We start from the raw sequence: 69741 nt of genomic DNA on the forward strand, positions 1-69741 counted from the left end.
TATATATATATATAAAGCACAAACAAACAATTATAACACCCAACCTTACGTTTACTCCTAGGATCTAAACGATACATGTGATAATCAATTAATTAATATATAATATATATATATTAATATATATATATATATATATATATATATATATATATATATATATATATATATATATATATATATAAGAGAGGGGGGAGGGGAATATTCACTATACAGGGATACTCACTAGCAACCCAACCCGTGGTCAAACTCACGATCTGCGAAATAAAACATAGGATCACGTGACCAGCAGACAAGACCACTCCACCTTCTAGGCATATTATAAAACTTCAGTGACGATGGGAAGTTTGCTATGCTGTCATTATTAAAAAAGGAAATAAGAAATAGGTTGACGTAAATCTATAAGAAAATCCAATAGCACTTTCATACCCAAACCATAAAACCATATGTGTGTGTGTGTGTGTGTGTGTGTGTGTGTGTTTCATTTTCAATCTTCAAGAGGAAAACTCTTGACGGAAATAATTTAGAAACCTGCATATTTAAAATTGTTCAAATTGGAGTTTACTTTCATAGGACTGTTGTAAGTACATCTTGTAAATAAATCTGCGTGTGACTAAAAGTATTAAGGAAAGAATATGATGCCTCCAAAGATTTCGTTTTCAGTTATGCGGAAGTTTCATGGGTTGAGATAGATCTTCGTGTAAACCAATAAATATATTGGACCTTTTATTATTTAAACGGGGACGGTGCTGTTTCCGGGTTCTGTTTTGTGAGGCTGGGGGGATATCTCTATAAACTAACTGTAATTTGTAATTAACCTTCTGAAAATTACTGTTTACAAATAATTTAATAACGCAAGTTGAAGTTCAGTGGATTGTTATTAAGAAATGAATAATTTATTTTCCTCAATATTAGTGCATTTGTTTTAAATCAAACAGTCTAAGTGCAGGGAAGTGGGCATCGGTATTGATTGAATCAATGTCACTGGTGCAAGACAAATTAACACTATTAGGAATGTGTACGTACATGCCGCCTGGGATTTTCTCAGTTTCAATCGAATGTTGAGCACAGAAAAATGTTCTGGTCGTTTCCGGTAGCGATTAGCGGGTACATTTGAAGCACGAGGAGCTGGACGACGTTGAATCAGAATTCAAAAAGCATAGTTGGATTAATTGATTGTATGTTGTTTAACGTCCCACTTGGAGGTCATTTTACAAAAAGGACAATGCTGCTCTATGTATAAATGCACATTTCATCCATGATATGAAAAACGCTGATTTAGTTATCATTTTAAGAACGAAATCGTGTTATAAACAATTACGTTGGATCATCGTAATCTATCGTCGATTGTCATAATCTATTTAAAAACTTAAATTCCTTTTTGTTAAAATCTTGTTGTTAATCCAAGGCGACAATGCAGCTCTGTTTCCAAGTAAATCATAGAAGAAAAAGATTTTAGGTGTAAAAATTTGTCATTTATTTAAAATGACGAAAAAATGCGAGTTCTAAAAATACAGAACGAAATTGGCTGGGAGACATACCCGCATGTTGACTAGAAATGCAATATCATGAAAGTAATACACAACAGCGTTACCCCAGCCACAATATTGTTACAAAAAACAAATGCAATAATGCGATAATCTTTATTGGAAACAAAAGTGGTGCATAAAAAAGGCCATGAAAACCTAGGGTTGAAAAGGACAATTTTTCTCCAACAAATGACATGTAACATTTATTTGATAAACAAACGAGGGCAATAGCTATTTCGTATTCTATGCTATATTTATTGTACTATTATATTGTACTAAAGTAAAACTAGCACAGTTGAGAATTTCGTGAATATGTTGGAAAATCGGGAGAATTTTGACATTAATCATTTGTGGTTTTCTAACGTTTTGTAATATTTTTTATGTATTTCTGAAATGTAATTATGCTTGGTACATTAATGATATGAAGTTTATTTTTATTTAGCAATTCGAATCATGCACTGTTTGTTTTCTTGTTAAAGGACAAAAACAAATGATTGTCTACCCTTAAACAGACGATTGTGTACCCAGTCGGGCCAAACACTGTATACAAGATGGCCTAAGAGTTCTACAGAGAACGATAATTACTATAGTTGAATATTGCTTGCTCTGCAGCTGGTGCCTCTTTATTAGCTGACCCGTTTTTGTATTCCTTTGAGGTAGAAATTATTCAAAAGTTTCTACACGAGAAGAAAAAATATCTTAGTGTGGTCTTCAACTTGACATCTAGATATATCGACGACGCTTTATCTACTAATGCTAATTTCCATTCATATATCGATTCGATATATCCCAGTGAACTCACCAGTCTCTCATACCAGCTTTATATATATGTGGGTATTTTATTGACCATAGATGTTACATTAACAACTCAAGTTTATGAGCATGACAAACGGGATGACGTCAATTTCTCCATGTTCGATCACATGCATATGGTGTTTATGTCTCTCAACTGATTCAATACTTGAAAGAATGTTCCGCATTAATTTTTAAATCAAGGTACACTACTGACAAAAAAGTTGAAGTCAGAAGAATTTTAACAGACTCAGCATTTTGCAAATTCTATGGTCGTTAAGTTGTTATATAATGATCGGATTTTCCAATGCAACTCATCGTTAGGTCGAATGTTGTCTGACTTGTATCAGACCAATGGTTAGATCATTCCTTATATGCTGACTACGGATTACTCCGTTTATCTGATCAAGATATAGGGCTCACCGTGGGTGTGACCGGTCAAAAAAGAACGCTTACTCCTCCAAAATACATGCCCCATCTCTGGTTTGTCCTTGTTTACCCTTACTGTGTATGGTTTGTCCTTGTTTACCCTTCTCCTTACTGTGTATGGTTTGTCCTTGTTTACCCTTCTCCTTACTGTGTATTCTTTGTAGGATTTATGAGATTGAAAAATGTTATACTAAGTTTTTATTAAAGTGAAAGCTTTTATACAATGATTTACTTTAATTAAAATTTGATATTTTGACTTACGATAGTAAAACTCTAATACACTGTACTTTAATTCCCTATAATAGAACTTTGATACATTGATTCCTATTATAAAAATCTTGATACGTTGATTTCTACGATAAAAACGTTATCTCATGCATGACTAGAAAAAATGTATACATTGTACTTTAGCAAAACTATGATGTACTTTACCAAAACTATGATATTTGATTTAGTAAGGGAAGACTTTTTTCTAACTCATTTAATTTTTATTGAATTAGATGAGTAAAGAAATATAGAAAACTAAGACGAGGCACTGACCCTCACTGCTACTGGGCGTCTTCATATGATTACAAATTGTATCCTGACTCGCCTTAAAATGCTGTAATGAACCTGGAACTTGAACTTGTTGTACTGCGTTTTGATTTGCGGTTAGAGAGCTAGGTTTAAACAGAGGTATTGACCGTCTCATTGATATTGGCAAATGAAATAGAAAATGAATAAATTGTCCGATTTCAAAAGCTCTAAATTTGAAACCCAGATCCTGTGTAGTTATTATAATTTTGCTAGAGTAATGTCTTTACTTTAAAAGTAGCCAAAGTTTGTGTAAAACATATTTCCTTAAAGTTATTCCAACCTAAAACATATTCCTAACAAATGTGTATTTAATTAACTTTTGAGCTGTTTTCGTATAACGATTGGTTTTTACAACGCTGTGTAAACGGGGACTACCTAGATGCACATACAGAAATTATCTTAATGTCCGAATTATTCATCCCGATGATATGAAACAAAAGCACATTTAGGTACACAAGCTATCGATTTTCACCCAATCGCAGAAGACTTGGCAATTGCATATGTTACCCAATATAACTGCCAGAAGTACAACTTAAGCATGATGTATGATTCTACTAAAAGGTTATTCGTATGGTACTTGAATACAATAATTCACTCAGAAAAACAACCAGAGGCGGAAAAACTCTAACACAGGGAGAACGTAGGTTTTTAATAGGAAATAGTTCGTATAAAGGAGAGGAGAGTTGAAATTTAATGCAGTTGGAAGACGGGATATCGATTTAATGTCTGATATTGGGAGGGTTTCAAAGACGTTAGGAGATGACGAACGTCAAACTTCAATTTACTTAGAGACACGTAATGTAACCAAAATAAACTCGTAATTATGAAGTTGTACAGGTAAGTAAACACCTTCACGAATGAATCTTCTAAATTCAGTCACGTGTAAGGCGGATGTATGACAGTTCCTTACGTACATGTATGTGGGTGTTAACATTAATTAACATGGTATTCTATACCGATAACAACACTATATACACGTACAATAGAACAATGCACGCGTAGGTTGACAATACGCGGAAGGATACAATAACATAATATAATTGGATCTGGTCTAAAGCATAATATATGTATTTTTCTCCCTAATTTCAATGTTACATATTAAGTACTTATATAACACGCTTCTTTTCCTCAATACAGAGTAGATTGTTTAGTGTCTGCACTGTATGCTTCTGATTTAAATTGACAATTTCTCTAATTTGAAAAATTGCTTATTTAAAGGCATGTCTGCTTTAGAGTAAAATAAAACAGTTTTGTCATCTTTAACCAGAGATCCAATTATAACATTTTATGTTCTTTGCACGACACTGTAACCAGCAAGTAATCATGCAAGTTATGAACACATGAACATGCATCAGACGAACGTGGTTTTTTTTTTTTACATTATAGACGTCTGTCTGACGTGTTTCATACCGATTGTTAGGCTGTTCTTGGCACACTGATTTTGACTACGAATAACTTTCTTTACCTGATCAAGATATAGGGCTCACGGTGGTTGTGACAGGTCGACAGGGGATGCTTACTCCTCCTAGGCACCTGATCCCACTTCTGGTGTGTCCAGGGGTCCGTGTTTGCCCAATTATCTATTTTGTTTTGCTTATTGGAGTTATGAGATTGATCACTGTTCGTTATCTTAACCTTTCATTGATCTGTCATTATATTATAAAGAGACCGAATACACGCAAAAAGTATCTGCGATCAATAGCATTGACATTGATACATGTTAAACGGTATAAATCACGATACAGTCTATAGATGAATATGATATATCACTTTTTCTGTTTATTTTACATCATATGTATAATTTTTTAAGGTTTAAGCCTATTTGATATGTTTATATTATTATATCGGCTCTGATATGTATATTTCACCCCCACCCCTGCTCACAATTTATTTTGAATTTGAATTGAGAGAAGGAAAATGTATAACAATTCAGCTGATACTGTGATATAACATACCACAATAGATTTTCTACATACACGACAGCTATTTCTCCAGACTCTACAGCATTGTGTAATGCTTGCGTACAATTTGCATATATTCACATAGTTTTACATATCGGTATAAAATGACAAAAAGTGTTCTTCTGGTTTTCATTTTGAATTTGCATGTACTTGATTCCAAGGCCATGGACAATTTACACTTTGACTAGATATCGCAGGTCTTTAAAGCTATTCGGAATATTAAATACATGTTCAAGACACCTGTGTTGTTTTAAGCAGTGAAAAAGAATATTTAATTGATGAACATTTAAAATGCGTATATAATGTCTTCTAGAATAACTCAAATAAAAGAGTTCATAGTAATTAGTCCCCTACCGACGAAGTCGAAAGGGAATTTAGGTTTGCGCTCCGTCCGTCTGTCAGTCCTGCAAATCAGTTTTCCGGACTTTTTTCATGAGCTTGCAGATATTCATTCGATATTTGGTACATTGATTTGCCATAACAAGATATAGATCAAGTTCGAATTTCGTCTCGGTCCGTTGATTTTTCACCAAGTTATGACCCTTGGACTTAGAAAAATAGCATGAATTGTCAGTTTTCCTAACTTTTTTTGTTGTTGAGCTTACAGATATTCATTCGATATTCAATACATCATAATGATTGCTTTGCCATAACAAGTTACAGATCGATTTTGAAGTTTTCCTGGTCTAATCTTTGTACCTGAATAGTAGTTGATTTCCAACCATTCCTATCCAGGTTTCCCTATCTTCCCTTTTGTCATAACCTTAGTCTCAATGAACTTTGAATATTGTTGTAGTCCAATAATTTTTGCCTCCCGTAGGGGACTATGTATTGCTCTGCAATACTCTTAAAATGCCTGTTATAGTATAATGTGTTGATGAAAATTATGCCAAACAATGAAGATCCTATGTTTCAAATTACTTTGCTGAGAAAAATCTGCCAGATACTTTCAACAGCAAATTACCTGATAGACTACAGCTAAACCCCGTCGAGTCATTTACAGGTCATATAGTAGAAAATGAAAAAGTACGCCTTCCTGCAGTCCCCCCCCCCCATTCCCCGGCGTCACATCCACCAATACATTCCCAATTTTTCAACACCACTGTCTTACTTTACATTTGGCAATCGTTTTCTTTATATATTAAAAATCGGATATTTTAGTATGTCTTATGCAACTCTAGAATAGATATGCATGACAGGGTGAAGATAACGAACAGTGATCAAACTCGTAACTCCTATAAAGAATACAAAATAAGAGTAGGGCAAACACGGACCCCTGGACACACCAGAGGTGGGATCAGGTGCCTAGGAGGAGTAGGTATCCCCTGTTGACCAATCACTTCCACTTCATCTCGATCGGGTGAAACGAGTAATTCGTTGTCAAAATCAGTGTGTAAAGAACGGTCTCAGTTGGTATGAAACATGTCAGACAGCATTTTACCGAATGTCAGATTGTATTGGTAAATTTGGTTGTTATACCGACCATAAAATTTGTGACATGCTGACTTTAAACGAGACTGTACCATCAACTTAGTTGTAAGTCGATTCAAAAACTGAACAAATGCAGACCAAACTTTACCATGACATTACATGAAAATGTGGAATATGTAAAACTTATACGGTACCAATTTTGATGCACCAGATGCGCATTTCGACAAATTATGTCTCTTCAGTGTTGCTCAACCGAAATGTTTGAAATCCGAAATAACAATGAAGTTTTAGAGCTACTATAGGTAAAAACAGCGTGCCCAAAAAAAGTGGAGTCAAATTCGTCTAAGGATAAGAGCTATGCATGAGGGAGATAATCCTTAATTTTGAAATGAATTTCTAAATTTTATAACAGCAATTAAATATACATCCGTATTTTCAAGCTAGTAACGAAGTACTTAGCTACTGGGCTGTAGACTCTCGGGGACTAACAGTCCACCAACAAAGGCTTCGACCCAGGGGTCATAATGTAAAACTTATACGGTACCAATTTTGATGCACCAGATGAGCATTTCGACAAATTATGTCTCTTCAGTGATCTAAAACTATATCGCATGATGTCTTGGTAAATGATCTGCACATGAACAGGGTACCGAGAATTCCAAAAATTGAAAATATGAAGGATAAGGTAATTGCCTCTAAGGCATTTTAGGGAATTATAAAAGGTGCGGAGAAGAATTTCTAGATCGTATAATTACAACGAACGAATCTTGGTTCCATTAATGTGACTCAGAAACAAAGCAGCAGTCGAGCCAGTGGAAAAATATTGACTCTACCACCACCAAAAAAAAGGCTAAAATGACAAAATGGTTAGGGAAAACCCATGTTTATTCTCATCATGGACAGACAAGGAATGATATTAACACACGCTGTTCCACAAGGGAAAACTGTAAAACGCAGATTTCTACAGCAAAGTCTTACAGCTCGGCTTAGTTGAGGCATTACGGAAAAAGCGACCCTATCTGGCAGCAAATCTAAGCAAAATTATTTATCATCAAGACAATGCGCCTTGCCATACCTCTCCTAAATATTCTCTGGAAATAAATCTGCTGGGTTGTTAACACTCGCCTTACAGTCCAGATTTAGCCTCTATAGACTTCGTGGTCTTTCCCTATATCAAGTCGTATTTGTGAGGGAGGGGATTTGAGTGATTTACGACAGGGGGTTATGAATGTGACCTTTCGAATGAACACTGATCAATCTGAACAAATATTTGATAATTGGATAACACGATATTAAAAATGTATTTTGCTACATGGTGACTAAGAAAAATATGACAATTTACGCATGAGTTTTATGACGCAGGTGCTCTGCTCCGGGTGGTAATATGTGGAAATGTGTGGTCGTTTATATTTCTAACACTTGCATTTTCCTGAAAATTTGGGGGGGGGGGGGGGGGTTAGCATTTTTTAGCATGACAAGTATAGTACAATTTGTATGTTAAGCCTTATTCCTTTTTCTAAACAAAACACGACCGTAATATAGAGATTGTCCACGAACTTGACAGACAACCCTCGTATGTTATATAAAATATCTAAGTATCAAGCAAATGAGGAAGACTCTATGGTGGTTTTTATTTCGGGTTCACTGGAAATGTCGAATCAACATGGATACTGAGTATTGTTAATAGATAAAACTTCGTCTATATACCTACATGTCGAGTTGAAGGCCTCAACAAGATAGTTTTCTTCTCGTGTAGAAAATTTTCAATAAATTCTGCCTTGTAAAAATTTAAAAACAGGTCAGGTAATAAAGGACCATTGGAAGACCTGATCACCAAAGACTATAAAGCTATGTAAAAAAAAAAAAAAAGTCTCGCTTTGAATTTATCGTGAGGAATGTTCGTGTAAAATGTTGAAAAGTCATACGTTTAATGCTGTTGATTTGAGAAAAGTTTTGTGATTTCAAATTTACGAAATATTCTTTAGAATTTAGAATCAGCATTTGATTTACACCGCTTCTGGCATATGTCGTAGGACAATACGTTTGAAGTTTCTCCTTCACAGCTGTTTTCGTGAGGAGCAAAGATATGGGCTTAGTATAACATTTACTGGATCCAGCAATGTATCTATGTTTGTAAGGGTTTTTGTGAAGTTTAGAAATCTAGTATAAGGTAACTCATTCATTCGTCCCATTGACTGAGATATCAAATGTGTCTAAAACTGAAGCATAATTGTGAAGAATTCCATCTATTGAAAGGAAAATTGGAGTATAAGTAGGATTACCAAATGCAGAATCAATGCCAAGTTTGTTCAAATTGCAGTTGTAATAATGAACCTTACAAACAAAGACAATGTTGTTCAAGCTTCGTCAGCTGGAAACTAAGCATATTCCTCACGTAACCTATCTAAAAAAAATCTCACTTCTGGTTTACTAAACACAGAAGGATAGATGGTACGCACCTTTGTTTTGATGTGTCTAATGCATAATTTTGATATCCCTCTTATACCTTTACCCATTCTGACAATGTATCAAGTTCTTTTTCTTATTTAGCCCATCGTCTGAAATAATCTTCAACAAAATTCACAATAGAGATGAAGTTCTGTCGTCAATTGAAAGACCAGGGTTCGTTGAATTTAGAACCTTTTAAAATAAGTGATTTGGGGTTCTTGTTTTCAACTATATCGACATCAACCGGTAATGACATTTCCAGCTAGACTATCTATGTAGATGAAGGAAAAGGAACATGTTGGTGGATTATGTATAATATGGTCTATGACCAGGCACTGTAAAGTTGTTTTGTAATTAAAAAGTTTGGATGCAACATTACATATTTATTAGAAGGAAATACATGGTGTAGACTTGAACTTTGAAATAAGCTGTTTTTACGACGAAGAATGTTGCTTATGGTTACGGTATCTATTCCTTTATTAGTGAATTTGAAGTCTGTATACATCACAGGTTTTTTTTTCAGAATGCAGTGATTTTACGCCCATACGAACTTTTAATAATGTGCATCCAATGCGAGAACTTTTTACAAATATTGACACTCATTTTATTATATAATATTTACGAGAATGCGATTTTTACAGAAAAAATTGAAAACTTTTATAATACATTTTTATAATATGTACACGAAATTGATCTGTATTTTACCTGTTTATGTATTTTTAACTTTTATGTTCCTCGGATGGGACGTTAAAGGGTGTCCTGTGTCAAGGATCACAACCCCCTTGGCACGCAAAAGATCGTTTCCCTGATTTTCGAAAAAGAGTAGGCTCAATAGGGGCCGTCAGAGAAACTCACAACGAAACATGTTTAATTAACCGCTGTAAAATGGCTGAAATATTACCAAAACCGGCGAAAAACCGTAATGAATTAATCGTCTCAATGTAAGAAAACCAACAATGATATTTTTACATAGTTTTACTAAACCAAAGTATAAGAAACACAATAATCATTCTCAACAAATAACAGTGAGGTTGTATAATGCAACGTCATTTTCTATTGGTGGTTGGCTCTTGGCACCGATAATCCCACACCAAGTGTGATTCCGTGGGCTCAGACATATGGGTACCGCTGCACTCTAAATCGGATGGACAATTACAGCTGGAAAAAACGTGTATTATGTTATAATTCTGGCAAATTTTACAATTGCAGTAAAAAGCATATGACAATAAAATAATTGAAACCAATGTTAGACACACACACACACACACACACAGAGAGAGAGAGAGAGAGAGAGAGAGAGAGAGAGAGAGAGAGAGAGAGAGATTCTTTGTTATGTATTTGGGGGGGATTAAACTATGCCTTATCTTCAAACGAGTTCACAAATGAAAAAATATTTTACAGCATGTACATTTACTTTCGAATTATTTATCATGAAAAACAAGTTGTCGTTTGGCTAGATTTTGATTTAAAGGAGCGTATACCTTTTTTTAATGTTTAGATACATAATACATTGAATGAACCATTAAACTTTATGTAAGTACACCAATTAGTGATGTCACACTGCCGACGCGTTGGATCTGGGCTGCCTTCACGATCGTAGCGGCTACGTAGTTCTAGGCAGTGTTAGAAAATTGAACGAACATCTTGGCTAGCCCTATAGATATAACAAGCGTTAATTCATTCAGTGTGTTCAATAGTATTTTACTCGATCATCCATGTTCGGACTTGTGGAACGTTTTTCAATAAGAAACAGAAAAGCATTATGTAATTTAGCAAGGTTTTTGATAAAGGCGTTGAGCCTGAGAAACTTATAAGATATTATATGTTTGTCCATCCTCCATATTTGGTCACATGATTCTTTTTACATGGTTACACTCACTAGTACATATTGTTACTTAATTATTATGTAAGTGTACCATACCAATGAGATGTTTCTCAAGGTTTCAATAAACTAAACTAAATAAACCTAAATATCTAGTCTAGCAGCTAGGGTAGCCACTGCGATCTTGAGTAAAAAAAAATTATCAAGTAGGACGTTAAACAATATGCAACGATCTTGAACGTAGTCCTGTACTAATTTCAAACCGACAGACAAGTTGTCTATGCTCCTTGATATGAGACAAATAATTTTTATATGTGATGAGCACACCAATTCGATGGCATTTGAATCTCGAAAAGTTATTTTCATAATTGAAAATGTAACGAAACCACTTATATGACAAGATCATAATCATTTTGTGTATTTGTGTTTTTAAAAATGACACTATGAGCCCTTTATTGTGATCAGGTAAACGAAGTAATCCACAGTCAAAATCAGTATGTGAAGAACGATTTAACAATTGTTACGAAACACAACAGACAGCATTCAGCCTCATTACAAGTTGTATCGTTATAACCACCATAGACTTCGCGAAATACTGAATTCAAACGGGACACTTAACACATCGAATTGACATGTGAATGAAAATTAATACTGTTAATAGAATTGATACTTACTGATTATGGAAAAATTGACAGCCGTATCCACCGTTTGATTCTTGTGCCCAAATACAAACAAGCCAGCCACATTCCATATTTCTGCTACAGGACATTACGTTATTATCTAAAGACACGGGCTGTAAGCAGAAAATATACTTATAATTTAATTTAATTATTGATATATATAAAGAAATGACAGTTTTGTTCCCATAAAATGCAGTTTTCTAACCTGGGTAGGGATGCTGTATTTTACATTATTTAAACTGTGTTCATAAATGAAAGGAGAAGATAACGAACCGTGATCAATCTCATAACTCCTATAAATGTGGTTAATGTGCCTCTTAGTTGGCTACATTGATTTCAATTATTCGAAAACTTGTGACAGGGGTTTGATGGTTGGAGCTAACACACACCCCCACCCCTCACACACACACACACACACACACACACACATGCACACATGCACGCACACACATACACACCATATAAATGAGTTTAAGGTCTGGAATTGCTGAAAAGAAAAAACAGGATTGCGTCAAATAGATTGAGGCGTTGGATTTATAGTGTACACAACATTTGTGTATATTTACACCAACTAACATGGTACCTTCGAGGGCAAATATTACCAATTACACATAGTTTATCGAATTTCTCATGGGGAAAATTATTCTTGTGAACCATTACAAATTACGGTAATCCTTGCAGAATTGCGTACTATTGTTTCGATGTGTAAGAATTATGTGACAATCGTTTTGCTATCGGAAATGTCATTTAGTTTCCCATTGAGAAATTCTATTTACTTTCAAATTGACCTTTTATTTCTTTTCCGTGTATGAACAGGACAAGATGGGGAAATGATTTATCATTCACACAATCGTGTCAGTTATCCTTCCCTTTCAAAAAACTTGTTCATTTTTAGCCTTTGGTACATTTAGAATACAAAGACCATAAAATGTCGAACCCCTAAGACAAAACAATTAGTCTATGTGGGCAAAGAATTTGTAAATCCTCGATTTGGTAACAAATGGAGACCGGAGGAGAAATGTGTTATATATTCGTTTAATTCGTTTACAAATCCCATGTTTCTTCCTAGTGCTTAATTTTTATCATGAGTTACTTCCCGGTCAAAAATATAATTTCGACTTTTCTCCGACAGAAATATTTCAGTTTTGAAAATTTGTCTACATCTGTTGTTATGAATGACAGTAACGTTTGCATGTATATCCGAAGCTTGAAAAATACATTATTTATTTCATTCGTTTGTCGAGCATTGCTTTAAAAGAAATCAATGTTTTGAATAAGGAAAATAAGCACTCTCCCTAGAATATGTGGCTTATTTCCTATGTAAGATCAAGGTTTGGTGTTCAAAGGTCAATACACCACGAAAACATTACGAAGGCAATCTTGAATTCTCACAAGAAATTCATTTACATTGCTCTGGTTGCCCAAAAAGGATTTTTTTTATCAGAGAATAGACCTACAATATTTAACCCGTATATGCATTAATATTCATGCTGCAATTCTGAGATGGGTGACTTTATCAACATGCTTCGAATCAACCCACATAAAAGCATTTAAATAATGCACACGTACAATGCACATAATGTTTATATAACATATTTACATGTCCAATGCTTTTGGCTTTAATATCTTTACAAATTGTGAACAATGCGCTCTGAATCTTGCTATATATAATACATCTATTTCAACGGCTGGAAATTCCGACAAAAATGAAAGCAGAATGTAAATATAAGAAATAAACAATAAACTTCAGTTTTGAAAATACATGCGGGTATGAAATGCAACGCCTCACGCAGGCTTACTTCTTATGTAGGGCTAACGCCTGTTTCATTTTTAGAAATGTCAAACTGCAAAATTTGCCGATTAATGGCGTAAACAAGTAAGTTGGTTTCTCTATCAGAAAATTCATATTTACAGTGAAAACTAAATATCAAACATGAATGTCTTTAATCCTCGAAATATTTATGTAAGACATCGTTATGTTCCTTTCCCTACGTCACAAGCATCATGGTCATGAGCAGTATTAAACAAAAGCAATGGCTCTAAAAGATGCAGTATGAAATCTTTTTTAAAAAACGAACATCGTATATAAAAAACACAGTAAAATTTGCCATTAGGGTAACACTATGTCTACCGCATGAAATAGTAACCATGATAATTCTTAATCATACAATCACTCCAAAGTCATTAATTAGAATAATTCTCATCAATGAATTCTTCTCTGTCGTATGTTCCAATGTAACTAAGATTTTACGCATTTCCATTGTAAATATAAAAAATAAAAATCTATAAATGTCATGAGAATGAATTTCTAGCATAAAATATGCTAGATAATAAGATATCACTTAATTTGACGATTTTATTTAACCTATTTAGCTTATAGTTGACCATCACATAGTTTGTGTTGTTAGATACTTTGCATTCACTTAAATAGTATTGTCGTACACCGTCTTTTTTATTCTTACCTCACGAAATATAGGACTAGTTGATATTGTCCCACAAAAACTAAAAACAAGAATAGCTACTGTAAATCTCCTCATTGAAGACCACTCACAAAACATTATATAGTTTTTCATAGTAGTATGATTGAAAGATGCGGCGAAGTAATACTTCTATGTTTGATTGAGACTTTTATAGTGTGATGTAGGCAGTAGGTGTATCGGATATTATCGTCAACTTGTTATATTGTATTCAAAACCATGCCAGACAAAACCTCTTAGACAAACCTAATTGTAACTTACTGGTAATTATTCCTAGAGGGTATTGCATATTACTCACCGATGGGAACATAGATTTTAATATGTCTAATATATCATAAGGAATTTTTTTTTATTTATGAAGGCGTGAACGTATTTTCATTTGTAGGTTATCTATCGAACAAAAGAACGATTTTTCTGTTTGTGACCTAGATATTAGGGAGTGTTCAGCAACTAAAAATAATATCAAAGGATTTTTATCTATAAATATTTTCTTCAACATTCAAATTACAAAAAGATTAATTAATATCTTTGAATTGAACGGTCTATTATCTCACATGGGCAATTCATGTCTTAACTGTGATATTTTTGTTTTATTAAGAACTAGCAATCGTTTATCTAGGACTAGTATTTTTTCCTCTAGGACTGGTAACTCTTTATCTAGGACTAGTTATTTTTCATCTAGGACTGGCAACTCTTTATATAGGACTTGTAAGATTTTATTTAGGACTGGTTTTCGTTACTTCAAATAACCATTCCCTTTTCAGATTGTTTTATTATTAAGCATATCAAGATTACGGATTGAAAATCCGTCATCTAAATTTTAGACCACATAATCTCCAATTAGTAATGTGTTTCATCGACTAAGTTAAACATTCCATTAGTCCGTTACGGAACAAATTGTCAATTCAAAGGAGAGGACTGTCAGTCCAGGTTGACAAGATGCTGTTTCGGGGAAATTAGTTGCCAATTTTCATGAAGGGTTGTCAATTTGAGGAAATGATGTTGCCAATTTTCATGACGGACTATTCGAGATAAAAGATTGCTAAATACAAAGGTTTGCCAATTAGACGGTATCTATTGTTTGCAACTAGTAATTAGGAAAGCATAGGCATATGCTAACACACCCTGCTATGTGGAGTTTCTGTATGTAAAAAGATAAAGATAACAGTGATTTTCACCTATAAACAATACAAAATGAAACGTAGTTCAAACGCGGACCCCTAGGCACACCAGAGGAGGGTCAGGTGTCTAGGAGGAGTAATCATCCCCTGTTAACCGGTCACAACATGTACATATGGTTGAATGATAATGACCTACTTGATGATGAATTTGTTTCATAGGTATATCTGCTTCTCTCATAATCTGTCCAATAATCTGCCATCGGACAGCATTTGGGACTTGCGGGGGGCCCATAATTATGATGTGCGAGAAATGTGAACCTATTTTCTAAAACTATACAGTTTTATAAGGAGCCAAATCATTGTGTTAAAAACTCGCAATTCTGTTTGACGCGAGTACAATAGTCACATTGGCGATTCTCGTCCAAAAGAGTGAACATTCGACAATCGAATGCTTGGATAGTGTAAACAAAAATACTGATTTCAAAATCCTTGCTCTTTTATTTGAAAACATATATAAAGGAGTAACTTTAGTGTTGCAATACTTTTCCATGAGCATTTTTTAAAGATGAAAATATCATTCATAACGTTTGGATTTTTTTCAGATTAGTGAAATGTTGAAATTGCTTTGGTATTAACTAGCATCTTTGTTAATACATGTATTCCCTGCAAAAAAAATAATCCAAGAAATATGGCATATCAACATCATACAACACTTTCTTTGCAAAGCTCAACCAAAGTCATACTTTTAATTAATTCCTAAAATATGTGGCATCCATATTCCCATTGATTGGATATTGTAGAGTGTTGTTATCATTAAAATCATTACAAATACCTTTTGTGTTCTATACTAGTATCGAAAAGCTTACAGATAAAAGGTTTTCATATAGATTTACCGAATGATATAGTGAAGTTAACGAACAACTATCAATCTCATAAAAACTACAGAGAATACAAAATTAAGAGTAGGACAAACACGGACCCCTGGACATACCAGAGGTGGGATCAGTTCTCAAGGAGGAGTAAAGATCTCCTGTCGATCGGTCACACCAGACGTGAGCCTTATGTCTTGATCAGGTAAAATGAGTAACCAGTAATCAAATCAGTGTGTAAAGAACGGCCTAACAATCGGTAATAAAACACGTCAGATAGGATTTGACCTAATGGTAGGTTGTATTTAAACATCCGATCATTATAATAACCTAGACTTCCAAATGATCAGTTTAAACGAGACTGTTGAAACCCTTCATATTCACTTACTTGTCAGAAATCGCTCTTGATTGAAATCTTCATCGTATGCATAACATGCGCTCGAGTATTGAATCAGTTGAAAGACATAAACACTATATACAAGTGATTATTGAAAATAGCTACATAACTTTTTAAATTTGACGATGCAGAATCTGAAGTCATCTAGTTTCGTTGTTGGTTTATATGTATGTACATTAACGGCAATCTAACATCTCAACTTTATGACAAACGGGATGATTTCACCTTCTCCATCGTCAAATTCCCATACTTATGTAGAAATATTCCATTATTACCTGCCTATGGTGTTTATATCTCTCAACTGATTCGATACGCAAGAGCTTGTTCTGCGTATGATCAGTTTATAAATGGAGGCAAGCTACTGACAAAGTTGATGGTACAGGAGTTTCAACAGTCTCGATTGAAGTCAGTTTTCGCAAATTTTATAGTCGTTATAACGATCTATTTCGTCAATACAACATAGGATTGGGTCAAATGATGTCTGACATGTTTCATACCGATTGTTAGGCCGTTCTTGGCACACTGATTTTAACTACGAATAATTACCTGAACAGGATATAGGGCTCACGGCGGGTGTGACCGGTCGACAGCGGATACTTACTCCTCCTAGGATCCTGATCCCATCTCTGGTGTGTCCAGGGGTCCGTGTTTGCCCAACTATCTATTTTATTATTTATTATAGGATTTATGAGATTGATCACTGTTCGTTATATTCACCTTTCATTGGTGTTTAAGAAAGTAATTTTGGATGACTAATATTTGGTGTTCCATTTTCAATGAGGAAGCAGATGTCAATTATGTCAAAAAGCCTAGTCTTCTCATTCATTGTGAGGAAGAATGGTAATATAAAGTCTCGTATATTTTGATGCTGTTGATTTTGGAAAAGATTTGTGATTTCAAATTCAATAACAGTTCTTCGGATATTTTACAATACACCACTTCTCGCACATTAGTATGTTGTGGCGTAGTATGGCTGGGGTTTCTCCTTTACAGCCGTTGATATTTTCGTGAGGAGTGATGATAGGGGCTTGGTAGAACATTTACTGGATCCAGCAATGTATCTATGTAAGAGTTTTAGAATCCAGTATAGCTACGGTACAAGTAACTCGTATTTATCCATGACTGGGATATTAAATTTGTTTAAAACTGTAACGTGATTATAAAGAGTTTCATTTCATTTATCCATTAACAATAATAATTTTCATTCATATGTCGATTCAATATATTCCAGTGAACTCCGAACAAAAAACACCACAGAGTCGTCCACGTCTGCTTCATACTTAGATATTTTATTGAAAGTAGATATTAACGGCAAACTAACAACTCAACAACTTGACAAGCGGCATGATTTCAATTTAGAGACGATGGAGAAGTTGAAATCATTCCGTTTGTCCTAAAATTGAGTTGGTAAGTTTGCCGTTAATATTTATTTTCAATAAATATCTCGGTACGAAGAAGATGTGGAGGACTGTGGTGTCTTATTTCGAGTTCACAGGGATATATCGAATCGATATATGAATGAAAATGATTATTGTATAAAGATAACGCCGTTGATATAACTAAAAGTCCAGTTAAAGATCACAACAAGAGATATATTACAGAATTGTTGATATTTTTAGATCCATTTGATGATTTGGCTACCAGAAAAGTACAATATTCAACAAGCCCTAGCCCAACGGGTGTGATGAATATTGTACTTTGAGGGTAAATCAACGTACTGGTTGCGAAAATGTGAATAATTGTTTTATCATACGATTAAAAAATATATAGTATCGAAATTTGGACGTTTCACAAACGATACCTGGTCGGCCGTCTTTGTTTACAGCTAGCGTGAAAGATCTCGTGGAAAAGTGACTAGATTCGATTGACTAACATCAAAACCAAAACATCATAACCACTCGTATCAGTCTGGGAATTTCCAATTTGTTTTTGGTCAGATGTTGGAAAAATCAAACGTTATATTCATCTTTAAGGCACGTGAAGGTGAATATAATGTTCTATTCTTTCTAACTTGTTTGATGTCAGCCAAGCAGAAAGGTAAAAAATATTCAATCATATACCGGTCAACAGGGGATGCTTACTCCTCCTAAGGCACCTGATCCCACCTCTGGTGTGTCCAGGGGTCCGTGTTTGCCCAACAATCTATTTTGTATTGCTTATAGGAGTTATGAGATTGATCACTGTTCGTTATCTTCACCTTGCATAAGAGCGATATTCCCTGTATTTAATTATTACAGTAATGAGAACAATACTATATATAGATAAGGTAACCCGATTAGTGTATTGCACTATTCTTCCCCGGAGACTTTTATTTGATTTAATATGTTACGAAATATATAGCAAGAATTAAGAAATATATACCAATTGAGGTCATTTTACACACACTGACTTTCACTCAGTTTCCATAGTCAAATTTAGTATCTAATGAACGGACCTCACAATTGATATGAAACTAAAAGACAACATTCGACTTAATGACAGGTTATCTATTTTGTATTGCTTGTAGGAGTTATGAGATTGATCACTGTTCGTTATCTTCACCTTGCATCGTTATAACGACCATAGAATTGTAAATTAAATCGTAAATAACGACCATAGAATTGTAAATTAAACCGTTATAACGACCATAGAATTGTAAATTAAATCGTTATAACGACCATAGAATTGTAAATTAAATCGTTATAACGACCATAGAATTGCAAAATGCTGGCTTTAAACAAGACTCTAGAAACCCCTGTAAATCAACTTATTTCTCAGTAACCTACCTCGATTTAAAAATGATCATACGCAGAACATACTCGTGCGTGTCGAATCAACACCATATACAGGTGATAATAATATGTTCCTACATACGTATGGGACGTTTTTGATGGAGAAATTGAAGTCATCTCGTTTATCATAAATTTGAGTTGTTATTTTGCCATTAACATCTATTTTCAATAAAATTCCTCCGTGTGAACCGGATCTGGAAGTCTCTGTGGTGTCTTCTATTTTGAGTTCACTGGGATAAATCGAATCGACATAAGAGTATTACTAATAGATGAAACGTTGTTGATATATTTAAATATCTAGTTGAATACCATAGCAAAGGAATTTTTCTTCTCGTGAAGAAGATTTTGTTATATCGAATCTATATATGAATGAAAATGAAGATTATTAATAAATCAAACTTTGTTAACGTCTCTAAATGTCAAGTGTAGAGCCACAGCAATATATTTGAAGTTGTTGAACTTAGGAGAGGATTATTGAACTTTTATAATCATGCAAGGTGAAGATAACGAACAGTGATCAATCTCATATAAGCAATACAAAATAGATAGTTGGGCAAACACTGACCCCTGGACACACCAGAGGTGGGATCAGGTGCCTAGGAGGAGTAAGCATCCCCTGTTGACCGGTCACACCCGCTGTGAGCCCTATATCCTGATCAGGTAAACGGAGTTACTTGCCTGAATCGCCTTTGCCAATCTTCTTGAATATAGAATTAAGTTGAACGTGTTTCAAATTTGAGGGGAAAGGTACTTTCAACTATGCTAACATTAGTAAGTTTCGTTATTGATTCTGAATCAATGCTTGCAGAAAGTTTAGAATACTGGGTCCAGTCAGATTTACACCAGCTGCTTCGTTATGTCGTGTGTTCAGCGCTACATGTAGCATACCAATAATTTCAGGTTCGTTAAAAATCCTGAAAACGTTTTCAGTAAGCTTTCATTTCGAGTATTTTGCAAGTTTTCTGGATCTTGGTAGTTTACACAACAAACCAATAGATATTGTTGTAAAATGTTCTTTAAAGACATTGATTATACGTGTGTTTTGTAAATTGTCAATATATCCTCCATGATATGGTTTAGAACATTTGTAGACCTGGATGTTAATTCACTCAGATAGCCACATATTTCTTTAGAATTCTACCTGTAATTATATTCATTTACTGATTTGTAGAAGTTAGATTTTTCGCTTTTTGTGAGAAGCGTCCCTTTATTTTTCCAAATTCGCAAATGTTGAAGTCCCCTGTTGCTGATATGAGTCTAATATATATGTCTAGCTTTGTTAATATCCGAGTAGACAATATTTAGGCGATTCAGTTTCGGTGTTTCAGTTTTAACTTGCATACTTGTTTAGTACACAATCAAACAAATCATGGAGATTTTCCCAAATTTCATTAGGATCACATTGTGTGTAATATTTCTTCAAATCTTTGCATGTATAAACCTGTTAATCCATGGGACGACATGCCTGTCTTGCAAAACAAACCTCGTGTAATCTTTTGATGTAAGATGTTTTACAGAAAAACATCTTGTTCATTCAGTATTGACCGTTGACTGTACACACCTTTAGCTGTAGAATTCGAAAAGATAGAAATAGATTCGGTTGGGATCGGAGTTACGATTTATCTATCATGTCAAATTTATGTCATTATGTTTTATTTCTTCTTTTATTGCAGCCATTTACATTTATGCATTATGTACTTTCAGAAACTGGACATTGGGTAGCTCTGGAGAGCAAGAGCATGCTGCAGATACTGTAAAGAAATTTATTATAACGTTATTTCGCGAGGACCAATCGCGAAATAAAATCATTCGCTTTTATTCTTATATTGCTAAAATACAATGAAAAAATCTTAATCAACAGAGCACTCGTGATTTAACGTGTACGAATCATTTCACGCATTAAAGGGAAAGGCAACCCAAAAGATTTTTACATGGTAAATGATAGGATTGATTATATGATAAAGATTTGTCATACTATTCTGTTGATACACGGTCTAGATAAGCTTCAGTAGTAATTTGAAAACGTTAAAAATTGAAATTCCCGCGATCTATAGAGGCTGCCATGATGTGTAACTCTTTTGTATTCAAGATCACAAAAATCAATAATTTTGACGGCACACCGTCTGTTCCGGTTTTGATGAAATTCTAAGATAATAAAAGATGTGCATGTGGTAGATGCAAGGTGAAGATAACGAACAGTGATCAATCTCATAACTCCTACAAGCAATACAAAATAGATAGTTGGACACACCAGAGGTGGGATCAGGTGCCTAGGAGGAGTAAGCATCCCCTGTTGACGGGGATCTTACGAATGAATAGGTTGATGCCTTCCTACCAAGCAGTTAATTACACTAATGCGAAAGGAAGATGTGAAAAAAGTGCCCCCCTCCGAAATTTCCGACCCAACCAAGTCATTTGAAAACAAAAGACTACGTATACTGTGGATCCATCATTTGCGTAATGACAAGAGAGACATTTGTATGAAGAAACGTTTACCGTCTGCCTGGTCTGTGACTCGACTGAACGTCTTCTTTTCTCAATTTCTTCTTGCGAAAGAACGGGCTCAAATCTATACGGCTTAAAATTTAACTGTTCCTGACTTGTCGTGTTTACAGGGCTACTAATGAAATAAACCGGAACAGACGGTGTGACGTCATAAATTAAACATGAATGGCCGCTCTCTTAGCGGCGGGTATTTTGAAATATATGATAGATTAATATTGATTTAATTGTTAAGCAAGGATTTTTATTTTTGTTGTTAAAGACTGTCATTTACGATATCAGTAAGTGATATTTTATTCATAAAAGCAACAATGTGGTTAGGGTTGCCTTTCCCTTTAAATATTCGCGTAAAATAAGGAATTTATAGTAGTATTTTGATATATGCAAATCTTTTAGAGTTATATCTAAATCTTATTTATTTTTGTGTTTTCCATGGTTTGCATTTATCAAATGCTTTTGGAAAAAAATATCAACATATTTCTACGGTGTATTAAACTTATTACACAAAATTCAACACATACAACTTTTTAATTTACAGTTGTTTGTGGTTATCTTATGTAGTTGCGGTGATATCGAGGTTAGTGCATGTCCTACTTTTGAAAATGTCCTTGATATTCTACACCTTGACATTTAGTATTAGGACCAAAATAAGTCATTTAAATTCATTTGTTCACGACTTTGATATAAGATATTTTACAGAAAAACATCTTGACCATTCAGTACTGAACGATGAGTTATCTTTACACGGCTTCACGGTTCGGTGGGGAGATACGATTTATCTGTCGTTTCATATTCATGTCATTAGATGCCAAGAATTTTAGCCTCTATGAAAATAGTTCTTTACATATCTTTATAGAAATAGTTACATGTTCGTTCAACATCTATATTGTAATAGTAAATCAATTTATATACACTGTATTTGTCTCTTGCAAATTTAAAAGCATATTCAAATGTCTTATTGAATACATATAATATATATTACACAATATAACTTATATCATGCAGACAGACAATAGTACATGCAGGTACTTGCATTTTGCATGTATTGTATTACAAATGTTTTTACTTGGGTTTCTTCTTTATTTTCAACCAATTTCAACTTGGAGAAGGCTTATATAGGCGCTGTCTGCTGCCTAATAATTATCATGTTATACATAATAAAACACTTTTTAAAACAAAAAAAACTTTTTTGAATAGAAACATGTATGAGCTCTCTCTGTTTTGAAAATTAGATAATGATTTTACGAATGCAATTGTAATCCGTCATCCTGAATAGTTGACCAAAGACAAAACCAATGGTCCTTCATAATTTCAAAATTTGAAACCCGGTTTTGTGAATGTGTTTATAAAGTTAGTTTTTCTCCAGTGCGACAATTTAAGGGCAAAATTATGAATGCACGTCGTTTCTTCTCGTCAAACACAATAATCAATTAAAACATAATGCACTACATGAATGACAAACAGAAAAACTGGTACAATGTAAACAGTGGCCTGATTTCTTGGACATTGTCAAGTAGTGTACAACCTAATTTCTGTAAAACGTTTTAACTCTAGCTGAATAAAGCGCAAACTTCCCAGAACAGCCACGGACCAGTATTCGATATCTGACATATTGGACAGTTTTCGACTTATTACTTGCTTTCAAGATCTGTATCATCACAAAACATGTTCAACCAAAATAAAAACCTTTTTGTGTTTATCCAGGTGTTTGTACATATTAGTAACTGTTAATAAATCATTACAAAAAGTGGTAACAGTGATTTTTATAATCACGGAAAAAAAATTAAGAACATCGATAATATCAGATGAATAAATTAATTAAAAATTTATCAATGTGTCTGATCTATGGTCTCGCGAGGGGGGAGGGGTGTCCTTCGTTGAATGAGATGTATAGATAAGTAATATAGTTATAAACCTTCATAAAATGATAAATACGGGACTTGTCAAAACTATTATACGTATTACTAACACTGAACACCTACACAATCATATGCTGTTCACTTTGTAAACTAATCGCAACTTCTCGGCTTGACCGAGAGGTCCAAGAATGTTCGATTGGTTGTATGATGATGCCACGTTCTGGGCGCTTCCTTCTGGAAATTTCCATGAGACTGATTTAACACTAAAATCACGGATTGAAGAAACGAACACGCATATTTTATTCATTCTATAATTATCAAAACTTATTTCTTCTGTAAGGTCAGAATCAAGCATCGATAAACAACGGATTTACTTTCTATCATATTTTCTTAAGCTGTCATTTAAAAAAAAAAACCCGGCTTAGATCCGCCACTTTACTCTCATTTTTGCTGTTTCAGGGTAGTTTATCAAAAACGAAAGTATGTTGTTTTTTTTTAATTAATTTTATGATATTTACTAATCAAGTAAGATTCTATTATAGCTTACGGACTTCACCTCCCATATGAAACAATCAATAACTCTGGAACAAGCGTTTTGGAGTTTATTGGCAAAATTTGTTAATTTATAAGTTAGATGTATGTATGTATGTATGTATGTATGTATATATGTATGTATTAGTTATAATTACTTGTACCACTGTATATGTAAATGGCATTTACAGTTTCTTTGTATGACAACCATTGTTCTATTTAGGGATGAACTACTATTCAACATTGAGAGATTTTTTCATCTCATTTCATTATTAATAAAATATTTTCAAAACATCACAATTGCGTTAATGTATTTAAATTAGCGCTCCGTAAGTCATTAAGGAAAGCATTCTCATTAAAATTCTTGAAGTCTCTGTATTGAATTTTAATGTGGTTTCATTTGCATTCCATGCAATTAGATTTCCTGGTTCTACATCCCAGATAAAGATCAGATATTGCTGTAGGGGTATAATGATTTCAAGCGATCAGGTTGTGTTGTATAAAATGATCAACAAGAGTGCATTGCAGTGTTAGTTATATCAAGTGCAGGTGTCCAGTTTTCTTGATCATCGCAGCAGGAGACATCTGTTGACCTCACAAGGTCCTGTACAAAAGACGAGGGCCGAGATGATAGACAATAAAGAATAGATTCTGAATTTATGTTTAGTTTAGAATTATGTGCAATCAAAAATAAATTGTAAAATATGTTTGAAATTCTGATCAAAAGCAAGGTTTTTTTTTTCAACTTGCCTAGAAGGTCGAGTGGTTTAACGCAATGGTATATGTAACACACAGTTAGGAGATTTGGTTTCGCAGGTCACGTGTTCAATCCCGAGCTGAGGCGGAAGTGCTATCCATTTATAGCACTGAATTAACCTGTTATATATATATATAATTTGTTTTCATAATGTGAAACGTCTGACGATTTTTTTTTTTAAATGAAAGCGCTTTTACGTTTTACAACGTGTTGTCATATTTTATTTTATTTTTTACCTATTGATATTTTTGGGATATATATATATATATATATATATATATATATATATATATATATAATAGGACAATAAATAAAAAGAAGGAAACGACATGACAATACTACATTGGGAAAATGGGTCACATTATTCTCATATGAAATATGTACATGTATAAATATCATGCGTATTTTTCGTATGAGGAGAACATGAAAAGTAACAAGTATGATATTTGCATATAAAGTGTGATATCGTGGAGAATTAGGATGGCAAATGAAGTTGACAGAAATAAAAGACGTTTACTGCCTGTTGTTTTAATTTGCCACATTAATCGTTAATACATATGGTCATATTTCATACATTGAGTGATATTGTTCCCATGCGTTCTGCGTGGTAGATGAAGGAATCTCTGCTAAACACCTACAGAAGCACTGTGACTTTTTTTTAACTGCATGTACTTTCTTTTCCAGTTATACACTGTCGGTATTATGTAGGAGAGCCAGCTAAGTATCCCTGCCATTACCAGAATAACGATACACCTCCACAGTCTCCGAAAGGTAAGCTATTTTGTGCCGATTTACCCCCTTTTGATATCTCTAATTCACACGACTTATTCTTTCAAAATACTATAATGGTTTCGCCGTAAGGCAAAACCAAAACCAGCACCGTATAAAGCTTAGTACTTTTTATTTGCATTCCATATTGTCTTACATGTAGAAGTGTTATGGAAAACGTTTTTAAAAATATATCTCTAAGTCTTTTAAACAGCAAATGCATAGTCCTTGTCGCAATTGGTGCTTAGTATTCGAATATTGTGTTAGTGTTTCACAAACTTAATAATTACCACCATTCATTAGTATTTATACACGTAATTATCTGTAACAGAAAGTCTTATAATCAAGGACACTGAATGGGGTGAGTGAACACTATCAATATTCCATCTTTGAATGCTAATCAATTATCAATGTTCGTCTAGCGGCAAAACATAAATCGTAATGTAGAATACCATGCAAACACCCATTCGATTTTTAACGATAAAGAAATATATCATTGAATGACGTTTTTTCTGTTGTAGGAACCACTATTACTGTGAAATTCATATCTTTGCGTTCTCTGGTATGTAAAGTATCTATGAAAGGTAAAAGATAACGAAGCGATCAATCTCATAACTCCTATAAGGAATACAAAATACAGAGTTGGGCAAACACGGACCCCTGGACATAACAGAGGTGGGATCAGGTGCCTAGGAGAAGTAAGCATCCCCTGTCGGCCGGTCATATCCGCCGTGAACCCCATGTTATGATCAGGTGAACGGAGTAATTCGTAGTCAAAATATTATTTGAAATGTTGTATGCATATATAAAATGATTCACATGGTGCAAAGTGTGACTGACAGTTGTGAAGTACGCCTTAGCTGACAGTTTTGAAGTACATGTACATTGACAGTTGCAAAGAAGAATCGCCTTTGTGCCATTATTTATACGTGAATATGAAAATTATTATCCACAGCAGTCATTCATCATGAGATTTATGCATATTGTTTAGTTCTTATAAAAATGTAAAAATATTCGTGCTCTAGTTCTAATAAAAAGGTAAACTGGAATTATGTAAGCAACAATATTTCTCCTTAATACCCTTTTTATTACTTTAAAACATTAATTAATGTAGAGACTTTAAAGTTAAATGCACCCATGTATCTTTACCTAAAATGAATATTATAAGAGATCAACAAAGTATATTTATGTTTCTAAAAGATTTTCTTTAATCAGGATAAAATCAATCTTTTCATAAGCTGGCTTCTTTCTCATAAGTTTGTTATCATTTCTTTTTGAGAGCTTTTATTAACACTTTGAGAAATACTAGAATATATTTTCCTTACTTTTGCATGTAACATGCTCGACCATTTAAGCAACTTACAATGCTTGATTTCGATGAAGCTGGAATCCACGCCACTCTGACACGCACCAATGTGTTATTCTTATATACTTACAAAGAAAATATCCGACATGATAAGAAGTAAGTTTGAAGAAAAATATAAATATGCCATTAATAATTAGTTAGCATTGTAAAAGAACATTTATCATTTCTTGGAAAATATATGTAATTTGTCATAAAATGCTATACATCTACAATAAAAATCAAAAGAAAATCATTTTTAAAACTACTCTTTAGAAAGAAAAAAGTTTATAGATGCAATATATTCATGTCAATAGATGTATTCATTTAATTTATAAATGCGATATTTCTGACACTGTAAATATTTTTGTTTTTTACCCAATTAGATTTCCATATTAGACGACTTATTTTGTAAATACCACTTTTAAAAACATATGACGTCAACGAAAAATGTGAAGTACAGGAATGTAAAAGATACAATGACCCTCTGAACAAATAAACAGATGACTTGCGAGTTGTAAAATAAACCAACCGTATCACTTCTTCCATCTTGAAACATTAAATTGAGTACACCCACTTATGCCACGAAATCGCATGATTTAAGGGTATATGTATACACGCACGCTGTATTCAAATTATTTAGAAAAAACGTTGTAAGGTTCTTAACATTACTCGTTGACATGATTGCATAAAATTTCATTACATTTGGTCTTGTACAATATTTTCTGTGTAGATATTCTTTCCTTATACCGGATAAAGCACTGCACTCTAATACAAAATTATATTCATCTGCAAATTTTGTTTCATTACATAAAACACATAATCTTTCGTTATATGGTATACTAAACCATAGGCCATGGGAGACGATGGTTCGAGGTACGAAATTTCAAAAAGGTGCTACTGAGGTTCTTAGGTAGATTTTCAAGATAAGTTTCCAGACCAAAACTTGTTTTTAAAATTCTGTACATTATACGTTTGAGAGAGATAAAAACGTCACTTGACCAAGTCTGGACAAATTGATCCTTAAGACTTTGTTTTAAAGCTGGGAGGGATCTTCATTGTGCCACACCTACTGTGACATGGAAATATACTGAAAGGTCTTTAGAATATTTTAGAATCCATTTTTGATTTACACCACTTCTCGCATATGTTATGACACAGTACGTTTGAAGTCTCTCCTTCACAGCATTTGAATTAATATTTTCGTGAGGAGCAAAGATAGGAGTTTGGTAAAACATTTACTGGATCCAGCAATCTAATTCTTTTATTACTTCTGGTTTACTAAACACTTTTGTTTTGATAATATGTTTAACATGGGATTCTAGTATTCTTATTATACTTTTACCTATTCTGACTAGGTGTCAAGCTTTTTCTTTTCATATTCAGCCCATCGTCTGGCATAATCTTTTGACAAAATTCATATTAGAAATATTTATATTGCAAATCACATTTTCCTCTATGAACCAACCAATTTCAGCGCGCGACACAGTCCGTTCACATTGACTATGAACGGATTATGAACAAGCTTAAAGCACGCAGCCGATAGAGCGTAATGGTTTGAAAAAAAATAGAACATATGTTACAAAGATCTCGCAAGTCACACCTTTGGATTAAAATTGTAAACTTACGTGGATTATCATCCAAATCTTGTGGTCTCCTACCTCCAAAATACAGTGCACCTTGCAATGTTGATAAAAGGCAGGGTGAGACGAAATGTGACGTCATGTCTATGTGTTGACGTACGTCACAATAACTACTGTGACAGAGACTCGGAGTTCGTTTTATGCAACAAAATAAAAGCAATGTAAACAAACGGTGTTTTAGTAAATGAATATAAATATAAGAAATGAACATCACTTTTGAGCTGTTCATGGTCAATATGAACGGATTTGGATTTGAGGCAAATTCTCTGTGAATCGCTAGCGCGATTCACAGAATTTGCCTCCAATCCAAATCCCTTCATACTGACCATGAACAGCTCAAAAGTGATGTTCATTTCTTAAATGAAGTTCTGTCGCCAATTGAAATATCGGGCCTATTTCTCTATTAGGTTTACTTACACATCATTGTTTCAAGACAACCAACTGGACATGAACTAGCTTTCAGATTCACTATCCTCAGTTTGCTCGACAAACCACCGGACTACTTAGAATGATATAGTGATAAATTTTCACCCGCTTTGGACGGACAAGTAGCTCTTCTTGTACGTTATAATCGCCAGCTTAAAATGACTTTCCTCGATTCCTGAAAATAACTTCTTTCACAAAACGAACAAAGATTTCGGAAATAATCGTACTTTTTACTTTTTATCTTGCTTATGTTTAATATACAATCCCGATAGTTGGTACCGTATACGTTTTACATGATACAATGTATGACAACAATTCTCCTAAGAGTATAAACTCCATTTCACCGACAACTCATTTTATGCAGCAATTATTGAGTATTCGTAATCACGGTGGCAAATCACATGCCTAGACATGATCAATTACACGGGAAAATGCCGACAAAGTCAAACGAGTAAGTGACACCTTTATCAACAACGAATTGTCACATAATAGATTTATACGGTACCAATTTTGATGCACCACACACTGCACATAACTTATAACAACATTTCAAGAAATGTTTGAGGAGCATATATACTAATATGGTAGTTCTACGTGCGATAGAAGCAGTGAATACTGACAGGGGTGGGGTTTTTTTTGGAAGTTGGAAAGTTTTTGACTGAAAAAACCCCCCATTATCCCAATGTCCTGTGCTTCTATCGTAAGTAGAACTACAATTTTAGTATGGAATTGTTCTTTTAAAAATCTTGATATAACTTATGAAAGGTGAAGATAACGAACAGTGATCTCATAACTCTATACACAATACAAAATAGATAGTTGGGCCAACACGGGTCCCTGGTCACACCAGAAGTGGGATTAGGTGCCTAGGAGGAGTAAGAATTCCCTGTTGACCGGTGACACCCGCAGTGAGCCCTATATACTGATCAGGTAAACGGAGTTATCCGTATTCAAAATCAGTGTGCTAAGAACGGTCTAACAATCGGTATGAAACACTTCAGACAGCATTTGACCCAATGATAGGTTGTACTGACGAACTAGATCGTTATAACGACCATAGAAATTGCAAAATGCTGACTTCAATCGAGACTGTTGAAACCCCTGTACCATCAAATTGTTTGTCAGTAGCTTGTCTTGATTTAAAAACTGACCATATGCAGAACAAGCTCTTGCGTATCAAATCAGTTAAGAGATATAAACACCATATGCAGGTGATGGTGGAATATTGCTACATAAATATGGGAAGTTGACGATGGAGAAGCTGAAATCGTCCCGTTTGTCTACAATTGAGTTTTCAGTTTGCCATTAATGTTTACTTTCAATGAAATATCTACCGGTAAGTATGAAGCAGAAGTGGACGACTCTGAGGTGTCTTTTATTTCGAGCTCACAGGATATATCGAATCGACATATGAATGAAAGTTATTGTTAATAGACAAAACATCGTCGATATATCTAAATGTCGAATTGAAGGCCACAGCAAGAGATTTTTTCTTCTCACGTAGAAGTTTTTGAATAACTGAGGACCTGATCACCAAATACCACGAAGATATTGTCAATGAGGAACTCTAGCATATTTTTTATTTCAACTTCAGAGTACTTGTGCGTGCGTGGAATCAGAATAGTGTTTAAAAAAGTACGTTTTTGGATGACTGATCACTAGATAGGAATATTTACATTTTTGTTGAAGAAGCAACTGTCTATGATGTCAAAAAGTCTAGTCTTTAATTTATCGTAAGGAATGGTCGTGTAATGTGTTGAAAAGTCATAGGTTTTGATGTTATTGATTTGGGAAAAGTTTTGCGATTTCAAGTTTACTAAATGTTCTTTAAAATGTTTTAGAATCCACATTTGATTAACGCCACTTCTGGCATATGTAGTCGCACAGTAAGTTTGAAGGTTCTCCTACGATATGGGCTTGGTAGAGCACTTATTGGATCCAGCAATGTATCTTTGTTTGTAAGGGTTTTTATGTAGTTTAGGAATCCAGTATAGGTACGGTAACTCATATCCATTAAACCCATTGACTGGGATGTTAAATGTGTCTAAAACTGAAGCATGGTTTTGAAGAATTTCATCTTTTGAAAGGGCAGTTGGAGTATAAGTACGATTACCAAAAGTGAAATTAATGCCAAGTTCGTTTAAATACAGTTGTAATAATGAGTCTTACATAGACAATGTTGTTACAAGCTTTGTCAGCTGGAACCAAAACATATTCCCCGTGTAACCTATCTAATTCTTTTATCACTTCTGGTTTACTAAACACAGAAGGAAAGATGGGACGTACTTCTGTTTTAATATGTTATGTGACAATTTGTTGTTGATAAAGATGTTAGTTACTCGTTTGAATTTTCTCCTATGTTATCTTTTGTCACCATTTTCCCGTTTAATTGATCATTGCAAAGTCACGCGATTCACCACCGTGTTAATGTCTCATTTATAATTTTTAGAATTTAACACCCAATAGTTACACCTACGCACTGGAAACCACAATCTCAGTTCTTTTTTCTGTATATGTGGTTTTTTGTGTGTGTGGTTTTTTTATGTTGGCAACTGCGATTAATGATTACATTCCAATCTTATATTACTGTGGAAATTTTAGAAAAAAACCTGCAATATTTGTAGGACTGTCATCACAATATTCTACAGTACAAAATAAACAAATTACGTTCACGAAAGCAGTCATGGCTATTCCATCGAGGTGACTTTCAACCAAAGACGATCTTAAGAAATGTTGTATTACAAGGACAATTTAACAATTCCTTGTAAAAAAAAAAAAAAAAAAAAAAAAAAATACATTGTAAATGTAGGCGTTAAATGCTTTTTGACAATATGGAAATAATGGTAGCTGGTGTGCAAACAAATTTTCATAACTTGCAAACACAAGAAATGACGCCTACACCACCTTAAAAGATTAACAATTAAACATCAATGCTTAATTGATGTCAAATGTACTTTCCTTCGTAAAAGACATTTTCCTTACAATTGTGATCAAATGATGAATAGCAAGAATAACATCAGACCCATGAGCCTACACTTCGTTGTGATTCCAACAATTCACAAATCGACCATTTCTTAAGGAGCTGAGTGAGTATGACTACCCAGGAGCCTTCTTTGGTATACATTTAAACTCACTTTGTCTTCACAAGAAAAACAGCAATGTATGGTTTAGGCGTTGGGATCTCAATCGTTTTCAGTATATCAGAACACTTCTGATAAGTCATTACCAGACTTACAGTCCAACGTCGGTTGTTATATATATGTGATCTCGCCTTGCCACAAAGTATAAGAACATGGTTTAGGGATTGGGATCGTAATCGTTTTCAATAATTTAGACCCTTTCTGAATAGAAATGGTCCCACAGGGCCTTTTGTTCAATACAATAGAAGTTGTATAGTTAGAAAGTATATTAAGATATTGAGAATGAATTTCATTCTGTATTGTAATGCCCTTACGGATTGTGTAGTACATTTGGAAACGCGTCCGTTTTCTTTATATAATTATAGAGTTTAAAATAACTTTCAAAAGTTGAGTAATTTGAGGAAATATTTTCAATGTTTCTTTAAATGACGTAATAATATTATCGGAGCATTACCTGTCAATAAAATCGCACCAATGCTATGTACTATGCCATACAATTGTGTATCTATACAATCGTGTATGTCATAAGGCGTACGCCATGAGCATTAAAACTCGTACAAGGAAAACGAATGGTTCAAGGATGTGGATCACTTACTCTCACGATATTCAACCATTTCTGAAAATGAGTGACCAGAGATTGCCCTTACAGCCGTCTGTTGAATACCTTTAAACTCGCCTTGTTACAATATATATGAAAACTTGCATGTACGGTTTTGGAGTGGAGATAGCAATTGTTTTCTAAATATGGGACCATTTCTGAAGCATGTGTCTAGAGATGGCCCTGGACCCTTATGTTGTATACCAATTTATTCGCCATGTCAGTTGGGACAAGAAAATGTATGCATAGGAATGGTGATTTAAGCTATTTTCAAGATGGTGGACGGATGTTGGACGATTTTTAGAAGTGCAAATCAAATAGAATCCCTACATTTTCCCCACGCAGTTCACAGTTTCTACAAACACATTCTGAACATTTTAGGAAACATGGATACATTGATCACTGTTCGTTATCTTCACCTTGCATGGATACTTTCACATATGTTTATTGATTGATTGATTGCTATTTTCCGCCACATTCAACAATTTTTCAGTTATCTGGTGGCGCCCAGTTTTTATTGATGGAAGAGAGAACCCAGACACAATGTACCTGGAAAGAGACTACCGACCTTCCGAAAGTAAACTGGCAAACTTTCTCCCTTACCGGCGCGAACGGGATTCTAACCCGCACCGACAGAGGTGAGAGGCCGTGTGATTTTGAGCGCGATGCTCTAACCACTCGGCCACGGAGGCCCCGCTTCACATGTAATTAACCTTATCAAATGAAAATTTAAAAAAATGAAATTACTCCTCCTCCTTTATTTTGTGTCAAACTTTGGATAGATATTGTGGTCCTAATAAAATAACTCCAGATGCTTTGATTTGAACAAGGTTGCATCAATACTATATAAAGATCTTGTCTATCATGTATGTTAGTTAATAGCCAAGTTGTTATTTAGATTGTTTCTAAATATTCAACATATTTTTCTTAATTTTCAAGAACCTCTCCTTTGAAAACGGTATGATCCTTCATTTTAACAATGAAATTTAAATTTTCTCCACTCAAAGAAACTTTGTATCAGGTTTAGTTGAAATTGGCATAGGGTTCTTGGGAAGATTATTTGAAATTCTACCAAGGTTATTGCAAAGATCAAAGGAATACCGCGGTCATTATTCTACGATATACCTCCATACGTATTATGAGAAAATGCAATAATGAAGTCAATGACTGATAATTCAATTTTATAATCATAAAAATCATAATAATAATAATAGTAATAAAACTAACTCATAAATGACTGAAAATTATTTGTAATTCAATATAAACCAATCGTCTGTATTCCGAGAACGATACACGTGTATAAACATGGCGATGCACAGACAAGTTTTTCTTGAACTGTATTCAAAGCTAATGATATAACCCGTAACATCAAACTAAATACTTGAAATATTTTTTTCAAGATAGATTTAGAATACCCTTACCATCTCACTTTTATCGTCAACAAAAAACAATGTCGGATGTTTCGGAAATTGTCATGACGTCAGAGTGACCTAATTCGTAGCTATACAGGAAAACGATCGGCTGTGTATTTCTGAGCCTAAGAAGAAATAAAGATCTTGTTTGCATGTATGTTGCAGGATAACATCCTTGGTCTCTAAAATACACGAAATCTCGTTCATTATATCTAAAATACACGATATCTCGTTCATTATATCTTAAATGTACCGTTCAATTTTTCATACTTCTGTATTGACTGTTGGCATCGAGTTAGAAACTAGAATTGACAAAATCCAGTCTGTTTGAACTAAGATTCCACAAATGAAAGCCTCATCACTTCAAAAATGATTATTGAAAATATTTTAGAAAGACCAGTCGGTTGGTTCACAAATTATGTGTGCGCTCATAAGACGATACAGAGAACCTATTATTTCTGCAGAAAATTAGAAAGGGAGAAATAAATGTATGTTGTTTTCATTTTACGTACAATGTATGAGGATGTATATTTATTACCCTGTGGTATTTTAGTACTTTTCAGTATGTAAAAAAAAATTCCTTTGTTTATTTCGAAATAATTTAATTTTACTTGTAACACACAATGGATTGGACATGTTTTGAGAAAAGATGCACAAAACAACTGCAGAGTAGCATTGACAAGGACACCTGAAGGTAGAAGGAAAAGAGGTCAGCCAAAGGAAACGTGGAGAAGAACGGTGGAGAGAGAAAGAGAGCAGCTAGGGTTCACAAACTGGACGGAAACAGCAAGAGCTGCACAAGACAGGAAAAACTGGAAATTGAGTGTTAGAGGCCCTATTCTACAGGAGGAGAGAAGGAACTAAGTCAAAGTAACACACAATTTGATTGACTTAGCACACTGAAAAAATATCCGTTTATATTGCCTAACCTAACATGGCATGGGGAAACCTCTTGGCAACCCAAGACTACTACTTTTCTTCTTTAATTCAATTTACTTCATAACACCACTATTAATTACTAGACCGAAATCAAACTTGCATACAAAAATACTTCTGTTAGACAAATGTTTTGTCGATGTCAAACAAGATGTACATGTACACGAAATCTATGTATGATATTTAGATGATAGCGTAAAACAAATATCCCATGAAAGGTGAAGATAACCAACAGTCATCAATCTCATAACTCCTATAAGCAATACAAAGTAGTGAGTTGGACAAACACGGATTCCTGGATTTGCCAGAGGTGGGATCAGGTGCCTAGGAGGAGAAGTATACCCTGTCGAAATAATGGTATATGAAGTATTTGCAAAGCTAAGTTTCATTTTGGAATGCTTTGGATTGCTTAATCTGCCTCTCAAATCATAAGATGCCTAATAGTTTACCAGATGACAGCACATCGCATTAACCTTTGGATCGCAATTATCACATATTATACATGTTACGATGTCGGATATCATTGGCGTGCAATGGCAAGTTTTGATGTAGGTCACAACGTCTATAAAATCAAAAACTGCAAATTACATGTATTGCATTTTCTGGTATTTAAAGATTTCTTTTTGTATGATGTCAAAGGTAAACATTCTTCTGTTCTTTCTGTCGGAACGATTTCGAAGTCGATGTTAAAATACAGCAAAAAAATAAACACGCGCAGCCTACACATATTTTTTGTAATAAGATTTTTTGCTACGTTCACCATCAATAACTGCATTGTTAAATTTGAAAAATAAAAACGTAGAATTAAGATGGCTGCATTTTCGTAGTTGCTAATTGAATTCTGGCGCGGTGCAAGTGAATTTCGATTATACGTACAGTGTTTACATGTTTTCATATTGACTTGTGTCCTTTTGCATTGAATTATAAAGAATATATTTTTTTTTATTTTGGGGCATATTATGCTATATAACTTGGGTCCATTTACACTTTTTTGATAATCCGCTTCTTGGATCATGAAGCGTAAACTGATCTAAAGCAGTTCATATTTCATAATGTGTCCCCAAATTAGAATCATATTTTGATTAACGACTTTCAGTGTGCATTGCAGAGTACGTCATATGAAATAATTACTGCGTATCTTAAAATATGAACTGTGTCATTTCATAAAATATGCAAAGTAACGGACACCTGAGGATTTTTTTAGTTTACCCTGCAGAGCGACATTATTCACAAAAACAATATTTTTATTTTACATTGTACAGTTTGGAGATGACAATGCAGGCCTTCAATGCCTTTTAGAAAGGTGAAGATAACGAACAGTGATCAAGCTCATAACTCCTGTAAGCAATACAAAATACAAAATAAATAGTGAAGCAAAGAATGAATTTTATCCTATAGACAAATATATTTCTTTCATTAACAATATTATAAAAGAGTACTATAGTAGAAACAGAAGCAAACAGTATTTTATTCGCTAGAAAATTCGCGACTGTCAACTGTATACAGGTAACGGGGTCCGGTTAATCCAGTTTAGATTAAGGTGTAACTCGAAGGCTTAATATCTTCTAGTCCTGTTTCTAACCTTCATCAGCAATTCAGTACCCTTTGATGTTCTGATCAGGTCCCTCGCTTTTTTGTTCCTTCACGATGAGGATAAAAATGCGAAAGTGCGAGGGCAACGAAGCGACGATGTGAAGTTGCAAAGGTGAAGGGACTAGAATGAGAAAGTATTTTCGTCTTAAATTTACGGTTTTCTGTTAATAAACTTTATATTTACATCACGAAAAACATCTTGATGGCCAGCTTCACTATAGATATTTAAGAAAACGTTACAGCCATATTTGTAACGCTTTTGTCGTTACCACAATCATGACTTTAGTGTATATATACTTTATCCTTATTGTTTCTATAGCATACGTGAATAAGGCATAACAATCGCATATGTCCATGAACCTGTTTTAGTTCTCACACACCTTGTCGATAGTGTTGACTCTCAAATTAACTAACTTTATAATAAATGAAAGGGCAACTGTGGATTCTAACGGATCTGGTCAAAAAACTAAGTTCTTAAAGGACACATCTCATGTATTCTAAGTATACAAATTTACATGCATTTTGTCTTCCTTATGCTTATAGTAATTAACTTTAATAGTTCGTTCGCCGAAATATTGCGATAATTAAACACAATACAGACTTAAATCTAAGCTCCGATTTCAAAAAGTAAAACTTACACGGTACCAATTTTGGTGCACCAGATGCGAATTTCGACAAATAATGTCTCTTCAGTGATGCTCAACCGAAATGTTTGAAATCCGAAATAACAATAAACTTGTAAGAGCTATTTTAGGGGAAAACAGAGTGCCAAAAAGTGGAGTCAAATTCGTCTAAGGATCAGAGCTATGCATGAGGGAGATAATCCTTAATTTTGAAATGAATTTCTAAATTTTATCACAACAATTAAATATACATCCGTATTTTCAAGCTAGTAACGAAGTACTTAGCTACTGGGCTGTAGAGACCCTCGGAGACTAACAGTCCACCAGCAGAGGACTCGACCCAGGGGTAATAATGTAAAACTTATAGGTACTAGTTAATTAGTTAGGTGGTCACATGGTACAGTGACGTCATATTCGCCCGTCTTCGATCAACTTATTGTGAAAGTAGTATGAGATATACTTAAAAACTCAGCTTTTAGGGGCCTAATTTATTCACCATGGACAACATTTAAATCGATGTTGGCAAATTTCCCGAGTCTTATATGTTTTCCCCACCAGTGCATACAAATAGCGACATGAATACCCAAAATGTAGCGAGGAAAGCGAATATGAAATCGGCGATATTGCGAGTAAATAATGTTTATATGGGTCGCTGTCTACACTCTATTTGGTAATGTTATTCCTTTATACATGTACCTTTGTAATTGGCGCTGGTTTTTTAAATAAACAGTGCAATTATTTATTTTTGGGTGAGACAAATTATGTTACGTTACATTGTTGACAACTAGTCCTATATAGGTCTAGCTACTGTAATGGGTGCATTTCAGAAAGAAGAAGAGAAAAGGAAAACCACGTGTCACACACACACAAATCCATAAAAAATATCAAATTTAAAGTTGAAATCTCAATATTTTATTTTGATAAAGCAGTCTTATTATTATTTTTGAATTGTGATCTGTACGTCATAAGGAAAAGAGAGTACGGCGTTATGCTGACGCACTCAAAATGTTACGAGTTCAACGAGAAATAATTTTATAATTCAATCTAAAGTTAGAAAATACAATATTCTATTAGTTATAATAAAAAGTTTAATTATTTTGCATGTTTAATTTTTTGTAAATCTAAAAGTTGGTAGAAACTTGAAGCACAAGTTATATGTTGTTACATGGTGAAGGTCAGTTGATCCGAATGTGTATTGAATATGAAGACCAGAACGGAATTATGTATATGCTGTAGGCTTAGCAGTGCTTAGCTTCGATATATCCATTTTCTCGTAGTTTATCTAGGTCTCTCTCCAAGCAGTTTTTGAAAAGGTGACTAGGTGTTTTTTAAAGGAAGGGTTTTTGCTCCAACAAAAAATTATCCACGTCTGTTTTTCTCATACCTTCCTTCGCAAAACTGGAAAATACTCAGTCTAAATCCTTTCAACCGACAACTAATACACCCTTACACGGCACAAAACATCCAAATGCAATGTTATTTACAAGACATTAACGTGACAATTAGTTTTTTGTCGATTAAATCAAATCTGTTTATGAAATGGCTAAAAGATGTTTACAAATCCGAGGGGCGCATATGACGTCACACATAATGGCCCGTAAAATTCCGAAAGTAAATATGCATATCGCAAGATTTGAATTTCATCGCTTTCAAACTCGTAAACTGCGCAAAATATTTCATTAAAAAACACATTTAAAGTAGTTTGAGGCATGAAAACAATTCCTTTTGCTGAAAAAATGAAAAATTTAGAAGCATGCGTTGTGTTCTCTAAGTACATAACAAATGTAGAGTTATATTTATATATTTGTGGCGTCTTCTGATGAATAGTGAAATTAGAAACATTTGATGTTTGTGTCATAGCTTTGTCTTGTTGTCGTGACGAGGAGTACTTTTAAAATATTACATAATCTTGCATTTTTCGAAGGTGCTGAATTCGATGAATTCCCGAGTTTTTCAGATAAATTATGGCAGAGGAATAAAAAGACAAATGGAGGGAAATAACACTTCTTTTTAAAGTACATAGCTAATGTAAAGTTATATATATATATATATATATATATATATATATATATATATATACACAGTGGAGCCTCGGTAATCCGGACGCCATTAATCCGGACGCTTCACCTTCCGGACGATTTTTCTAGGGAACGGAATTTTTATACGTTATTTTGCATCACTAATCCGGAAATTCGCGTTCCGGATCCGGACGGTCACTTTTTACTACAAAACGCTATAGATGTTTTTCACAAACTCCCCGTCGAGGCCTCATTACGTCACCTACGAATAGACCTCTCCTATGTGACGCAGCACAATATACAGATTTGTATATTGTGAGTCCGCGATTATCACGCAGGCAAATAACACTAAAGAAGTAGTTCGCAGTTAAAAGTTTGAAAATATTGATATTTAGAGCATTAATATAAAAGTATGGATTTTATTTTAAACATAAAATGATCAAAAGATCATTAAAAAGTAGGGAAACTCTGTTCAAATTATTGTGTAAAGTAATGAACTTGATGTTTACGTTCTTGTTTTGAAAGTTGTTTACGTTTGACGTTATGTTTTTTCGTCAATCTACAGTGACGTCACAGTATACGCGGCCTAAGAAATCGCTATCCCATAATGCCTGAGTGGAAGAGTTTGGTTTGTGAGCAAACGAACTCTGGTGGAAGTTTGATGTTTTGCACACTCGGTGCCGCCATATTTAATTACCTAATTATATATGCGTGTCAAATGTCATAGGGGAAAAAACGACGTAATCATGGACGCAGCCTTTTGACAAATCAACGATGTATGCTTTTCCCCCCAAAGTTGTTAATGATTTATCTCTTATATTATGATAGAATTTGTTTACATAATAGATAAAGAGGACCAAAGGTTTACTTTAGCATATCTTTTATGGAAAAGTTCCTTTCTAGAATTTCTATGAGAAACTATTTATTGGCACTAAAGTTGCTTTTCATACCCATGTTTGAAGATTCCATTTCATAATAAACAATCATTTTTACACTAAAAATCTTAATTCTGAATTGTACAAAAATGTAAAATTTCGATAATAGAGTCTACCCCTCTACCGACTACTGGACCCATTGTATTGTGATGTTTTTAGGGACAGGGGGTATTCATTATTAATGGTAATTTTACAAAGAAAATAGATTATAATGCATTACAACAAGTCACGGCAGTATTATCCAGGCACATCATAGCGTCCCATATCAAGGGGAGGGAGGGGGGGTACAAAATATAAATATTGACAACTACTATGATCTATACAGATAATATTTTTAAAAAGAAAATTTTACAAAAAAAGGGGGGGGGGGGGCGAGATTATACGCACGACGACAAATTTTGAAAATCACTTGTAGTCTATATAGTTAGTGAAAGTCAGGAATAATTCAGGGCTTTTCCAACCCCCTTCTCTCCTTACACTCGTCAAATATACCTTCATCTCTTTACATTCGTCTAATACAAACCCTCCTTTCTTAGAATCGTCAAATCCCCCCTCCTTTTCCTTACACTTGTCTTACACACCCCTTTCTCCTTACACTCGCAAAGAGAAGTCGGTTGTTTAAATCAGACGGCTGAAAATGGATTGACTAACAGTTGGGTATTGGGTGGTGAACCTAAATTGCCTGGTTTATAATTAGTATCCTTATTATTTGCAATAAAGTTTCTAGCTTTAATATATATAGGCCTACATATGTTATACCTAAAAGTGAACTTTGAACTGGTCATTTGTCAAAGTTAGAGATAAATTAAATAATTGTGTAGACATCTCGGGTTGTTTTTTTTTTAAATTGTCAGAAGCTTATAAGATTTAAAATCATACAAATGAAATATATCTCTCACTCTGTCTCATGGGCTAGTAGAAGGAATTTATAATTGGGAAAAGAATATCGTGCTGATAGGAGCTCTAATATAAGCGCGACCGTCGTGCGAATATTGAAAATGATTGGCACGACAATGATGCTGATAGACACTTAAAAAAAAAAACCAACCAAACAACTCGTAAAACTTACTTCAATCCAAACTTCAAAATCCTTAATTGTGTGAGGGGTGACTTTAATTCATAGGTTCAAACTTAATTACTACTCAGTACTGCATACCACAGAAGAGAGAGAGAAGAGGGGGGGGGATATGCCGATAAATCAAACGACTTTGTCATTTTAAAAGAAAAAAGACACATTGTCAATAAAATTATTGAACTGTTATCACTTCTCTATGCAATGTACTACTTCACTGGGTTAATTTTAGAGAGCTAATGACTGTAATTCGATAGAAAACATCGCAAGTGAAAGTAGCGAGCAGACATAAACAACCTATACTTCACCAGCTAAAATTAAACAGATGTGAATGAAACATTCTAATCTGCAACTCTTAGTGGTAACTTTAAAGTGTATTTTTTTACGAATGTTATATTTTTATCATCTTACATGCTTAAACAAAGTATGTCTCACCCGTAAAATGTTGGTGAGCAGCCGTCGTCGTTCGCTGTTTCACATTGACAAAGGACCCGGATGTAAGATTTTTTTTTCCCTCTGACCTTTTGACCTAGCATGACGTTAGAGTGTGCAAAACATCTATAATGCATTAAAAATTGTACCGTTAATCCGGACGGTAATTTTGTTTAGGGGAGGTCTGTGTTGGACAATTTTAGCAAGGCGTAAATTATAAAGAAAACAAGCCAAACTGTCTAATTGAAGCGATTACCTGTACCCTGTCAACACCTCCCTATAATTAGGTGGTGTGTTATGATATGTCAATTAGATAGCACGTGCCGATCGAGACATTGTATTGCCAATTTTCTCACATAAGATCTTTATTGCGTGTAGTGTTGAATTTTGTATATAAATCTGTAGCATATTATTTTATACTCTTGATCAATAGCCTAATAGTATTAATAAATTAAACATCATACGGTAATGATAATTTTGTTAACTGGTAAATGTGCTACACATATCAGTTGTACTGATTCGTAAATTGATTATCGGCTTATGCAAATCTAAAGAGTGTAGATTATACTTCTAGATTCTGGATTATATACTGTTGATTGGCTTGAAATATATATGTATGTTCATGCACATGTATACGTAGTAAGTTTTTGACGTTTAGAATGTCACGCATGTAGAATGTACCTGTGTACGATTGATTCTTGTTACGATGTTGTAGAGCTTTATTGCTTTCAAATTTTTAAACTCTGGGTAGAAGTGAGAAAATTACCATTTTAAGGACAATGACAATTAAATTTTGTATGTACCCGTAATGTTAGTTTCACCCGAGTTTTCTTCCGTTATTATCGCATAATGAAAATAATAGGTGCGTGTAGCTAGATCAAAGCAGTAGTAGGTCTTGATATTACGAGCTTAAATGATTTGTGTTCTCCCGATATTGTCTTGGATAATTATAGAATAAGAAATATAAACTCTGGCAGATGGAATTTTGGTTAAAGAATGTTGTCCACTGACATGATAATAACGAAATTCTTATACATGTATCAACTTTGGACGATGAAGATTGTTTTAACAGACCGCCGAACCCGTGAATCGTGACATATGGAAATTACCGGCCTCTTTAAGAAGTAAAAGTGTGATGAAATGTTTAAAGTGTAAATGATTATGTTAGTTACTAATGATTCATTTACTTATAGTTAAATAAAGTGCTTCATTATTTGTTTTAGTGCATACGGCACACATTTTTGTATATTTATTTTTAGGGCTCATATATATGTACAATATAAACACAGGCAAATGCACTGAACACGTATTGAATTTTAGTGTTTTGAAATACATGTACATGTTAACATCATCATCATCATTCATTTACTTATGCAAATTGTCAAATCCAATGATAGAATGTGTTTAATTCATTATGCATCAATAAAGTAGACATATATTGGTTACTTATGTAAAGATAGAAAATATGCGATTCAATTATCCGGACGCTTCATTTATTCGGACGATTTTGCTGGGAACCAAAGTGTCCGGATTAACGAGGCTCCACTGTATATATATATATATACATTTACTAATTTGATAACTTGAGATGCCTTCAATAAATAGCATAACATTATCATTGTGAAATGAATGCTGTAATAAACTTGTGTGATCATCATTGCAAAACAGAATGTTAAGATGGACTTACATGAACATTGCAAAACAGGATGTTACGATGGACATTGCGAAACAGGATGTTACGATGAACATACATGAACATTGCGAAACAGTTGGAAGCGTGTCAGCCTTTGTCCGGGGACCTGACCATACACGTAGGTTGATTCTATGGCTGTGACAGAGATACGCACTATACGATCAATGGAAAAGTTTATTACCAAGACGCCTCCCCGATACTAGTGCTTGGAGACTTGTGTCGAGATAGAACTCTTGACTTTGCCTTGATGAATACGATATATCTAAAAGCATTCGATGTGGTGGGATATTCTTTCCCATTAAAGTATTTGTAAAAACTTTTGGGGGATTTTTTGTGGAAACTTTCACACAGCACCAACGTCAGATTTGACTCAGTCTGTTGGCAGATTTGCATTCTATGTGAAAAATAAACAGTATACTGATAAATCAATTAACTAAATACAATGGGTTGGTTGAAAAGAACCATATCTGTTTAGATGTAATATATATATAATGTCACAATTTATGTTCTGTAATTCATGTTTCCTTATTTGTAAAATTAAAACCATTTACGTATAATTTCTTAAATTCAAGACAGTTTTTAGCTTTTTATTCATGCATATATTATCTCATTACACTATTTTTGTGCGATTGCGCTGCCAATTTACTGTTCATTGTAGGCATATCCCTTTTCCGAACCCATCTTTTATTCTGAATGAATAAAATCAAAGTGTAATGGCAGTCTGTAACTGTCATCTTCATTTTTCAACAACAACAAAATCAGGTAAGTCTCAAAGCATGTAAAATAATTCATGTTGAGTGAAAACAACAATCAACACAAAGAAATACAACTTCATTGTTATTTTTTTTAATTTATTTTTGGTTAAGCATACTATTTAATCCATCACAAAAATTTTAAATGCAGTATCTTCACTGACCTAATGAAGCCCCTCTTACACTTCCACAAGTTTTAATAAATCATGAGACATTCCCCAGGAACGTAATACTTGATCATATTCAATTTTTGTTCACATGCAAACCGATAGTGCATGCTATGGGATACAAGCAAATTTTATTCGGAAAAAACTCCATATATTTCAGATTTTTCCCCTATAGATTTCCTTCATTTCTCATTTGATGTATCCCGATTTATATAACACTAAATGAAACCCCGCGCATGCGTAGGAAATCAAAATCAAATACATGTAATATTGCATCCAGAGGAATGGCTTATTAATGCGTGTTTGAATTGTTGCGAACATGAATTGAATGAACGATATCTGTAATTCAAATGATTGATTGATTGAATATTGTTTAACGTCCCTCTCGAGAATATTTCACTCATATGGAGACGTCACCACTGCCGGTGAAGGGTTGCAAAATTTAGGCCTATGCTCGGCGCTTATAGCCTTTGAGAAGGGAGGGATCTTTATCGTGCCACACCTGCTGTGACACGGGACCTCGGTTTTTGCGGTCTCATTTGAAGGACCACTCCATTTAGTCGCCTTCTACGACAAGCAAGGGGTACTGAGAACCTTTTCTAACCTGGATTCCTACGGGACTCAATTCAAATGAATTTAAAAACATTTTAGAAGAAATCCGTGCATTAGTTATGTTATATTTATTGATATCATATACAGTAAATAAAACTTGATTATTAGAAAGCCACTTGGAGCTCCAAATTTAATGTTCCTTATGTAACATTAAATGATCATATATATTGTAATTTCTCACGTACGTCATTATGTGGATTTTACCATGTACCGTAAAGAAGAAGGCTTATATAGGCGCTACCTGCTGCCTAATCCTTATCATGTTATACATGATAAAATATTGTTTTAAAAAACTAGGAAAGAAAAAACTAATGATCTTTCTCCATATTGAAAATTAGATAATGATTTTATAAATGCAATTGTAATCCGTCATACCAAATAGTAGACCAAAGACAAAACTATGAATACATGTCGTTTCTTCTCGTCAAACGCAATAATCGAAAACATAATGCACTATATGAATGACAAACAGAGAAACTTCTATATTGTAAACAGTGGCCTGATTTCATGGACATTGTCAAGTAGTGTACAACCTAATTTCGGTAAAATGTTTTAATGTTATAAGGCGCGAACTTCCCAGAACAGCCCCGAGCCATTCAATATCTGACATATTGGACATTTTTCGATTTATCACTTACTTTCAAGATCTGTATCATCACAAAACATGTTCAACCAAAATAGGTACTTGTGTTTATCCATGTGTTTGTTCATATCAGTAACTCTTATTGAATTATTACAAAAAGTGGTAACAGTGACTTCTATAATCACGGGAAATAGTAAGAACATTGAAAGTATTAGATGAATATCGTCAGATCGTTGGTCTCGGAAGGGGGGTGTACTTCGTTGAATGAGATGTATATATGTAATATAATTATAAACCTTCTTTAAATGATAAATATGGGACTTGTCAAAACTATTGTACGTATAACGAACACTGAGCACCTACACAATCATGTGCTGATCATGTTGTAAACTAATCTCAACTTCACGGCTTGATGGAAAGGCCCGAGAATGTGCGATTGGTTGTATGATGTTGCAACGTTCTGGGTGCTTCGTTCTGCAAAGAGGGTGTTGCACCGAAGCGGGAATTTTCCCTAATCGGAGCTACGTGCCAGCACTCGTGACGTAGAACTGACCTTCATATTTATACTCATTGCGTATTTGCCATTTAAATACCTGAAGGATTCCCCAGTACTAGGGACAAGCCTAATACATTTTATGTGTCAATACATTATACATGTAGTCTAAACATAATTTTTGAAATCGTGAAAATTATATTATCTTCTTTTTTTCTGAATATCAGATACAATGTATACGATTACATGTTATGAGTGTATCAACTATTTAATATTCTATACTACTACAGTCCAAAAGCCTTATACTCGTATGTATTATTTTCTACAACCAAAAATTGGCAACTGTACATGACTCTGGCCACAAAACAAAATATGGGAAGCTTACTTTACTATCATTTTTGCTATTTGAGGGTAGTTTATCGAAAACGAAAGTGTGTTTTTAATTAATTTTATCATATTTACTAACCAAGTAAGATTTAATTATGCCTTACGGACGTCATCTTACATATGAAACAATATCAAAGGCGCAAGCAGTAACTCTGGGGCGAGGGTTTCGGGGTTTATTGGCAAAATTTGTTAATGTATAAGTATAGATGTACTCGTTGTACATTATGTTTCATGCTTTATCAAATTTTCTAGCCACTTTTTAAATTTGTGAACAGCTTCAATTTTTGTTAAATGCATAAATCAGTTCCTCATTATTTATTGTTGATAAATGACAAAAGCACATTTCAGTTTTTACTAGTCTCCATTCATGTTCAAGCTCAAACAAGCTGCATGTAAGGCAGACATTAATGACTCAAGCGGGGTCATGATATCTAGTTAAGATGTCCAGTACGATATGAATAGTTATGGTTATGAAGACTCTTTTTTTACCGATAATTCAAAAGAAAACATGAAATTGAAAAAAATTAGGATTTGTGTTACGAATTCTAAATTTCTTTTACGCACACCATCGAAACATATGGCCAGAAAATAAGAAAGTAAGTAAACAGAGAGAGAGAGAGAGAGAGAGAGAGAGAGAGAGAGAGAGAGAGAGAGAGAGAGAGATACAAACAATATACTTGAACAAATAAAAATTTAGAAATAAATTCTTATTTTGATCTAGTCTTTAAAGTGTTTTCAGTAAAACAAAACATTAATTAAACTCAGCAAAAGTCCACATTCCAACTTTTTACATTTTTTATCTAAAGGTATGGCTAGAAAAAATGATATTGTCAAGTAAACTGGTTTGCTTATTGAGAAGTAATATAAGTTTTATTAGACCGTAATAGAAACGCCCCTCTCCACAAATTTAATAGTTATGAATGAATAAATACATGAAACACTGCCATCCCTTATTATGCAATGAAGAAAAGAACAGGAGAGAACATCCTTGAATTAGAATTCAAAGATAATTTGTATTCGAATCCACTGTATAATCCTTTTTACTAATTAGCATCATTTCGGTAACACACATTTTTCATCAAATTAAAAAAAAAATCTTTAAATACTTTCCAAGTAATTTCATCGTTTTTCTCGTGTTTGAAATCCTGAACTGTTCACTGTATATGAACAGAAGTGGAAATCAGACTCTTTATCACAAAGCATTTCGAGAAATTTATGCCATATCTGGAAAAGAATAAATTACCTGTCGCTCTCTCACTGCCATTGACTCATCATATGCTACGGGTATCCCCGAGGTGAAGAAGACTTGCATCCAAAATACCAGACTAATAGACCGAAGACCGTTCATTTTGATGTGTGGTAAGATAAATGGCTCGCTGAGGTTCTTCCACTCTTTTTACTTACATACCTTGATATCATGTATTAGCCTGTAATTGTCTCTGCCTTGGACGTGAAATTAAACTTTATAATTCATCAACATTATGGCAGCTATTTAGTGGTTAGGCCCAAGAAGCCATCCAATCACTACATCAAAATATGTTACTAAACTCCGCCAACATACATTAACTTTATTCTTTTGGATCTGGGATTATGTTGTTTATATTAACTTATGCACTGCATGAAATATTCAGGAAGACAACATTTTGTTACGGATTATACACCAAAAATATTCGGTCAATTGTCAAAATGTGAGATATATACATCTATGTCTTCAATTTCTCACAGATGGTATTTTTCATCATGGTTTGTTTTCTACATTTAGGTCGTGTTACTGTGGGTCTTGATGAAAGGGGGAGGGGGGTTATGGTACAAAGATCGATACACACCTTGTGATAAATACTGAACTTTACCAATTTATTTTGACGCTCACTAATATTTTCTAAACAAATTTCTGCGATTCACGTTTATTTCAACAGTTTGTGCATGTGAGAAAGAAAGCATTATTGCAAACCCTTAGATGATTTAAATATGAAATATGATTCTATGTATCAATGCATGATGAATGTGTCATCAGATGTGATTGAAATCACTATGGAACTTAATTCAACTTGAAAATACAATAAATTTTAAAGTATATGTCCTGTGAATATCTGTCTTGGCATTTTCAGAGATGTCCCTTTTTTGCGAAGTTATAGCTATGATAAAAGCCTGTTAATGGTCAAAGGCTCACCCTTTTAATTGAGACTCCATATGAGAAAATTGATGTTTTGTTTTTATTTTTAATGAACTTACATGTGTAAGAATTTCAAATCAAAATATCGAAATCAATATGTGGAAAACAAATGACAGTAAATAAACGTTGTCTTCAACACGAAATACCATGCAGTTTATGATATATTTGTTTACACGAAACCTCAGGGTTAAGCAATTCTGGAAAACCGCATTCTTAATTTTAGTACGATTAAAATCTAGAATGAACAGTTTCATAACGTATGAAAAGCGTAGTTATTATATCATTAAAAATTTTATTAACTGATGTCACATGTAACAACTGATGCCACATGTAACATTTCCTAAGGGACTTTTTAGAAATATTTATATATATTTACTTGACAGGCAAATTTGTCACTCGAAACATCTAAAATATGAAAAGGGATTTAATTATATTTTTTTAAAATTCCTATACAATTCACAGGGGCCATTAAATCCTATGTTTAAAACATGTAGGAAACAAATGTTACATTTACAATGAAATTATTGTTTGGATATTGTTTGAGCTATTACAAAGAAATTTTAACGTGTATTTCGTATTTTATCTTATTATATTTTTTCTTTTTTCTTTTTTTTTTTATTTCATGAACATTAAGTCATTTGCTGCGGTTTACATAGAGCAAGTATTCTTTTAATTGTTGATATTTCGATTCGTGACTTATGCTACGATTTTCTAACATTTAAAGATTGTTTATTGCAGAATGATAACTTGTCTTTCCATGAATTCTCAAAAATACATTTAACTCTCAGTTACATAGTATATTTTTGTTATTAGGGATTATAAACAGCTGAAACATGCGGTGATTAATATAGAACTTTGGCGAAGCCGATTATTCAGAATTACCCTATGCTTTTATGTTGTTTATATTTCATTCATAGCGTATTTCTGCCTTATATCTATCATTTGTAGTATATCAGATATATAGCTAGGTTTTATGAAAAATTGAAAAGGCGTTGTTTTCACTGAGAAGATAAAATGCATGTGCATTGAAACAGTAGAGGTTTATCAATGACAAAAAAACAACTGGTTGATGTAAAAATCAAATTAGATTGTAAATATACTTCAAATAAAACAATGTCGAAGAAGAAAATTAATATGCATGGTACATAGTAAGAATATTGGTATACATATAAGTATTTACTTTACGGATTGAGTTTTTAATTCAAAAACTTTAAAATTTTGTTAAACGAAAATTTCTGAAATTCAGCTTTTTACCATTTACAGACATTAGAACATGATTTGGAAATTAAAATCCATTTAGTCTAAGACGAGATCGGTCATAAAGAATCAATAAAAGAAATTGGTTGTGCATATTACTTATAATATGCGTGAAATTAATATTCGCGACAAATTGCTATCGTGAAATCAATATTCTCGCCTTTATCTAAGTCCCTCTGATTATGGTACTCGCAAATTTACTTTCTCGCTAATCAACAATACATTATGGCGAATTCGCCGTATTTTAAAAGTGCTCGTTCAAAATAAGGATTCTACAGTATTCCCCAGCCTTTTGCTGTTCAGTTCCCGCGATTATATCAAACCACGAGAACATCCCATCTGAGCCATAAAATAATTATAATTGATGTGACAAAATTCTGCTTTTTTGTTATTATACAGTGTACGCAATAAATATTTGATACTAAATATCCAATATTATAAAAATGGCGAAACATTCCGGTGATATTTTCTTTAAGATCGTAATACGATTTCTATCAATCCTGGTATGACTTTATAAGCCAGCCAATATGGAATAATAACAAAATCAAAATTGGAAATAAAACAGTTTTCTATAAAAAATGGTTTGAGAAGAATATAGTGTACATATCTGATTTACTTGATGAAAAGGGGTCTTTTTATTCTTTAGAAAATTTACAGAAAACTTATAAAATCAAAACAAATTTTTTGATATATGCTTCACTCCAAAGTTCTACAAAAACAAGCTGTACCACTGAGACAATTCGGATGGAAACCAACAATCCCAGACCTATTGTGCCTCTTAATATTAGAATATTCTGTACAAGTAAAAAAGGAACTAAGCATATCTATAATACTCTAATTGCAGAGACCATAATTCCATTAGGAAAAATGAAATGGGGAAAGCATTTTGAAATTTCAGATTCACAATGGGAAAATATATATTCACATCCTTTTCAATATACAAAAAATTCTAAATTGCAGTGGTTACAATTTAGAATTAACAACTACATTTTAACTACAAACTCATTCTTATTTAAGATAGGGAAAGTAGACACCAAATTATGTTGTTTATGTAAAAATAGTGACGAAACAATTATTCATCTGCTTTGGGATTGTCCAAAGGTACAGGAGCTCCTAAGATCTATCATAACTTTATGTAATACAAAAGGTATCAATATTACATTAGATAAAAAAACTTTTATTTTTGGAATCACTTGTTCTAAAGAAATCAGCATTATTCTGTTAATTATCAAATCATATATATACAGGAAAAGATGTCAGCAACAAAGCCTATCAACCCAGGAACTGCTGATTGATCTTAAAACACACATAACTACACTTAAGTATACTGCAACTCAACATTGTAAATATGATGAATTTATATATCAGTGGAATACATGGTTTTTTTCTCTTGGACAGACTCTGATTGGCAAATACACTTATCATTATCTATATTTTACTTTATATGTTGATCTTGCTTTTTTATATCAACACAACCTAGTTATGAATGATTTACCATACTTGTATCAAATGATATCATATTACTTTCTCTTTCACCACCTCTCTCTGTCTATCTCCAACAGTCTTTCTCTCTCCCCACTCCTCCTTGCCTATCTCTCTCTTGCTTTAATGTATGTATATGTATGTGTATGCGTTTGTACACTTATTTGTGACATAGATCTCAATAAATTTGTTAACACGTATAAAAAAAAAAAAAAAAAAAAGTAATACGATTTCTATTCTTACAAATTAAATTGTTATCACATCCTCAAAATAAAGGTAAAACACCACAGAATATACTGAATATGAAAAATCAAAGTAATTCAAAAGTATTGGTATGTTGTTTGACTGTAGCTGCAGACAACTTGTCCGAAAAATGGCATCGCTCCATCATTTTATCGTATTGATATTGTAGAATTATATGTACATCGTTGTAAATTTAAAAATCACAATTTTGTATACAATCATCGCTCGATCAAGGTATCATTAAAAAAAAAATGTAGTGGAAGTTTTCCAGCAACGCTCTACGCATTGATGCAACTTTTTGCTTGATGCCTCGATCATATTACCAAAAAATATAATTAATTTTTAGTCTCATATCATAAAAGAATGTAGGATGAACATCGGAACCTGCTGTCTATTTATCTATATATCATATCTATCTATTCACCTTTCTGTCTATTTAACCTTTTTATCTGTCCTATCTATCTATTCATAAATAAAATAGCAGAAATCAACCAAAATTGTTATTTAGGTACTGCAAAATTAAGTTTATACCAATTTTTTTTTATATCCAGTGGCATACAAGGGCTACGTGAGAAATATTTTAACGTATAATTCTGAATTTGAATGAATGCTTTTTTCGTTATTCATCCGAACGACGAATCGAAATTCCTGGTCCGAAACAAAGGTGTGTACAGTTGAGTGTAAATTTTTAGTGGATGGGGGGCGGGGGGGGGGGAGTGAACCCACAATTTTTACGGAAAATTTTCTCTATAATAATATATAAAATTGGACTAAAGAATTTTTCAGGTTTTTTTTTTTACATGTCCATTGAATGCCACAGGACTGAAGAGATCAACAAGCGTAAAATAGTGAAATAAAATGCACATCAGTTTTAACTAGAGACTGGCGGGTTATGGTATTAAGAGAAAAATTTCTTAAAGTGTATATTTCTTACCGTGCGGAAATGAATAAGTCCGTTGTATATTCATATATACAAGAATCTATGTCTTATAAGGCCAAAATGTTCATAATGCATGTGAAAGGATGTGTTCAACTGAGATTTCAGTTTATGACATTTTTTTCTTCATTTTAATGTCAGCATAAGGTTTTGGGAATAAATGGCTAGACCGCTGGTACCTGCTTGGAAGCGAGGCACCATCGCATTTCGTACCCAAACATTGTCCCTGTCCCATGATTAAGCACTCAAAAAGCAACTGCATAAACCTTTCTTTGTGCATGGATGATTTTGATGGTTTGTTTGTTTTAAAAATGGGCGAAACCTAATGTATATATAAAAAAAAAAATAATGAGAGCATTAGATCCTGCAGATATAACAACTGAACGGTAAAACGAAGTGTTATTATTGACTTTCAATATTCTAAAAAATAACCTTAAGGTTTTTTTTTCATAGAATACTGTATCATCGATATCACTCCGGAGTGTAGAACTTTGTAGATCATTATGAATTCAAATGAGTTAGTGCTAAATATAATTAAGTATATTTTAGAGTTTATTGGAGTTGTCTTCAATGAAACAGGAGAATGGTTTAATCTACATGTATAAAAATATGCTACATGTAAATATCAAATATGAAAATGTATAAACAACAATATGTATATGCTTTATTTATTACATATACTTATATTCGTAAGCAACCAAACTTTCCATTCGTCCCTGTGCATGTAGATTTCTAGTAGAGAAGTTTACTGTATCTTTAAAAAATTCATGAAAATATGGTGTATATGGGTTTCACGACGACTGCTCATCTGTTTTCTACCTACATGTATCACAAATGATCATATTTTTGTGTCATGGATAGATTGCTAGGACATTGCAGACCGGAAATAATATATTTCACACTGCTCCAGGAAAAATTATCAGTTATTTTGAACAATGCAAAGACCTCAGATAAAATAATATTATGAAAATCCTGCGAATCCGCACGATCCTCTTCTTTCTTTTTTTTTTTTCTTTTTTTTTGCATAAGCGCGTGGGTAAGTGTAGGATCAAAATTTAACAATTTGATTACGTGAAACTCTTTAGTCAACTAATGTAAACAAAATGTTTGTACAGATATTTTGACTCAAATGATAACAGATTTGTTTTAGATTCTAAAGTAACAAAATAATTTTTAATATTTGCAAATACTACTTAGATAATGATTAAGCCAAGTTGATTTCCCGCAGTTAGAATGAATTTCTAAATGACGACTGTGGCACGATAAGGACATTCATAAGTGTGGTTAACTAATTATTTACATTATTAATTATATGTAACAGGTGTGCACAGAGGAACAGATCGTGACCCATTGTTCTACTTCCGTAAATAGTCATTATGGCTCGCTTCCACGTGCTTTCAATCTACACGTACTTAAAGAAATGATACGAAGTCTAACGGTTGCGCATTTGAATAGTTTAAATGGATGATATTTCTAGAATTGAAACTTGAAAATCAAATTAATTAGTTTTGTCTTGTTTTGAATGTTTCCTCAAATGGACATAAAAATAAACCAGACTGAAGCTAGCAGGCACTAACCAGCAGGAGAGAATGTTAATTAAAAAGTATACTATCAAATGCTGCGAGTGAAGAACATCATGAACAAGAAAACCTGGAGTCTGATGTGTACCACCATAAAATTACAAGAATCTCGTGATTTCGTCAGAAAAGAGAGAAGGTCGTTTGCGATTTGATTTTTTCCTGTACTGAACACAGAAAAGAAAATAGAAACCAATTATGACTTACAATTAAATTTTGACAAATACATATTTCTCCTTGGCTTATTGAACACAAATTATATAGAACTAAACAATGCAAAATATGTTAAATAATCTAAGAATTAGACCAGATAGGTCAAACGGTGGTTTTCATGGCAATTTGAATAAGAAAAACAAACGAAGAAAGAATTCCTATAGATGAAAATAATCAAATGCTGTTTGGGATGTGATGCCGGGCTTACTCAAGCCCTAATATGTGCAAGTTCTTGTAACACTCCTACCATATCATTTTGTTTGAAAAAAGATAGAACAGAAATTCGGAAGTAATTTTGTTAATAATAAGATATATTTAATTATCATTAATTTATGTGTAATATGTTTGTGTTGTGACAATGTCAGGTACATATGTTTACAAAGGTTTTTCTAGAGTACTTTGAATATCATTTCTAGGAAGTAAATTGTTTTCTGCTGTGCTTTTGATATAATTTCTTGGAAATATTATTATTATAGTGGTTTTACATGTACATCAACTACAGAAATTTTATTCAAACAATGATATTCCCCTACTATAGTAAGCAGGGCTGACAATGCTTACTGGTCTTTCTGGTAAGCATTGCTAGCGCCATCTATATACGTAATTATAGACCAATCATTCCATATGATAGCCAAGTTTCAAATCATAACAATTTTATCGCCCAGTCAAATGTTCTTCCTTTGCATTGAGAGCTATTGTTTCGTAAACTATTCTAGGTCAACTGCCATTCAATTTGTGACTCAATAATTTGTATACAGTGATATGTACACATTACTGTAATGAAAAATAACCTTTTAGCATACATTATTTCGTTCTTTTATTGCGTAATCGTGATTGTCTAAATACTGTACATGTAATTTGTATGTGATTCCTGAAAGGCCCGGAAATAAAATACTTCTTCTGGATTGTCTAAACTGTAATGTTGCTCAACCCCGATTTCCTATCCTTGTTCAAGCATATGCTTTTCTGCATTACTTTCCCATGGTAATACTTCCACATCACTCGAATAGGACGCATACTCCTATACTAGTCTCTCTTGCACGTGTATAAAAAAAGAAAAGCTGAATTAAAGTGTCAAGGAAAAAGTTAAGAGAGTTACATATAGCTCCTCTGGGATACGACCATGCAAGATGTTATAACCATGTATAGGTGTACTATAGTTCGATATTTTAAAACATCTACATTTCAAATGCTTTTGTCTTTGGTGTCTTTACAAATTGTAATGATGTCCATTTCCGCATGAATGTTTAGCAATTGTATACAGTGCGCGTATGAATGCAAGGTGAAGATAACGAACAGTGATCAATATCATAACTCCTATAATAAGCAATACAAATAGATAGTTGGGCAAACACGGACCCCTGGACACGCCAGAGGTGGGATCAGGTGCCTAGGAGGAGTAAGCATCCCCTGTTGACCGGTCACACCCGCCGTGAGCCCTATATCCTGATCAGGTAAACGGAGTTATCCGTAGTCAAAATCAATATGCGAAGAACGGCTTAACAATTGGTATGAAACACGTCGGTTTTTTTAATAAAGAAAATCTGTGTATAAAGAAATTTTGTATGAATATTCTAGGGAAAGACTCGCAAAATGTGTGCAAATGTTAAAACTGACGATATTCTTATACTAATGATTCTTTGCGTATTTTGAGTGCAAAAAAGTTATTATTTATGGTCAATTTACATGTACTAGCACCAACCTTTTTCATAATTATACTGTTTGAAGACGTGAGGGTGCATTATTTCTATGTTTATACTGATACCAACAGACACAACAATAAATGCAAGCATATTCTAAGTGCAAAAAGTTTAACACACTGAGGCTCAATAACAGGCACTATAATCCCTAATTTTCTTTGTTTTTATATGTAGAAATTATACTTCCAAAAGACTTGAGAATACCACAAAACTTAGATTCGAATCTCTTTATCCCATTAAAAACGGCACTAACAACGACTCAGAATCTTTAAATCATGTCCTGAAGCAAGCCATTCACTGGATTTTATATTTTGGTAAAAAAAATATTGACAGCTCAGAAAAAAACCCAATACAAATATCTAGGAAAATTTCTAGTGGGTGGTGGAGAAATCAGACTGTCTGAACACTTTTGTGTCTCAAGGATAGCGTCGTGGTTTCAAAGACAAATGCAGATCGTGAGAAAGGCTTTGCAGAAATTTCATACTGTATAAACCCAAAGATAGCATGACTGTGACAGCAACTGATGTAAGCTATCTCACGACCTTCCTCCATCGCTAGACGGGAGTGTTAGAAAATTGCATTGGGTAATGTAAGTGACTGAAAACCATTGATGTTTTAAATCATCAGTTGTACGTGATGAGGAAATGGGTTTTTTTTAAATGGATCTAAGCAATATTTAATATAGTGAGCAATATGTATAGCAGTACGTTGTTGAACATGTCAGGTAAATTCACAAATCCCTTGTGGTTAAAGTCATCAATTAACATCAACTAGTTTTGGACAATAACATATTTCCTTAAAATACTTTAATTTTCCGAGGAATTTTAAATGAGCTTCACGGAGCATGCTGTTTTTCGAACGTTTTCATACAAATCATATTTTACTTTTTGATTCATTGCACTTCTTTCTGGGCAAAAATAAACAAGAATTGTTTGTAAAATATATAAACCCCCATGCTGCAAAATTGAATAGGGTTATACACATACATCATTTAATTGGTAGTAGTGCCAAACCAATTTGAAATATTGAGCAGACAATATCTGCCTATGTCCTGAGTGGATTGACCATGTGACCTAAAAATCAATAGGGGTCATCTACTCTTTATGCTGTACCAATGTACCAAGTTTGGTGTCAGTCAAGCAAACGATTCTTAAAATACAGGATGCAATATAATACTATGTCCAGTTTGACCTTTGACCTCAAAATCAATGGGGGTCATCTACTCCTGAATATGTACCAGTGTACCAAGTTTAATGTCTGTCAAGCAAAGGGTTCTCAAGATATTGAACGGACAGTATATTCCAATGTCTAGTTTGAAACTTGACCTTTGACAATGTGACCTAAAAATTAATAGGGGTCATCTTCTCCTGGAGATGCACCAGTGTAATAATTTTGATGTCTGTTAAGCAAAGGATTTTTTAGACATTGAACGATCAGTATATTCCTGTGTCCAATTTAACCCTTGACCTTTAATCATGTGACCTCAAATTCAATAGGGGTCAACTGCTCTTCACACTGTATCAGTGTACCAAGTTCAGTTTCTGTCGAGGAAAGGTTTCTCAAGACATTGAGCGGACAGAATCTTTCTATGTTCAGAGTGGATTGACCTTTTGACCAGAAAATCAATAGGGGTCCTCTTCTACTCATAACCAACCCACATATGAAATATCATTACGATCAAGTGAAAAAGTATTCAGCGGATCAACATGTGGTCTACCAAACGACAGGTGGAAAGCAATACGCCCCTCTTCTTTAACGTAGGTCGCCGGTTTGATTACGTCATCATTTTCGGGTACGCAAATCCTACGACTCGACGTCTTTTTACGTGCACATTCAGTTGTGACGTAACAGTTGTCTGAATAAAGTATACATGGGTCATTGACTGAATACCGATATCACGTAAATATTACCAACAATTATTATCAAGTAGAACATACTTCGTTTAATTTTGTTAAGTCTATTCGTTTCTGGTGCAAAATTTCAGCTAGTAATGTTTTATATTGTTACTGAATAAAGTTTAGCAGCGGACAACTTGGGGAGGTGAGACAGCTGGCGATGTTGGGAATGCATTTATAAGCGTTTTTAGAACCCAAGAAAAATCGGACGGGAGTTTCCCAGTTAATGAAAATTTTATTCAGAGATTTGACGCGTTTATGGCAGACATTTGGAAATGGAAAGTTCATAATTTTATTCCTACCCCATCATACGTGAAGATCGGACAACATTGACTAATTAAAAGCGTTGGGCAGGGATATCCTATAAAGAAATGTTACAATGTGTCCTGCTGCAAATGTCTCTGAAAACATTTCCAGAACCCCTGGAAAAAATTGAACAGGAGTTGCCTATACGAGAGAGAGAGCGGGAGAGAGAGAGAGAGAGAGAGAGAGAGAGAGAGAGAGAGAGAGAGAGATTTTACCATATTTACAAATGAATGCCGGTATTGCAGAACAGTAAACTAACAATACATGTATTCTAGCAAAGTTGAACCTTACAACTACCCACCTCAAGGAGTGTTTGAAAATCGCTGTAAAATTAGCTAGACATGCAGGGCTGACTGCTTGTAAAAAGTGTTAGCCCTGCCAAAGACCCACTTGCCCTGCAGTAATATATTGAATGTCGTTTTGTGGAAAAATTGAAATATACCAAGTACATTACCGCATTATAACCATTCATTATGGATGGTCAGCTCGTTTTAAAAACGAGTTAAAAACGGCAACGTCACGCGACATCTTGGAGCACCGCACTGTTATGAAATTTTGCGTACGGCCGGGACGGGAAATCAGCTATCAACACAAAAATGTATTTGATTGATTGTAAATTGCTTAACGTCCCTCTCGAAAATCTTACACTCATACGGAGACGTCACCTTTGCCGGTGAAGGGCTAGGCCTATGTTCGGCGCTTATAACCATTGAGCAGGGAGGGATCTTTATCGTGCCTCACCTTCTGTGACACGGGACCTCGGTTTTTGTGGTCTCATCCGAAGGACCGCCCCATTTAGTAGCCTCTTACGACAAGCAAGAGTACTGATGATCGCTATTCTAACCCGGATCGATGCCGCTCGAAATTGACTAAATGTCTCTGAAGAGAAACCGTGGTCTTTAAATGCCATCGCCGTTTTTTAAAGGATGAAAGAACTTATATTTTTATTTTGTTTGGAAATTATTGAACACACACACACATCCCTCCCCTATAGCCCGGATCTTGCACGCCACCTATGAATTTTGCCTTATTTTCCCGTGTGAAACCCTTACCAAAACTAAATGTTTGCTGCAAGTTTGCGGCAAATAGATTTGTTTGCCATAATTAGTCACCAAGCATTGCAGAAGTTTACCAGTACTGGCAAACAGTTATAGCAAACTTTTGGTAAACATTTGGGAATTTCAAAAAAGATTTACCAGTAGTGGCAAACGGTTGCGACAATTTTCTGGCAAACAATACAGATTAAAGTTTCTTAATCCGCCTATCAATACATAAAATGCGTCATGTCCAGTTAAGTGACGTTACATCGATTGACATGTGGATCGCGATCTGTGAATTGCTTGTATTTTACTGTGTCGGATTGAATTGGTGACAATGTTCATGCTATGGTAAGTTATAACGAAGTTTGATAAAACTTTAATGAAATAAAAAGCCGCAAATCATTCTGCATTTTCTGTTGCATGGCGTATTTTGTGTGATGTCTATATCTGAGTGACTCCAAAGTCAGATCTTGCACTGCGAAGTAAATAATAAGCCTGCATAAGATATGTAGAGACAACTGCGCTTTATATCATATGTAGCCTACACATGTCTTCAGAACAGCTTTCAGGATTCGTTGCATACTCCATCTTGCGTTTTTAGATTTGATAAAGTACAAACTCCGGTTATGCCAAGAACCAAGATGGCGGCCTTCGCTTCATCGATATTTTGTGAAGTGAATCTTTGCGCTGCGCAATTTATAGGTATCTGTTTACTTTTTTATGAATTAAGAGTTTGTACAGTGTAGTTTTATCATTTTGCTTTCAACAAACGAAGCTGATAAACTTTAAACAATGTTAATACAATTTATGTACCCTATCTTGATGTAGAATAGGCCTATTCGCGGATTTTAAAAGTTACATTATATCGTATAAAATAGGTCAAAATTAGCTTCATTCCTAAAATAAACTGAATTACACAACCCGAACGTATGTAAAGTGGAAAATTCAAAATGAATAGATTAATGATAAATTGGACAGTGCTAAAATATAATAAACAATACACATTTTCCCAGCATGATATTTAAATGAACATTTAATAGTTTTAATGTACACTTTTATTTACGAATAAACAGAAGAAAAGTATACAGAGTGTTATTTATTCTTGTTAATCGATAAATTTCAACATTCATCATACATGTATTTAATTCTAAGGGGAGTGTCTAGGTAAAATATGTGAATTTAGTTTTTTGTCAGACATTGAACTTTTGATCTCGCCCCTTAAAAGTTGTTAGTTGGATAAATTATATTAGTTTTATATTTATTTTTTCATTGGGTAGAGGGGGGTATGAACATAAGATCTTTATATACACGTTATCCACACTTCAGGTGCTGGTGGTTTTATTACGGTTGCAATGCTATATTTACACACATACCAAGCTTGTTGTTCAATTTAAAAACACCCATTAGTGTACCAGAAGCAGCTATGTAGTACTATAACTTCAATTTCATTTGGAGTATTATATACAATTAATAATTGATTCAGATAAATCACTTAGAGAAATTAATAATTAAAGCTAAGGACCTAGCTTTTTCTGACATATGCTCTCCATAAAACTGAACACATCCATATTGCAGCACATTTCTTTTTAAAAGGGCATGAACACGATTTGAGCTGAAAATCTTCAAATTTTATTTTTCCATTTTTAATGTTTAGCATGCTTAACTAAGGTCAGTTGGTCAGCAAAATTTTGGATGTCAGTTGTCGAGGTACATGGGAGATCCATAGCTTACAATTCCTTGTTATATAAACAAGGCTCGTGCCTTGTTTTTGTTTACATAGGTTGAATTATACTAATAAAAGTTCGTTTAAAGCAGATTTTTCGATTTCAGTTCAGAGGCTTTCCATTATTCGAAATGGAAACTGACCGCTCTTGGATTTGACATTTCAATAAAATATGATTTCCATTTGAATTAATTAGACAAATCTTTTAAATAAGATGTAGGACCTACTTGGGCATGACGTGTCATTATCAATGACAATGAAACAAACGATTAAATTATCGACAATCCGAAATATTTTTGCCATGATTTAACCAAATACTTATTTCTAAGTTTGTTTGCCAGAATTATTTGCCACAAACTTGCTATAACTGTTTGCTGCGAACATTTGCTAGAACTGTTTACAGCAAATTTACCAAAACTGTTTGCCGCAAATTTTCCAGAACCAGATTTATATTGATATGAATGCCAGAAATGTTTGCCAGAATCATTTGCCGCAAACTTGCCAGAACTGTTTGCCGCAAAGCTCATTTGCATGACAATTATGAATTTGCAGCCAACTTGCAGCAAACATTTGCCAGAGGTTTGCTGCAAGCTTGTGGCAAATTTACCACAACTGTTTCCTAGAACCTCTGTATTTCGGAATCTGTTCTTCGAGGTTAGTGATTCACATATATACGTAACACAAAGACAATGATAAATACTGACAAGTCATGTTATTTTGTTTCTTCAAGTAATGGCACATTAAGAATACATGAATACATATATCGAGCCGATTACAGAAGAGAGCATCAAGGATCATTTTACACATCAAAGTACTTCAACCAATGTCAACTTCTTTTATGTTATCATATTTGAAATGGATACTTCGGACTATTTTGTTGTTAAAGTTTTACATGATATGACACAAGTTTTAGATTCGTGAATAAAGTACATGACAGAGGTATAATAATCTTATTCATGTTACAAGAATCAAAAACAGAATATTTCAAAATATCTTTTATCATTTCAGCAGCTACTTTATAGAACTCCTCACCAGATTTTATTAGAAATTGCACAACTTTGACATCTTCGACACCAGCCTATCTGAAACATTATTTTCATTCGCAATGATGTTTATGGTCTCTTTTGAGGTAGCTCTTATATATATGCTGATACATGTATGTATGTATATGTTTGCCAATACAATTTGTCATAGTACCAAATGCTGTCTGACGTGTTTCATACCAATTGTTAGTCCGTTCTTGGCTCACTGATTCTGGCAATGAATTACCCCGTTATATAGGGTTCACGGCTGGTGTGACCGGTCGATAGGGGATGATTACTCTTCCTAGGCACCTTGTCCCACCTCTGGTATATCCAGGGGTCCGTCTTTGCCCAACTCCCTATTTTGTATTCCTTGTAGGAGTTATGAGATTGATCACTGTTCGTTATCTTCACCTTTATAGGAGTTATGCGATTGATCACTGTTCGTTATCTTCACCTTTATAGGAGTTATGAGATTGATCACTGTTCGTTATCTTCACCTTTATAGGAGTTATGAGATTGATCACTGTTCGTTATCTTCACCTTTATAGGAGTTATGAGATTGATCACTGTTCGTTATCTTCACCTTTATAGGAGTTATGAGATTGATCACTGTTCGTTATCTTCACCTTTATAGGAGTTATGAAATTGATCACTGTTCGTTATCTTCACCTTTATAGGAGTTATGAGATTGATCACTGTTCGTTATCTTCACCTTTATAGGAGTTATGAGATTGATCACTGTTCGTTATCTTCACCTTTATAGGAGTTATGAGATTGATCACTGTTCGTTATCTTCACCTTTATATGAGTTATGAGATTGATCACTGTTCGGTATCTTCACCTTTATGAGTTATGAGATTGATCACTGTTCGCTATCTTTATGTTTGATGATATAATGATGGTATCGTTATTTATATATGTAAAAGAAACTGGTTCATGTTCCTTTTTTGTGAATTTTTTTTTTCATTTTGATGTTAAATATCAAATATATATCTTATAGAATGTTGACAGCCAAAATTTTGAACTTCTGAATGCAAGAATAAAAGCAATATTGAAGCCTTAAATCTGTGTTATGTAAACAAAGTCGAGTCTTCTTTATGTTTGCAAATAAACAGTGAAATATTTATTTTGTAATTTAAAGCATCTTTATTTTGCAGTCAATATTTTACCTAAAGAATTCTTGAAATGTGATAGATATAATAAACTTAGATCGATATCCATTTCTTTTGAAAACTTCGTAAACAATAACATACCGCAATCTTTGTTTACAAAACAAATAATAAACTCTCTAAATCAGCTTCTGTGATAATGTATTACCTTAATTTTTTAGATGACTTTTAAACATATTAGACAGTAGATTTCGATCATTAAAAGTGAAAAACAAAATTTGGGGCTGTGTGTGCGTGTGTGTGTGTACGTGTATTCAATTTTCAAAACATGCAAGTGCAACTTGTGGATATTTAGAAATACCACCGATTCACTTTTTAAAGCTGATTTAATTATCTAAGATGCAGTGAATATTTCGTTTCTTCTGCTATATCGAACTTTGATAGTTTTCTTAAATGAAATTGACCCGAGACATGAACTGTGCTTTATCGAACATCATGTCATTAAATCGTGATATCAAAAGTGCAGCTAACATTTCAATGTCGTACTTCTTGAGTTCTATCGTGTAGAAATGTGTCATTCCAAAGTAATAACTATCATGTATGTGTGGCAAAGTGCATTTATTATAATGAATACCTCTTTTTCTTTTTCTTTTCAATTCATATAAAAGTTTTAGTTAAGTCTGACATAACTCTGACATAACTCAGGTGCGATGGTCCTTTTTGCATAGTGTTTACATTAAACGCCTTTATCATAAAGCATGCCCAAAAAAATAATGCATCAGTAAAGTGTGGAAGTAATCTATCAACTTCAAGGTTCTGTTATGTTGCATAAGAATTAAAAAATTAAATGAAAAATATCCGTTGAAATAATTAATAAGTTCCTGTCAAATATTGTTATATCTTATAATAGATGCAGGAATGAAAAATATTTCACAGTCTCCATTATATACTTATAACCAAAAGCAAAAAAAAAAAATAATAATAATAATAAAATAAAAATAAAAATTAAAGTTTTCGATGGGCAGAAAAACACATCATATATATTTATATATCAACCGGCCGGTGCAATATAGGGGAGTTGGAAAGCTATATATTGACCCCCAAGTCACGGTTTACTTACGCACTGTAATTCAATGATGTACGGTGTTACGATAGATAGGCGGTGACACCATAAAGAACCTCCACTGCTACGGGTTTCAACGTCAGACATTTTAGTTAAAATTTTACATGAGCATACAACTGGTGACGTCTCTTTATATGAATAAAAATTCTCGAAAGGGAAAATTAATGACATAAAAATAAACTTCGATAACTATGATTAACTATGTACACACAGACGCTAATCATACCGAGATAGAATTCTTTGTGAATTGTGAAGTGGTTAACTCCGTATTTAGTGACGTAACTGTAAGGAGAGATTTTTTATTCCCCGGAAATCGGAGATTGGAGGCACCAATTTTTCATGTGTGTCTGTCTGTCGTATCGTCCTTCCATTGACACAAAAATCTTTGACATAGTGACCTTTACATTGACCTTTGACTTACATTTAGAAAATTCTAATATAAGCTACTATATCTTTCAAATCAAAAGAGGTACTGCTTTTACATTAAGCATGTGTATTTTTTGTAAGAAGACCTTTCCAACGATATCAGATTTGTTGACCTTCTGACTTTGGTATTGATCATTAATCTAGTTTGGGGAAATTTTCTTAAAAACTTTAACCTTGGTTATATATTTTACAACATAAAAGGTACAGCTTTCATAGTTGGCATTTGTATTTTTTATGGCAAATCCTTTCCATTGGTACCAAAATCTTTTACCTAGTGACCTTTACATTGATCTTTGACCTGCTTTTAGAAAATTTTACTATAAGCCATTTCTTTCAAATCGTAAGAGGTACTGCTTTTATATTAAGCATTTGCTTTTTGTGAGAAGACTTTTCCAACGATAGCAGATTTGTTGACCTTGTGACCTTGACCATTGACATAATTTTTAGAAAATTTCCAAAAAAAACCCAACCCTTTAACTTTGATCATTTTTTATAATAACATACTAGTTAGAGCTTCCATATTTGGTATTTTTATTCCTTGTAGCAAAACATTTCCATTGGTACCAAAATATTTGACCTGGTAAACTTTACATTGACCTTTGATCTACTTTGGGGAAATTCTAATATAAGTCATATCTTTTAAACCGTAAAGCATTGCTTCCATATTTAGCATGTACATTTCTTGTGAAAAGACCTTCCCATTGGTACCAAATTCGTTGACCTTGTGACTGACCTCTGACATACTTCGAAAAGTATTCACTAAAATGTTGTAATCCGGTGCATCATTGTTTCACAAACACATCTTGTACGTTTTATCAGTCTATTTTTTCTTTCCATCTCTCTTTCCGTGCATTTGTTAAACGAGTGATGTCTCCCCACAGCGTGGCGATAATTCCATCGTTATTGAAAGCATTTCTTTATCTTTTTTAGATCGCCAAGATACTCAAGTGGTCCAGTGCATTGGTCACGCGCTGCTAGGAGGTTGGCTTCCCGTGTCATGAATTCAACCTCGGGCCGGGGACCATGTTCACAAAGACATATCCGAAAACTTTACAGGAACGTCCGTATTCACAAAACATCTACGTTAGTGTAAACTTTACGGGTCCATAACGAACCCGCTAGGAATTTCTAACTGTGTCGATATTTCTCATTGGATAATAGATATATTGTGAAATTACATAATTACACTACACAATTCGTAAGTCTATCGTACCTGTTACAATAGAGTCATATTTTTTATTTGATAGATGCAAAGTGAAGATAACGAAAAATGACCAATCTTATCAAATTCTTGTTCATTTTATCTCATGAATACTAGTAATCAATTTCACATTCCTTTATTCATCCTACTTCTTTTCGATGGAATAGTGAATCGTCATATATGAATGTTAACTTCTTTTTTTATTTTAACATACCAGTCGCACTAATTCTCAGTAATCTTATCATTTCATTTTCACCATAAACCCTCGACTTCACCCTAGAGCCTGGCCTAGGAGTCACAACTTCGATAAATTTGGTAAAGGGGTCAATGTTCATCATGACTTTACACACAGTCTGTCAATTACATGTCCCTTTGTGGGGAAGTTTTTTTTTTAAATTGAACTATGTCCTAGCACCAGATCCCCTGCACCAGGGACCATCAAATTCAATAAAACGTTTATTTTTTTCATTATTGATATGCATTCAGTTTGGGTTAATAACGTTCAGGAGTCAAGAAGATCTTTTTAAAGAAATATCACGTGTTCATCAACTTCACTATGCGAGACATAACGCCGTCATAGCAAGCAACAGAATCCCCGAGTCAGACTTTGTCGTCATAGCAAGCAACAGAACCCCTGAGTCAGACTTTGCTGTCATAGCAAGCAACAGAACCCCTGAGTCAGACTTTGCCGTCATAGCAAGCAACAGAACCCCTGAGTCAGACTTTGCCGTCATAGCAAGCAACAGAACCCCTGAGTCAGACATTAATGGCAAACTGACAACTCAACTGTATGATAAACGGGATGATTTCAGCTTTTCCATCGTCAACTTCCCATATCTATGTAGCAATATTCCATTATCACCTGCATGTGGTGTTTATATCTCTCAACTGATTCGATACGCAAGAGCTTATTCTGCGTATGGTCTGTTTTTAAATGGAAGCAGGCTACTGACAAACAGTTGATGTTGCAGGGGTTCCAAAAGTCTCGTTTCACGTCAGCATTTCGCAAATTCTATGGTCGTTATAACGATCTAGTTTGCCAATACCACCTATCATTGGGTCAAATGTTATCTGACGTGTTTCATACCGATTGTGAGGCCGTGCTTGGCACACTGACTTTGACTACGGATAACTCCGTTTACTTTATCAAAATGTAGGGCTCACGGCGGGTGTGACCGATCGACAGGGGATGCTTACTCCTCCTAGGCACCTCATTCCACCTCTGGTATATCCAGGGGTCCTTGTTTGCCCAGCTCTCTATTTGTATTGCTTATAGGAGTTATGAAATTAATCTCTGTTCGTTATCTTTATCTTTCATAAATTAGATATTTTCAAGGTTGGGCAAACATTGACCCTTGTTTTTGTACAATCTGGACTTTTAACAGTTCATATCTTTTCAAAGTTATCAACAAAGCTTTATTTTTATTCTGCTTACGTGCGGCCGAGCACAGGAACTGGTAATTTTGCCTGAAATAATAATAGTAGGGGTCTATACCACCTTCTAATAAGGAGTTATAATAATTGTATTAGGGGGTGGTATTGTATAGACCATGCCCTCCAACTATTATCATTGCAGACAAATTAACGGTAGATGCAGACGACCTACTCGACAGTGTTCCCACGCCTAACAGACTTTAGTGATTCGGATTTTGCAGTTATAAGCAAAAATCATGAAACTTTCTAATGCCTTTTATCAAAGCATAAAAAAGTAAATACATGTATAAGTATTCGATATGAAGTTGTTGTTTTCGTGGATGATGGTGGATAGCTTTTTCGGTCTCCAAATGTTGTTTGAAATATAAAAGTCTCGGCGTTGAATTTTGTCTATATCAGAAAATATTTGAAAGGAAAATTAGATTCTTTTATTTTTTCTTAATTTTCATATTTGACATATTTCTGTGGCATGTTATTTAAACACTGTACTAAAAAAAAACGTCATTTGTGCATTCACGGAATTGCCGTTCGCCGAAATCTAAAACTATTTTTATATTCATGGAACTTAATGCAATTGTAATCGGATGTGACAGAGAATGTCCTCGACATTTGAATGTAAATAAGAGCTTTTATACGTTAAAAATTAGCGTGTTAATAATTTCCGTTAAATTAATTACGTTTTGAAGGCCAATGTTATAAAATGTAAAGTGATGTGACTTACATTTGTATGATACAGAGCAAAACAAAGCAAACAAAATATCCGTTATTAATGAATTAGGGTGATATTAAATCTTTTTTAAAAACACTTACTTTTCAAAGTATACACGAACTCAGAAAAAAAGTGTCCAAATTCAGCTAAAATCCAAGCAGAACAGGATCAGTTCAGGATTGAAACAATCGAATAAAATCAATCAGTGTGTGTGTGTGTGTGTATGTGTGTGTGAGGGGGGTGGGGTGGGGGGGTGTGTGTGTCCTTATGGACGCAACTCCGACGACACTGCTGAACGGATTTTGTTCAAATTTTGTGGGATTTTTAGTCACCATATGTATTGATCATATTGCGCCACCATTTTGATTTGACAAATTTTACAGGAGTTAAGGGACTTTGTTAAAATTGTACATGCTACACTATAGGAGCACTTTGTGGAATGAGAGTACCAAACCCCCGTATGCGTAACCCGGAAGGAGTTTACCCAAGATTGAGCGGAGGTATAAATGTCTAGGTGTTGCGTGATTGGCTAATATCAAGAGAAAAATTATTTGGAATTGAAAGAAATATTATAGAGGTTCAAATTAATTGTCAGGATGAAAAATTATCGCACAAAATCGAGAAATGACTGAGGAAATTACCATGGTAGGGGTGTGCTTAAAATGAAGTGTGTAATTTACTGCAGATTGCTATGTGTTGTAAAAAAGTACAAATATGGCCTATAAAAGGCACGGGACCCTATATATTTTTTGTCATTTTTTATCAACACTTGGAATGAACTTTGAAATGTTTGCGGTCATTTGTTTAAAATCGATATAGTTAATTAGTGAGAGGGCCAAAGGTTAACATTGAGGTCTATGGGAAATGAATTGGTACTCTTTTCCCTTGTCGATGCAACTCCTCAGAAATCGCTCAATGGATGTTGTTCAAATTTTGTAGGATTGTAAGTCACCATAAATCAAGTTGATCATATTGCGCTGCCATTTTGAGTTGACAAATTTTAAGGATTTATGGGACTTTGTTGAATTTGTACATGCTGTCTATAGAAACACTTTGTGGACGCAACTCCTCAGAGACTGCTGTACGGATTTTGTTCAAATTTTGTAGGATTGTTAGTCACCATATTTTATTGATCAAATTTCACCAGAATTGTTACAAGAATTATGGGACTTTTGTGCTTCAACTTTTTTGCGACGGTGGGGCACTTCATGGGCAACCATATAGACGTCTATATGTTTATACCGAAAGGATGGGAATTCAAAATACTGATTTCATGCATCTCAAATTTAAATTAAATAAAGTGTCAATGAATATTTCGAATTCATTAATTTATTCAGTCAAGAACCGATATTCAATTTCTTTATTTTAAAAAAAAGACATTTATATCGGTCGTCACGAAAACGAAAACGAGACACCAAGCATATTGGCTACCGTAGTAAATTTGACAAGATTCACTAGGCCGATGCATGTCTTTATGAAAATTTCACTAACCCATACATAAAACACCAAATTGAATGAAAAAATTCTTTAGGGGGAATTTAAAACAAAATAGAGATACTTTAAGACTTACGTGTCGAACAAGTTTATCGTAGAT

At 33.9% G+C, this 69741-nt stretch overlaps 1 protein-coding gene across 2 annotated transcripts; it reads right to left on the bottom strand.

Moving 5' to 3' along the window:
• Positions 1-10122: 10122 nt before the first annotated feature.
• LOC125674870 (uncharacterized) lies at positions 10123-47997 on the bottom strand. Of its 2 annotated transcripts, none has more exons than XM_048912242.2 (3): positions 47818-47997; positions 11660-11778; positions 10123-10321 (listed from the first exon to the last, which is right to left on the bottom strand). In XM_048912242.2, the coding sequence occupies exons 1-3, from the start codon at positions 47920-47922 to the stop codon at positions 10210-10212; spliced, it is 336 nt and encodes a 111-aa protein (XP_048768199.1). In that variant the 5' UTR covers positions 47923-47997; the 3' UTR covers positions 10123-10209. The 2 variants fall into 2 exon arrangements, with proteins under 2 accessions (XP_048768199.1, XP_048768191.1); XM_048912234.2 differs by lacking the exon at positions 47818-47997 and adding an exon at positions 14128-14249.
• Between the last annotated feature and the right edge of the window lie 21744 nt (positions 47998-69741).

Source organism: Ostrea edulis, chromosome 1 (assembly GCF_947568905.1).
Source record: "Ostrea edulis chromosome 1, xbOstEdul1.1, whole genome shotgun sequence".
Taxonomy (NCBI): Eukaryota; Metazoa; Mollusca; class Bivalvia; order Ostreida; family Ostreidae; genus Ostrea; species Ostrea edulis.

What these genes read in the sequence shown, in the direction of transcription:
- LOC125674870 (XM_048912234.2), bottom strand. Translation starts at nt 14,238, where the DNA reads ATGAAAAACTATATAATGTTTTGTGAGTGGTCTTCAATGAGGAGATTT. An exon ending in CTAGTCCTATATTTCGTGAG is followed by an intron (nt 11,779 to 14,127) that starts GTAAGAATAAAA and finishes TTCTGCTTACAG; the next exon opens with CCCGTGTCTTTAGATAATAA. An exon ending in TGTCAATTTTTCCATAATCA is followed by an intron (nt 10,322 to 11,659) that starts GTAAGTATCAAT and finishes CGTTTTTTCCAG; the next exon opens with CTGTAATTGTCCATCCGATT.